Consider the following 52,500-nt stretch of genomic DNA (forward strand, 5'->3'; position numbering starts at 1 on the left):
GAAAGATTCATTGTGTGTCTTTGTTTTTTGTTCAACGAATCGACGATTGCTGCTATGAATTATATGTGAAAAATGCCAGTTTATTCTGTATATTCATATTTACGTATACATATACTATATGTATATGTATGGTTATAAAAGTTAAATATATCTTAGTATTACCAGACCACTGAGCTGATTAACAGCTCTCCTAGGGCTGCTGGCCCGAAGGATTAGATTTTTTTTTCTACGTGGCCAGGCACCAATTGGTCAAAGAATATTAAGGTGTTCATTAGGAAGAAGCAAGAGAAAGTAAATTGAAATAGATAAAAATGTTTTAAAATGCAAGGAGAATAGTATTAGGGTAGTAATGCATTGCAACTTAGTTTGAACTTGTGAAGTTCCTTCTACAGAGTAGAATACAGCAAAATACAGGATTATCATTATTATTACTATTGTCATTATTATTTGGTAGACAAAACCTACTCATATGAAACCAGCTCACCAGATATCCAAAAAAGAAAAAGCTTTTGGCATCGGAAATACTAAAAAAATGACGAAGGTTCCTTAGAGTAGACCTAGAATTAGAAATAAATGATAATGAGTAAGAGGGAGACAGGAAGAAGAGAGCAAAAAGATAAATCAACATTGTAACAGAAAGTTTCGTCATGTGAAATGTCAAGGAGCCAAACAAGGCAAAGAGAGGCGAAGTGATGCGAAAAATATCCAAAACTAATGAAAAAACATGATATCAAACACGGAGCTAAATAGGAAGTCTCTACCTTACAGGGAATTTCTGCGAAAAGAGTGTTGTAATCAGTTTTGATGCTCAGATAATGAAATATTCAATGTATCAAAGGTCTGAATGAAAGGGTCCGATGGAAAGAAATGCCAAAGTTAATTACATCAAACTTTTTTACCGACTCTCCCTTTTGCCAAAGAAATATCTGAAATAGCAGGGGTTGATTAGAATGTAACGCATCCTCGGAGCATGTTTGGGCTTTTCAAAGAAGCGTGTATATAGGTACACACACACACACGCGTTCACACAAACATATTCATATATGCATATATATATATATATATATATATATATATAATATATATATATATATGTGTGTATAAAAGGATAAGTCTCAAGTATAAAAGGTCCATTAAAACGCTCTGGTTTAAAGCTAAGGACTATATTTCGGTGGACTCACTCCCACCCTTATCAAGCAGTGAATGGCAGAAGTAGTTACATTAGCGAAATATATAGTGGGAGATATGCCCTTAGGTGATGCCTAAGAAGGTCAGAGTCCCAGGCTCCATTGGAAAGGTTGATCCTATTTTCTTGTTGTATAAAAATGTTTATAATAATATATAATCTGCTGTTTATATATATACATAAGCACACATTATTTATACACACAAACACACACACACACACACACAATATATATATATATATATATATATATATATATATATATATATATATATATATATATACATATATATATATATATATATACATATATATCCTGCAAACATATGTATAACGCATACTGTAGATGTCACATATTATAAAGTTTTGTGACAGTTGCATTGAGGAGGTAGGAGGTATTAAGTTTGTGGGTTATTTCCTATTTCAAAAGGGTCACATGCAGTCTTATGCAGGGCTAAGAGCTACTAGAGCCAATGGTAGTTCAATTTCTGCATACTTTAACAGTGTATTGCCATTTGTCACTTTTATCTGAGATTTTTCAAAGTTGTTCAAGTTTTCTTTTCGAATGCGTGACTCTCAACTAATACGTATTCACAATCATTACATCAGTGTAAAGTATAGTATATCCTCTAGCATAGCTGCTTTCTCATTACACCAGAGTAAATTACATATCGTCTAATATATAGCTGCTTTCTTTTCATGGCCACCAGCACGATGCTGGGGAAGATGTCTGTCTACAAATCTGTCTTCTGATTCAACACCTGCTCCAAGATTGTCTCTGAGAAAACCTTCAACTCATTTCTCGTCTAATAAGATACGCGAGCTCAGTGCTGAATCACATTCATGTCTCTAGGTATCGAATGAAAGTCTCATGATGATTCCACTTTATATTTTACATAATCTGTGCAATGATGCTGCAGAACACAATCCAGCCTCTTCGATTATATCTGTTACGAGGCATCACAGGGAATCTTTCAAAATATAACACTAATAACTTCATATTCAAATGGATACAATAATCAGTAATTAAACCGTTGTAAAAAAAAATACAGCAATTCTGCAAATTGAAATGAATGAACGTAAAGTGAATGATGTTGATGTTGATCTAATAATAAATATAACATATAAATATACTTTTAAATGATGTTCAAGTCTGCCAACCTATTCGAAACGTGACCCCGAATTTTATCTTCAAATTACAATTGTTTTTTGGAGGCCATTGCAGTTGTGTGGTTCACAAATTTTCAGAATGGCCCTCAGATTATAAGACGATGGCCTATAATATTCTGGCAAAGCAAAGTAGAGACTGCAGAGTTCCAAAGAAAGAAATGTTGCAGTTTTGATACTGTTGTTGTTGTTTACTTTGTTGTCAGACTGAGCTGGATTTTAACCACCAGCAAAGGCATTAGTCTTAAGATCAGCCAAAACAGAAATAAGAAAATCGTGATTTCCGTGTTTTGGAAAACTGTACGAAAGTTACAAGGAGTTACAAGGATTAGGATATCTCAAAGACTTGTTAGTCCATCCTAAGAGGAGACATCGTGTGCTCACTTGTCTGTAGTAGCAGGTTTTACTGTGCACTCACAGTGTCCTAATGACTTTGTCTAGCTTTCTTTTAAACTCTGACAACATACTCACTGCAGCGACTTGGAAAGACTCCAAAGAAGAGCAGGCGTTTAAGTCACTGATAAAGTGAATCTAGACACGGATTCAATGCTGTGATGAAAGATGAATCAGGAAGCGTCGTTGATAGGATCAATATTCCCAGCATCGATGGCTGTGGTCATTACAAAAGCTGCATCACCTTAATGTGCGTTTTATAAACTCAACAATTTCTCCACCATCAAAGCCAAACCAAAATAAAAAGAAAAACACTCAAAATATTGATGGAGAAGATTCGATTTATATGGACTTCTGACATTATGCCAAACACTGGGGCAACTAAGGCCATTCAGCGCTGATACGGAAATTGACAGTAAATGGTTTGAAAGGTGTAACAGGAGGAAAACCTCAAAGCAGTTGCAATAAGAAACAATTGTTAGGAGAGGGTGGAGAGTAAGATGGTGGAAAGAGAATATGAACGGAAGCACAGTAAAAGGAATGAAAGTAGTTACAGCTAGGGGCCGACGGGACACTGCAAAGAACCTTAAGTAACGTTTACATTGCACCGAAAGAGGTGCACTGACGGCACTAACCCACTACGGTGTTGATGGAGAAGAAAGGAGGCTGGTATTTGTTTTGGAATAAAACCTCAGATTTTGGGAGACGCAGCAGGCGAGCAACTGGAAGGGTCCTGCTCCTTCTAGTAGAAACAGGGGGTGATCTAAATTAGTGATCCTATTATATCAAGACCAAACGTGATAAAGGCAGTTTAGAATTTGAAACGAGAAGACTGATAAACGAAAGGAGACAGCTGATTAAAAATAAGAAGAGGGAAGGATCGAGGAAATAGGCAAGACTTTGGCTACCAAAACCGGCGAATAAAAACCCACGTCACTCAAGTATCCTAAAAGAGAAAAGCAAATCTTTCATATCTACCTCACTCAAGGATTCATATTTCTATCAGAGGCACTTCCTTGAATAACTACAAATTTGGCCTACAATTAGCATTTATCTATCAGTTTCGAATGGAATTTGATGTAGGTATATAACCACACGGTTACTGAAAAGAATGAACAAAAATGCTGTACCTAAAAAATTCTAATTATAAAGGCCTCTCTTTTCCAATTAAGCATAAATAATGACTAAAATATATTAAACTTAGTGTCTAGAATAATATTCAGACTCATACCAATGACACTTTTTTTTAACACATTGCTCAGACGGTCGTGAAGTCATCTATCACTATTGTTACAGTGGTGGATGGACAGTCCTCACCCTGAATCACAGGGTCTTCAGTTTCGAATGACTGAAATGAAAAAGGGTACCTCAGTTAAAAAAAAAAAACGACAAAGTAAGTCCATGTCTCTTATCCTTCTATTATATGGGCTCTTCAAGTGGGTGTTCACAAATTCATTCCATATGGCTATATTTTCTAATTATTTATGTACAACGTGTTCTAAGTAAGATTACGAAATTATCTTGTCAGATTCAAAATCGATCAATATTGTGAGATGATTTGTGCCACAAAGAAAAATAAGTCATAAAATATAATCCAGTAAATTTAACATTAGTTATTCTGCTTTCTTGAAGACACACAGTGCCTGTGTGAATGGTAGCTCAGGTGTTTAACGAAAAAAGGTGGCATTGTTAAATAATTCCACCCTCTGATTTTATTGTTCTAAAAAAGGGGCTCTTCAGCTTACTGTTAATAAATACATTCCTCATAGTTATATTTTTTTAGTGATTTAATGTGATTTTTTCTTCTAAATAATTATGAAACCATGTTTGCCTGAGTCAAAAGCGATCGAAATTGTTAGAGGATTTTGTGTCACAAAAAAAATAATGATAATAATAATCTGGTCCAATAGCAATTACCATCACGTATTACCCTTATTTACAGCTATACAGTACCTGAGTCAGCCTGAATTCAGGAGTGTAATAATCGTAGAGGGTGACGGTGCCAGGAGCGATATCTTCGACTTCATGGTCCCTCCGGATGCGGAAGGAGACACAAATTTCAGAGCTACCGACCGATTCCAGGTACAAGAAGAGAACACCATCCGTCTCCTACATAATGTCAACAATGCAGGTTAGTATGAAGCCGGTAAACATGTCCGAATGTCTTATATAAAACATTAATTTGGATTTGTGTGCTGGAATTATTTCTGGTATTAATCTTAATCATCTCACTAATACTGATATATTTCTCTCAAAAGCGTATTTATTTCATTGAGGATCTTTATACAAGAAGATCCCATTGAGGTTAACTGGAGATTTGTTATAAATATCTTTCATTAACATGCACAGGTACGAATTGCAGATGCCCCTCTGCTCACGAACTTTCAAGTTACAAACTTTCAGAGTTACGAACAACCATGATCGTGAATTGAAACTGTTCTGCCAGTGGCAAGATCAAATAATGTATTCCGAGCCTCTGTTCAGTTACATTATTTTGCTGCTACCCACACTGAACAGCACTGTAGCTGAAGGGGAAGGCAATGCACGCCCCAGAGACTCGAACCTACTCAAGTGGCAGCCGGCAGGACGTCATCTTTCTGTTGTGCTCATATTTATTAGTGCGATTTTATGTGAAATACCGAGCCCATCCTTTTTCTATCATAGCTAATGACAAGTGCAAGGCCAGCAAAGATAGTGGCAGTGGTAAAAGCAGCTAGGCATCTCAATGAAAACAAAAATGGTAATTATAAAGAAATTAGAGTGGTGAAGAAAATGGTTGAGGTAGCAAGCCATCATGATATGAATCATTCAACTATTGTCACGATCATTAAAAACAAATATCGAATAATGGAATACATAAAAAGTGCTGTGCCAATGCAGTTAATAATTATAGCAAGAGATGGAGGGGAGGGTGGTAGAAGAAATGGAAGAAATTCTGGGTATCTGGATGGAACACCATATGCAAATGTGTTGTTGACGCCTTTTCGATGACTTGAAGGCTAAAGCGAAAGCGCTGAAAACTGAACATTCGCTGCAAGTTTTGGATGGTTTCAGCACTTAATGAAACGTGCTAACTTGCATTATATGTCTGTTACTTGCGAGGCAGTGAGTGCCAACAAACCAGCGAGATGCTCAAGGAAATAACGGATAGCAGTAGTTATAGCCCTCAGCAAGTTTTTAATATTGATGAGACAGGGCAACTCTGGGGACAAAACATGCCAGATAAAACATACATCAGCCATGAAGAGAAGGCGATGTCAGGGTTTAAGTCGACGAAGGATAGGCTAACTTTATTGCTGGAGACTTCAAGCAAATCCGCAGGCACTAAAAAAAAAAACACCACAAAAAGTTCCCAACCCCTAATCTACCCCTGGTGACTCCTGCTGTATTTGAAGACTGGTCTTTTCCATCACTTTGTCCCCGAAGTCAAGCCGTACTGCTGCGAAAATGGGGTTCCTTTCAAGATTCTCTTAATTTTGGACGACGCCCCTGGTCACCCACGCAGGGTTGGTGATTTTTTTATAAGAAAAAAAAAAAAAAAAAAAAGGGATTTACTTGAATTTTTATTTATTTGATTTTTTTGATTTGTTAGATGTGTATTCAATCCTTTTTTTTTTCCTGAAAATGTATTTAATAACAGAATTACTATTGATTTATCTTTTAGGTTACCAGAACCGGCTTAAAGTATGAACTTGTTTGCTTTCAAATTAAAAAAAATAAATTAAAAAATCATGATTATTGAATGAAAAAATCAAAGATTTAATCACTTGATTAAATCAGTTTGATTTAATCATTGCCAACCCTGCTTGGATGATTTCTATCCGGATGTGAAAATTATTTATCACACTCGCCAAACATACAGACAACCATTAAAGAATGTTAAGTTAAGTATATCTTATTTTAACCAGACTACTGAGCTGATTGAAAGCTCTCCAAAAGCTGGCCCGAATGATTAGATTTTTATTTGCTGGGAACTAATTGGCTACTTAGCAATGGGACCTATACAGCTTATTGTGGGATCAGAACCACATTATATCGAGAAATGAATTTCTCATCAACAGAAATACATTCCTCGGGGTACCAGATTGGTAGGCGAATACGCAGCCGGCTCGACCAGTGAGGAACTATTGAAGGAGGTGCGACCTTACAGGACTTTTGGAAGGGTTGCTACATTTACAATTGCATAAAGAATATTGCTGCTGCACGGGGTGAATTAAGTGATATGGACATGAATGGAGCATGGAAGGTCATATACCCAAAGTTTGTCAACGATTTCGAATCATTTGATCAGGAAGAGGAGGCAAAGGGAATCGTTAACAGTCTCCCTGACATAAGTGAAGAGTTAAAGCCTGACTTAGAGGAAGAGGACTTTGAAGAGCTGCTTGAGTCTCTTTCAGAAGGAGTTGACGAATGAGGACCTAACGGAACTGGAATAAGGAGACTTTCCATAGCTGTTCGAGTGTCATTCAGAGGAGTTGACGAGTGAAGACCCAATGGAGCTGGAAGAAATGCAACGAACAGAAGAACACGAAGAAGTAGAGCTTCTTCTTTTAAAGAAGTTTAAAGGGAAATTGATGGCCCAGGGGGCTTTCTCTTCCAGAAAGAGCTTTATATATGTGTGAATCAGGATCCAAATGTTGTTATTGCATCATATACGATGTAATGAAAAAAAAGTAAAAAAAAAAAAAAAGAAAAGAAATACAGCTGTATTGAACTGTATTATCATCGCAATTTATTTAGGTTTTATGTATTATTTGTATTAGCAAAGTACTCTATGAAGTGTCCTATCATTATCACAATTTATCTAGGTTTTAATAAAGTACTCTATAAAATACAGTAGCATATAAATAGAGCGAATTGTGTGTTAGGATGAAAAAATATAGACTACTGTATGTATTGACTTTATATATATGCTATATTGTTTGTTTGTTTGTACGTATGGTGTTTTTACGTTGCAGGGAACTTGTGGTTATTCAGCAACAGGACCAGCGGCTTTAAATACGTGACTTCCGAACCACGTCGGGAGTGAAATTCTATCACCAGAAATAAACATCTCTGACCCCTCAATGAATGCCCGAGAATCGAACTCACGGGCACCGAGGTGGCAGGCCAAGACCAAACCGACCACGCCACTGATGCGCATACATGCCATATTGTACTTACGAGTAATTCCAGATCTGAAAAGCCGCTAGTTTGTAAGCAGAGGATCGTAACTATAGTAGATTCACATCAACCGTGCATTTGATAACCCAATCATAGGGCTTGAAACTTTCAGTCTCTCTCGAGAGTTCACATGGATAGGATCTATGTTCTACTTCTCCTGAGGGATAACGTCTTTCATAAGTATCCCTCAGAAGAGATGCAATATACATCCTAGCTACGTGAACTCTCGAGAGAGACTGAGTTTACAGTCCTGTGATTGACTTATCAGCAGCCAATCAGGAGCGTCGTAACAGACTGGCCTAGACATCAAATGCACGGTCGATGTGAATCTACTATAGTTCATATCTGACTAAATTGGAAGGTTTTCAGGGCGAACAATTTAGATCACCTAAATTACCTCATAACGCTTGATGACTTGTTGAGCGACGAGACCTCTCAAGTCGTCCTCATCTGCCGAGTATCCTGTTTGGAGGTCGACCTCCATCACAGCCATGTTGGATACGGAGTCCTCCTTGACGTAGGAAGCACAAATTTGCAGGGAACTGATAGAGGAGCACCTTTCTCGGTCTGTCTTGACAAACATTGCAAAAGCAGAGCTCTCTGGCTCTTCATAGACGTTGTATTTGTGGGTAACCTGATGTTTTAAGTAGCATAAATTAGCTTAAGAATAGAAGTAAAAAATGCTGCATCTGAGAATAATTTTTATGCTCTTGTACTTTCTTACTGAAAAGGTGTATAATAGATGAAATAACGCATTCGCTCATAAATTCTCTATTGGTTAAATATCTTAAACTAGTATTAAAGCTATCAAAATGATCTCTGTTATTGTCAAAAAAATATATTTCATTGGTAATAGTTGGCAAGCAAAATCAAATGAAATAACGCATTTGTTCATAAACGCTCTATTGGTTAAATCTCTTAAACTACGTAGTATTAAAGCTATCAAAATGAACTCTGCTATTGTCTAAAAAAAAAATACATTTCATTGGTAATAGTTGTCCTAAAACGTTTTGCTACTCGGAGAATTGAAGATTGAAACAACATAAATAGCACAGTACTTGCCTTAAAACTATGTATACATACATAGTACATGCAAGTATATGTGTGTATGTGCTTCGGAAACTTACCGTGACAAGAGCGCATCCACTCCCAGACGCAGTCACTGTGACGTTAAATGGTGGATCGCCTGTGATGTAGCTAGTCTGCAGGACAAGGCTGTTCTCTGAATCTATGACGATATCAAACGACTGACTTCCAGCAGTGACTGATATGGTGAGGTCTGTTCCTGTGGGCGGGAAGGCTTCGCTGAAGGCTGCGAAGGACTGCAGAGCAACCACTGTGTCCTGTCGAAAATGGAAGTGTCAGTAAATGTCATTTCACTGAATACAAGATATTTTAATTTCATGGAAGAAAATGAAACGAAAATGCCAAGAGAATGCGTGCGAATTAGGATTTTTAAAATTTACTATTAAATAAGAAAAGTTTACTTGCACTTACTGTGAGTTCATTTTAATTTCATGATTTGGAAGATCTCTGCTTTCTTATCCTCTATTTATATTTGTAAGTTTCACATCGCTACATGAAAGTCAATTAAACGAAAATGTCAAGAGAATGCGTGTGAATTAGTATTTTTTTAAACTGACCATCAAGAAAAGCTTAATTGCACTTACTATTAAAATTCTGTACAGATACCCTTCAATGAGTAAGTCACTCGACCATTCATCACTGCCCCGACTGAACAAGAGAACTAACCTGTGTCGAGACGAATCCTCCTTGTCCATTGTGATAAGTTGATATAAGCTTAGTAATATCAAGTGCCCAGGCAGCGTATGATCCTGGACTTTCATTAAGCATGGCCAGAAGGAGGTAGGCGGCAGCTTCAACCGTCAGAGCTTGAGACAGCCCTGAACTTCCTGATGTCAAACTGTAGTACACATCTGAAATGAGCGTAGCAGCGGCGCTGCTGTCGCCCGCCAAGGAGAGAGCGTATGCCGTCAGGGCCTTAATGTATGTGGTACTACTTGTGGTGGCTGTGGTGATGCAAGCGACGGCGTTTGCTATGACCTGGACGTCCTGCGTTAGATTCCCTTCCAGAAGAGATATGAGGACGTAGGCTGTGAGAGACGCTTCTGAACCATCGACGCCTCCCTGAAATAATGTATGCCGGCATGAATATTTTCACTTACAATGCATTCAGTTATGGACGGATTGATGTACGAAATTTAAGCTTCCAAAGAAAACGGTGTTCAATAGGAGGTAAGAGAAGGTAGAGGGAAATACAGAACGATAAGATCTCACTTATTCGAAAAAAAATAATTAATAAGAGAATAGCATTAGGGTAGTAATGCACTGGATCTCTGCTTGAACCTCTGATATTCCAATTGCACGACATCCTCAGGGAGACTTCCAAAGCCCAATGGGTAGAGGAATAAAGGACCTCTGGAACTGAGAAGTTCGACAGTGAAGCACATTTACTGCATATTGGTGCTTCTGATTTCTTCTATCAGCGAATCTGGCTAATCTCAGCAGAATAAGGGGATCAGGGATCAACTGTGAATGTGAGAGATCTTTTTAAAACGCAGATTATGGAAAAAGCGACAAACAAGAGACCATCCGGGATGGTCCAAGTCATAACTGCTTTTATTAAGAAACAGAAATCTTCAATCACGAACCACTCTATCTAAAAGATTTATCTTTGGCAGAAGCAGAGATCCACACCGGAGAACAGTATTCTAGTAAAAGAAGCACAAATAACCTGCAACAGGTTGCATCGATCTTATCACTGTCATAAATATATATGAGGCCCAACGAAAAATACCTTACTTTCATACGGCATTTGCTGCAACTTTCATTACACATTTCTCAAAAGTAAGATGTGAGTCACAAGTCCCATCCACCTGAAGGGGAGGATGGAGTAGAAAATCTGTACAAGATCTGCGAATCAATAGTGTTTCCGCTTTACTGGAGTTCAGCCTCATACCCCACCGACTACAGTGACTACACCATTATTCATTGATCCGGTCCATGTCCCAATTGAGGCTTAGGGCAGATTCAATCCTCATAAGTGGAGATTTTACTACACCCACAAGTGTCGCATCATCTACATCTTGTATACACCAAAAATAATAGTGGACTAAACACTACCCTGTAGAATTCCGGACACGATAGGTCTTGGTTAACTAAACATCAACAGCGACTCGCTGTTGCCTACCTGTAAGGAAATCTTGAAGTGATCCTACAACATATTCGCCCTCGTCAAGATTCTGAAGTTTATAAATAAGATTTATTTGAATTACTGTGTACTCAAAAACCTTATCAAGGTTCTCTTACAAATCTCATGCCAAGTCTAAAAGAGCATTGCAGGTTACTAACTGCTTTCTGCGAGTATATGCATATTGACTATCAGCTAACAATCCCTTAGATTCCAAATACTTGTATAGTGGCTTAGAAATAGGTTTTTCAGCAACTTTGGAGAGCACAGGGAGAAGAGATATTGGCCTGTAGTTACTGGAGTCTGCACATAAGCCACTCTTTAGAACAGGCACTGCATTACTAAAACTGCACTCATCCGCAAAGATACATCAACACAAATACTGATCTTGGGAGCAACACACTAGAGACGTATTTAAATAACAAAACGAAAAATCATGTCAGACTCTTTTCCACCCCAGGTAACAAGATCATCCAGAATTTTCTTAACATCAGACCTTGGCTTTGACAATAGTCGGAACATCTGTGAATGTGAGGTCTGATCTATTACCAGAAATATGCGTGGGTTCCAGCCATGTTGACCAGGGATATTGAATTTAGCCACTCGATGTGCTTTGCATGGCAATCTCCACAAATAACAAATGAAGCTTTCGAATCCTGAGGCTAAGCCATACGAATCCTTTCCAAGAAATACTAAGCAATACTAATCCTTTCCAAAGAATACTAAGCAATACGAATAATTTCCAAGAGATACTTAGCAATACCAATCCTTTCCTAGAAATACTAAGCAATATGAATTCTTTCCAAGAGACAGTCATTTATAGAATCGTCGATATTTGGATTGCAGTAAACAGCAAATACGGACACGCTGTAGAACTTACAGAGAATTTTTAAAACAAAGAACTTCGTGGGGAATACACTGCAAAATTCTTCTGGTGGTAAATATTTATGGGTCATTTGGACTTATGTAGTTATACAGCCATACTCTGGGATTGAAGAAAACTCAACCTTTGACTTGTTGCTGCTGACAAGTCTCATATTTAAAAAAAAAAAAAAAAAAAAAAAACACACACACACACACACCAAAGCACGACTGGAGATCATGAGAATTCTAACTTATGCCTCGAATATTTGAAGAAAGTACTTAGCAAATAAAAGTCGAAAAGCAGTTTCACAGAAATAGCAAACAAACCAGTGACACGGCTTACCGCTGTCGGTGTTTTATGCACAAAACCGACGGACGGAAGCAGCCGTTTTCGCTTTGGAGGGACAGCAGCCAATTTTTGGATGAGATGAGGAGATTCTCGTCCATCTGAGCGACAACAGTTGAAATATAAGTATGTAAAATTGCTGCTTCTGTCATGGGTGTTTGTGTGTGTGTGTTTTTTGTGTGAGAATATTAAAATTCACGTGACAGTCATACAGATATCTTTTGTATATTAATCATATGTGTATAATATATATATATATATCTATAGTATATTATATATCTATATATATAATATATATATATTATATATATATGTATATATATAGTACATCAGGAAAATCGTTGATAAAACCGTCAGGAGTCCCAGGAAGACAGCAGTCTAAGAACCATGCTTTATTTATATGAGAAACGTTTCATGTTGCGTTAAAACATCATCAGTCTGCAATAATTAAAATTTTTACTTAATAAAATACAAGTTTATATATTGAAGAATTCATGAGAGCCAACATAATATATAAATTTCAATGCCCAAGGTGCCTTGGTAATAACGTTGGATCATCTCGAAGGCTGTTGCAGGTTCGTTATTATAGCCATCTAGGTCTTAGTTATAGGATAGGGTCAAGAATATCCAATCCTGAACTTTCTAATATAAGGACTCATGCATCCAAATGCAAAATTAATGGGGGAAAAAAGCATTTTTCAATGACAGGCACTACTAAACAAACAGTCTACTTAACGACCTTTGAGTCTTTATTTATCAAGCACCTCTCTCCAGGCTTAAACTCTGATGTTTCTTCGTCTCCTCTCTCTCTGACCTAAGTGTTGTCGGGGCATGTACGAACAGTTGTGGTTGCTTGTCTCTTTTCCTTAACTTGAATAGGTAGCCTTTCTTACTTACTCATGTTTTGTTTTTATTTTAAAGTTTTAAATTAATTTTAGCGATTTTTTTTATTGGTAATAATTTGTACTTTTAACTTGTATTTTATTAAGTAAAAATTTTAATGATTGCAGACTGATGATGTGTTGACGCAACATGAAACGTTTCTCATATAAATAAATCATGCTTCTTAGACTGCTGTCTTCCTGGGACTCCTGAATGTTTTTATTATATATATATATATATATATATATATATATATATATATATATATATATATATATATATATATATATATCACAAACTATATGTATGTACATATATATATATATATATATATATATATATATATATATATATATATATATGTGTGTTGTGTGTGTGTGTGTGTGTGTGTGTGTGTGTGTGTCCATTCTTTAATGTGTGCATTGTGTGTTGATGTTCGAGTACTATGTATGAGAGAGAGAGAGAGAGAGAGAACCTCAGCGTATGTATATAACACTGTAGTATACTACTAGAATGCATAGAGTGTCTGTACTCACAGTGATGTAACTATCAGCCTGACTGAAGGACTTCAGCACGAATGCTGTGAGCCAAGTGGATCCTGAGGCGTCGGAATTACCAAAGGCGCTGAAGGATCCGTCATAGTGCTGGTAGCGCAGCTCTTGCTGGTAGCCTACAGGATAGAAATTGTATTTCATCGAAATAAACACATATTTATGCATATGACTCTGTTAGTTATCAGTATTCTTTTCTGTAGGTTCCAGCTTTATTATCCACAGAACTTAGTTTAGCTAAGACAACGCAGGGAATGGTTATGAGTGATGACATTAAAAACGATTTCAGATTTCAGTCGAATTGTTACCTAAAAAGGAGCCGTTTTATAAACTTGACGACTCAGTCTATGTGTTTGGCCTTATTCACAATTATTGAATATTCACAATGATTGAAACTGTCATGGTATTTCTATCAGTTAATACGTCTGTCATTGGTTTAATCTGTGCATTCTAAAAGCGTGATAATAATCAGGTCCTTTCTAGCAGAAATGTGGATTTTGAATGACATGACAAATATAATTTGATATATATAAAGATGTATATATACATATATATATATATATTATAGTATATATATATATATATATATACATATATATATATATATATATATATATATATATATATCTATATAGATGCATGCTGCAGTATAAGTGATGTTTTTAAATCTAACCATTACCAGACATACCCTCACTGACAAAAGGAGTTGCTTACCTATTTTCATATAGTTCAGAAGCTGATCCTCGACGCTGGGAGTGAGCTGACCTGACGATTTCAGGTACTGCATCACGTATATGTTTGGGGCAAAGTTCAGCATATTTTGTTCACCACAGCCATAAGGCATTCGGATCAGGTTTCCCAGGTTCTAAAAAATGGTACAAATGAATCACTACAGGAACTGCTGATGGGTTAAGTGACAGGATTGGTATTGTCCAAGTTTTTAGATGTGATATTTATAGTAACAATCACTATAACTGACTCCAGCAACTGGGAGGAATTCTTCTTACCTCAAGGGTCGGTCCTAGGAGGTCAGCGGAAGCAGAGATGTAAATTTTATCTGAGCCGTTGACAGTCCCAGGATAACTCTCGGCGGACCACGTAAAGGCGCTGTCATCTACCCAAACAAATAAAAGCCTACTTCAAGTAACCGTCTTATGCAATGTTGATCTAATGTAAGGCACACGTTGCTAACAACAGAATAATATATGTGTATAAGCAAATGAATGTTCTCTTTACTTCTCTTTCCATTCTTGTTGTAGTACATATTATTTTCCACAATGAAATCTTCCAACAGTTCATCACTTACTGCCACATAAGTAATGCCCATGTGTCGATGCTTTAGTTATTCCTTCGAATTTCACTTTCAAAGGGCGAATGACGGTGTCGCTGAAAGAAGGCAGGTATTAGTATAATTAATACTGACATATATGTAAAACATTTCACTTACCTGCCCAATAAGTTTTAGAATTATTCAGTCTTTAAGTACTATGTATCTATTTTGTTTTCAATGTATCACATGAAGACAGAACGTCATTTAACATAGGTTGAGCCAAACTCGGCCAAATGAGAACGGAAGCCCAAAATTCCTCTTCCCTTTCATGTACCTCCTTTCGACGTCAACTGTCCCGCCGCAACTTCCGTCGGCAGTGTCTATGGAGGCACTGAGGTGAGGTTGACGTCCCCCGGCCCCCAGAGGCACCACCAGGAACTGCACCACTTCCTTCCCGCTGCCGGAGACGCAGGTCTTCGTCGAATATGTCGGGGACGTGTATTCGGCGCTTGGCAGCAACTCAACGGTCACCTGGTGAGTGAGGAAATCATTATTCATTTATGTTAGCGTGGACTCTGTAGTGTGAGTGTTGATATATATTTACAGGGCCAGGCACTTGTAACAGAATATCAATCGTTTCTTTTATAAACAAGAGCAAACTGGCAGCTATGGGTCACTGAAAAGAAGAGCGAACCATTGACAGGAAGACCTTCTTGGGAGGAATGCAATTCTGTCCCTGGGATCCATCACTTACAGGCAGACTTTCGGTCAGGTAATTGAAGACGGAGACCAGGACGGGGACCTTCTCGTTCCTGCGGGCGGTGGCTGGGTGACTGAGGTCTAGGAAGAAGGGCACGAAGGAGGTGATGGAGGACTTGGGGCTTATTTTCCCGATGCCCAACTCCGGATGGAGGCAGACGGCTTCGCCCACCCACGTCGTCACCAATATCCGGAAGTTCGACCTCCTTCACCGTCTCGCCACTTTCGCTGTGGACAGGGGCAGGAGGCGTTCGAAGTGCTTCAGCATAATGCTTATTCTAATTGAGCAAATTTTACATAAATACAAAGCCTTTAAGGATAGGCAAAAGGCCTCCGGATAGCAAAGAGAGAAATGAATCATCGTTCGCACAGATTTCCCGTCTAAACAAATAATAAATTTGAAAAACTGTTACTTTACTCAGAGGAATAGACGGGGGATGGTTAGAAACGTTTTCATAACACCGAAACCGGGGGATCATAGGTAAAAGACTTCCAATATCAACACCACACAAATTTCGAATCAGTTGAAAGTGGCTTCAGTCTTCAATGGGGCATAAGGTTCTTTTGCAGCAAAGCTATTTTTCTGAAGACTCTCCACAAGATTAATAGTGCTGAAAGCAGCAACCTTTTTTTAACAAAATTTGCCTACGAGAGGTCTCCTTCCGAAACAATAATAATAATAATAATAATAATAATAATATAATAATAATAATAATAATAATAATAATAATAATAATAATAATAATAATAATAATAATACCTTCCTTAAGCATACAAGTTATTGTCACTTACTCATACAATTTTTTACTAATCACGCTCCATTACCACTTGCATTAGAGACAGACGATTTGTTTTAGAACAGAGAAGAATATAGGACAGAGGCCAAAGGCCAAGTGCTGGGATCTATGCGGTTATTCAGGAGGGGGCTGAGGAAAGCAAGCTAGAAGAAAGAGAATATGAAAGGAGGTACAGTCAAGGAGGACGCTGCAAAGAACCTTAAGTAATGACTACAGTGTACCACACGAGGTACACTGAAGGCACTACTACCCTACGGGGTATTTGTTTTAGATAATATTGTTGATTGGGTACTAATATGTTTTATGAAGTTCTTCATATTTATGATGAGTAATGTAGGGCTTTGTCTTCTGTTTAATGTTTTTCTTCAAATAAACTTTTCATTTTCTTCAAGCATTATGTGTGTTAGGACTTGATACTGGATGGCGATGTGACTACGTTTTTTCTCTGTAGTAAGTCCCTTTTTTCGTTTTTTGTTGTCTTATAGGCTTATGTTATTTGCTCTTGAAGTTGTATTTTTCTTGATGTATTTCTTCTTTGTCGGCCATGTACTTGCAAGAGCAGAAGAGATTACTGTCCACTTTGATTGTTTTGTATTATGTCTCTTTGTGGACGAATTTGTACTAATAATTGTATGTTTTTGTTAATAAAATAACTAACTAACTACTATTTTGTAAGCATAAGATTCGATCGAACTCAGACATAACTAATGACAAACTCAGACATACCCTAATGACAACGATTTGTTTCCCAGAGCCACGTTTCAGGGAAGTAGGTCCTATCGAGTTCGACTTTTTCCGGATTAGGGACTATATTCCACATACCCACTTGTGGTAGTATAGATAGGTTCTGTGATTGGTGCGAAAGATGCCGTAGCGTCTGTTGTAGTGAGGAGATTACCAAATTCAGCCGAGGTGGTCATCCCTGCAGCGCCATAATCAATGACTGGAAAGGATTGGTACTTTAGTTAACAGGAATATTATAATAACTACCTTTCCTGACCAGCTTAGTAAAGGACGGGAGTCGAAGGGCCTTGGACCAGTGCTACTCTATTGTTTCAATTTCCTTCGTGGCTTTTGCCTTTATTCATATATGTATACATATGTATATATATAAATGTATACGTAGGTGTGAAAAGTAAAACAGCATACTTATTCATTCAATCATAGTAGTAAGTATAGGTGTAATAACAGGGCCTTGTCTCCAGAGTCAGATCGCTTATGACGTACGCCCCAGCACCTAAAAAAATTATATATATATATATATATATATATATATATATATAATAAAATAAAATAAAAAATAGAAAAAAATTCTACTAAGTACTCAGAAGTCGATATTACAATTTCACGTTAAAATTCTTGAGTATATATTTGATCATTAATTAGTAATTAATAATATTTTTGACAAAACCTATCAGAGATTCGTCTGTTTATCTTTTCATATATATATAAATATATATATATATATATATATATATATATATATATATATATATATGATATATATATATATATATATAGATATATATATAATAAAAGGAGCCTATAAAAACGCCAAAATATAGAGAATAAGTTCTATATTTCAGAAAAACTGTTGAAAAGAGGGACAGCAGTCTCTGAAATAGTATAGGTACTTACTCTCTATAATTTGGGCGCTTTTATGGGCTCCTTTTATTAGATGGAATTCTGCTGTATCAGAACATTTTTATCAGTCCTATATAGAATATATATTATATAATATATATATATAATAATATTAATAATATATTTATTTATTATATATATAATATAATATAAAATATAATAATAAATGTACAATTGATGATATATATAATATATATTATATATATATATATAATATAAATATATATATTACATATATCATATAGTGCTCATGAATTTTAATCACATTATCGGTAACTTCACTAATTCATTTTTGTACAGATACAAATTTTAGAGAAAATACACAATGAACGGCAGGCGTAAAAGACAGACGAGAGAGAAGAGAGAGAGAGAGAGAGAGAGAAGAGAGAGAGAGAGAGAGAGAGAGAGAGAGAGAGAGAGAGAACTCACGTCAAAAGATTTCAAGGCATCTTGCATGTTAGTGTATCCATTGGGCTTTCTTCTACGACTTCCTGCAGGCACCTCGGTGGGTCGTAGTCGTAATCTGTCGAGTGGTGTGATCAGAGTGAGGTCATTAAAGCCACTGCAATTCACCTGTTCAGTTTCACATTTAGTCATCACGGAGTCATCAAGCTCTACTTCCTAGTCATTACTAATACTAGCAAATATATGCATACAGAAATTATGTACTATGATAAATTCGTAAATTAACTAAGTCTACGGGCATAAACCAACCAATCGTTTTCACGAACAGAAACCAGCTCCGTTTCAGGGAATCCCTTCTCACCCTACCCCTTTCGGAGGGGGGCGGGTGGGGGGGAGGTGGGATGAAACCCCATTACAAACGATCTTAGGGGTCCCTACTATAACCCTGCCGAGTTTCATGCCCATCGGACCAGCCGTTTGGCCGTGATTGAATGGACAGACCAATGGACAGACATTACGCGATTTATAATAAGATTGTGCTTTGCCTAACTCTTAATTTAAGAGTCCCAGTATTCATTTAAGCAAATGTGATTGGCTTTATGTATTTTCTGTATTTTTTCAAGCTTTTTGTCCCTTGGTGGAGGTATTCTCAATATACTTAGTGTTCCTGTTAATTTTTTTTTTTTTTTTATGTAACTGCAGTGTGATTCCATCATCAGGATATCCTCACATCATTACAATACCAACCTGTCTCTTTTGTTGGTTCAAGAAGATAGGTCCACCTCGAACCTGAAATCATCTGATATTACCAAAATACGTTACCCAACATACAGCTCATGGAGGGATAGGCCCGGTCGAAAAAATTCCGAGATGTATACTGGTATTGCACCAGCCCCATCTTTTTGCCAAGCCCCTAGGTTACATTTAGGTTGGGTTAGGTTAGGTTAGTTCAAAGAAGTAAAACTATTGGTAATTTGGTTGTGAGAAACATAATGAGATTTGTTTTTCAAGAAGATTCTATGGTTAGTTTTTGAAGATATGGCATCCCACTTTTCAGGGAAGGTTAAGTACTCGGTTACAGTTCGGAAATATGCGGCCCGCTCCTTATCTACCATCCACTGATCAAGTACATACCGATACAAAGTTTTTCGTTATTGCCATTGCAATAAAGATAATCATTGACTTGTGAGTTTTCCCACGGGTTAACTTCTGCTGCTTCGAACAACTGGAATATTGTTCCAAGCGTCGGGTTTCCTCGCTGACCTCCAGAGAGCAGTTCAACGCTTTCATCCACCACCCCTGTGGAAATGGAGCAACAAGCATTATAGAATGTCTTTAGGTTCGATGTCTGATGGGTGATTCCAGTTATATCATGCTAGCTTATATTCCTTCCTTAGATTGAAATGAAGAACTAAATGTCTTCAGATGCTAATCTTCAACAACTACTCTGACAAACGTCTTGTCTTCATGTATACAATTACCAGTAACTTCACACCATATGTGCGTTGGAAGACACAAACCTAAGCCACAGACGGAGCTCGGCGCGGATGATAGGACGGAGACTGACGTCATCCTCCTGGAGAGGCAAAGCATCCGTTTTCGTCTCCCACCTGAGGGAGGTCGGGTTCCTGAGGCATTTGCTCACGTCTGCGCTTCCAGAGGTTGAGACAACCTCGCCATCGCTGCGGGAGTACCATATCAGGACCTGTGGAGAGGGATTGGGGTTCTTCTTTATAAACATTAACAAAGGTTCAGACGTATTACTACATCTTATTATTTCTTTTTCCATTGGCAATAGCCAAAGTTAGGAAAATTATGAACACATGCATACATTGAAGCAAAAACCTATATATATATATAAATATATATATATATATATATATATATAGTATGATATATATATATATATATATATATATATATATATATATGTATATATATATATAGATAGATATATATATATATATATATATATTATATATATATATATATATATATATAGAATATATATATAGATATATGTATATATATATATGTGTATATATATATATAGATATCTATATATATATATATATATATATATATAATATATATATATATATAGTAATCACATTATATATACTATATATATATTAGATATAGATTATATATATAATCTATATATATATATATATATATATATATATCTAATATATATCTAGAATATATATATATCTATAATATCCTATATATATATAGATATATATATATAGATAGATAGATGATATATAGATATATAAATATATATATATATATATATAGATATACATATATATATATATGAAATATATATATATATATTATATATACTAATATATATATATATATCTATATATATATATATATATATATATATATATATATATATATATATATATATATAAAGCCTAGATGAAAAAAACATAAAATAAACACTAAATAATAATTACCTAGATAAAATACCTAAGATATCAATAATTTGCTCAAAACTTGCCTTAAGATAAGGTGAAGTCAATGGCCCTAAGGGAATGTCAATGTTGAAGTATCCTTGGATGAGGCTGCTGTCATTGAGTGGTTGCAAAGGCTCCAGAAGATCTGACTCGCTGATTGGGAGGTCATTTGGAGTCAAGTCGTGGACTTCTTCGCTGGTGTACGTGATCTGACTTCTTGAGAACACCTGCAGGAAAATTAAAAGTATATGTTATTGTGTTGTTATTACAGGCAGTTCCTGAGTTACATATAATGCTACTTACTTTAAGGAACGCTACACCACTACTTTACAGCAGGGGGGGGGGGGGGGCAAATTGCAACATTGTCTTCGATTCTTCCAACTGTATGCCTTCTTATGAGGATTCCATGTGTTCTTCTGCTAATCTATCCTCATTTACCTGTCACACATTTGTTATGATTTGGAATTTCTCTCTTTTTCCAGGTAGGTCATTCTGAACTGTTTATTTACTTTGACAATTTCAAGCCATCTTTTCAGTGTTCTTCTGAAGAACATGGAATAGGTTATAATGGCACTACACAGACTGTATAATTCAGGTAAGACGTTTTTTTCATTCCTCAGTTGTTTCATCTCTTTTCAGAATTAAGGAAGATCATGTGGCTCATACCTCATTCAATTTTCCAGGGAGCATACTGACAGACAAAATCATACGAAACCAGGTCCTCACTTAACGCGATGTCTTAGGTTATGGCAAAGATCCAGATTTTATGAAAGACACTCTGTTCTGGAATATATGAAATGTGCAACAGTTACTATTCATTTTCCTAGTCTTCTTTGAAGTATCCTCCATAAAAAATGATCCAATAATGGTAGCCACAAGAATTATTATCCAATTGGTGACATAACAATAGATCCCAAGTATTGTTACATACATACACTAGTTTTAGTTATCAGCAGAAAACTTCCTGAATGATTCATCAATTAATGGTAACATATAAAATGGAGCAGTGAACTTACCTGGATGTGCAGAATGATGGAAGAAGTATCGTTAGCCACAAACATCACAGGGATTGTGATGGTGTCTCCACCAGGTGAACATTTGTGTGACTTAGGCAGCAACCCCAGGCTGAGACCTGGACTGAGATGCAGAAAAGAATCTTGCCGGGGTTGTGCTAGTGTAACCAGATATAGCCAACCCAGATTGCCTTGCTGATATTCAATGAGGTCCTGTGCCTATAATGAAAATTAAATGTAGGAATACAGATAATTTTTTCAAGCATTCATGCAGTGCAAGGAATGGGAATATAGAATTTTAGAATTTAGGCCAAAGGCCAGCCACAAGGACCTATGAGGTTATTCAGCGCTGAAATGGAAATTAACGATAAGAAGGTTTGAAAGGTGTAACAGAAGAAAAAAATCTTGCTTTTGCACTACGAAACAATTACAAGAGAGGGTGGGAAGTCATAGTGAAGAGAGATAGTGTGAATAGAGGTGCAGTTAAAAGAATGAAGGGGGTTGCAACTAGCTAGGGGGTCAAGGGAAACGCGGAGGAAAAGGAACCTTACCTTAAGCCTAACATGCCCCGCCCGTGCACCCTGCCTGGAGTGCTGACAGCACCTACCTGGCTATGGGGATCAAGCATTGGGGTGATATATCAGCAAATTTTTTGGTGAGGAGTCAGTGCCGTTACATTGGTAATGTTCACAGTGATGACATTAAACAAATTATGGTTCCACACTGTACTTTAGGTGAACGATGTCAAGTAAGTTAGAATTTGTTCATTTTCGTTCAAAAAATGTGGTGTTTTTGGATATTAGTCCAGATAATCAACTCTGGGAGTAGAAAAAAAAAACATCTAAGTTGCGCATTTTGATCAATAAAATGTTATGATTTGTTTGTTTTCCATGGGGTAGTTTATGGTTCTTTCATGTTTTAGTTTTCTGAAAGGAAAACTATTGTGCCAGCTTGTCTGTCAGTCAATACTTTTTTTCTGTCCGCCCTCAGGTCTATAAAACTACCGAGGCTAGAGGGCTGCAAATTGGTATGGTGATCACCCACCCTCCAATCATAAAACATCTCAAGTTTGCAGCTCTCTAGCCTCAGTAGTTTTTATTCTATTTAAGGTTACATTTAGCCATAATCGTGCTTCTGGTAAACGCAACAACACAGGACAACACGGCTGGCTGAGAGATTCATGGCCGCGGCTCATACAGCATTTACCGAAACCACCTAAAGATAGATCTATTTCTATGGCTGTACAGAGAACTTGATTATGCTGAAGAAACTTTGTCACGTTTTTACTTGCTTATTTTTAACTCAAAATGGAAGCAATACAGCTTTCAAGTGATATAACAGTAATTTCAATTTTTATGTAACTTTGTTACAAGGGTAGCATTTGTAAACATTCTGATTACTGGGAAGAGTTCTAACAGTTTCCCCAGAGATTAATTAAGTAATATTAGCAACTACCAAAAAACGTTAATATTTTACAAAAAACTAGTTACAACTTCTACGTCAATCTTCAGCTACCAAGTAATTATACTTTGACAACATGAACTGAATTTGTCGCTGATGATAAGCTTACATATCTAACGACTTTTTGAACTTACCCAAATATAGGAATAAGAGGAGTCCACAAGAAGGTGAGGAGGAATGAAGGCGTTGATGATTCCGGATTCATCCGCTGAGTAGTTTTTACAAGTACTGCCATAGCCCACACATACTGAAACAATTACGCCCTCGGGCGTCGAAGAACCTGGTTTAGTCACCTTCACCTGCAGGAGAAAAGCCATTCTAAAACAAACTGTCTCGAAGGGACACGGCCAGGTTGCTCGTGTCACCTGGACAGTCCTTTATGTAGCTCTTGTGCAGAAACCCTTCCGGACACATTGTCAGCTAGGTACAGCGTTTTCTACCATTTCATAGCTGTCCAACTTTTTAAACATTTTCCTTTCCTCCAATCCAAATATATATATATATATATATATATATATATATCTATATATATATATATATATATATATATGTCTATATATATGACTGGTAAGAATGTTCTGAGACCAAAAGAGAATTCCATCTAATAAAAGGACCCATAAAAAATTATTTCTTATAAAATGTAGCGTATTTATTTTAATCATCGTTGGTGAAACAATGGGCTATTTGTCCGTAGATTTTAACATGAGGACCGAGTAAGCTGGAGGTCGGGTCACGCCTTGTTTTATTTCCATATTTCCAACGTTGTATAGCCATAAAAATGGTAATGTAAAGATACAGGGGCTTCACTTCATCGTACAATATTAGTTATAATGTTAAAAAATTACTCAGCATTAGGATCGGCATTTAGAAGATTGTTTAAAATATATACTAATGTCTCAAGTCATTTATGAACTGTTGACAAAGTAGTATTATATTTATCACCCGTCTTGCAGGAAAATGAAGTTTATAAAAGTTCGAAGATATTTTGCAATGATCCAAACAATTGTTACCTGTGCAGTTTTTGGTTACACAGGCAGGATTATATCTGCTGTAAGTAGAACAGAAAAATAGTAAATGCAAAACTTGTGGTGAAAAGATATCTTGAAATCCACCAACAATGTTTCGTAGATAGTTATTCTTGTGTAGTGTTTAAGCTTGCAGGAAAAATTTGAAGACAGTCGACTTACTCTGAAGTTAAACGGCAGTCCTGGTTTCACGTTTTCTTCAGGGGTGATGGTTTCTAAAATGGAAGATGTGTATTGCACTTCCACAGAAAGCTGTTGGCATTCGCGACGTTGCCTGTTCCCTCTTCGACAAAAGAACCTTCACTTTTATTTGATATCGACGTAACCAATGTCAGCCGTTGATATGCTGACTTCGTCACAAACCGCTTAGTGTCTAAAGAAGTATTTATAGAATATCTAATAGATGAAAATAATTCATTATTCCATAATAACATTAATCTTACAGCTAAGAAAAGTTTACTTAGGCGAGCAAATCCTCCATTTGGAAATATAATTTTCAGTTATTTACTTGAACGAACAGGCTTTAATAGAATCATTAAAAAATAACAAGAAAAAAAATATTCTAAAACATACAAAAGTAGTATATTACACATCGTTTTAAGGATATGAAATCATCCGTAGTACTGCATAGCAACCTTAAAACAAGAACCTGTTCACAGAATGCTTTTTCTGAGTTAATTAATACAATTTATTCTATCCTGAACAAATTTAAGTGCATTTTTTGTCAGCTTCAATACGCACGAGTACCATAATAATAAAACTGAGACAGGAACAGATTTTTGAGGTTTGTCAATGATTTTTTGTCACAAAGGGAGGTAAATACCACTGGCAGGACGACTGGATGAGTTCATCTCCATTTTCAATTGTCTGCTATGAATCAATTCGATACGATTTTCGTTTCTGGTATATATATTCATGTTTTACTTTGAAAACAACAAATCTCTTGTTTGCAAACAAGTTAAAGCGTACCTTCTCCACATATACAAACGGGGTTGGGCTATCGTAGTAAAAATGATAAAAATACGACCAGGTCAAAGACAGCTTAAGAGTCCCCTTAACATGGCTGACCATAGGTGTACCTATTGAGAAGAAATTTCAGAATAAGGATCCCTGAATGTGTAATTGAACATTTTTCTTTAAACTCTATGGCGGTGCCTGACGAACTCGTTGTCTGTCTTCTTTTAGTGATACCTTTGACGTTAGATTATTGGTTCAATATGGCGACCTGGTGCTAAAGTATACAATGAATCTTTGTTCCCACTAGGGGAAAAGTAGCATTACTGTTGAAAGTATGACATGGAAATGAATATATAAAAGGGGTTAATTAAATAAGAATAACACACATACATACATACTTAGATATATATATATATATATATAATAATATATATATATATATATATATATATATATATATATATATATATTATATATAATTCAAAGGTAATGCCACGGAGGAAAATGAAAAACGAGAAACTGCCTGGGATCTTTCGGTCTTAACGACCCTTTCTTTACTTAGGCAAGACTGATCAGAACAATGAGAAACACAGTACAGGTAAGCATATTATAAACGGCATTACAGGATAAAAAGTGACCAGGACCTTTTGTTAACCCTGCAATGTCCGTTATTATATGCTATTGCGTTTTCTCATCACGTCTCATATAGTATGTTGATCAGTTATTCAAAATATATCCATATATATATATTATATATATATATATATATATATATATATATATATATATATATATATATATATATATCAGAATGCAGGGGGGGGGCCAAAATCTGAGGATAACTATGTATAAAACCATGGGTTTATACATACTGTATCCTTTATAAAAAGTGGGTAACGACCGGAAAAAACCTTGGGAACCACAGTATATAGATATACGTATGTGTGTATTTATACGTTTCATTTAACAGGACTTTCCTCATTCATGATCTTATGAAGTAAAATTCTAATTCTAATTCCTGAGACATTGCTTGTATTTATTACTGGGAATGTGATAAGTATACTCACTTGGCACATACAGAGAAAACGACCTCTGTGTCGGTTGCCAAGACATAAGGGGGTGGCTGAATGGTGAGGCTGAATCTTGGCAACACATATTCTTCCACTTTGAAACTCTGCGATGCTCTTGTCTCTTCGGTTCTCACGAAAATCTGGTAAGTGCCCTGCAAAGAATGAAATCATAAGTTCTCTCAGTTTCACCTCAAACTTGTTCTCCAGTCTTTCCGATGACTCTTTGTTCTATCGTTATTGAACAGCGAGAGAGCAACAATGGCTTGATAAAGAGTTGTAAGAGTATGCTCACAAGGGAGATACATGGTGTCCATACCATTACAAGTATTTATTGCTCAGAAACCAAATAACATAGATTAATGCAGATTTTTCTTGTAGAATGAAGTGCTCTGCCTGTAAACTTGAGGAAATGTAGAACATTCTAAAAACAAAAAAAATGCATTACTCTATGTTATAGTTTACTGAGCAATAAATACTCTTAATGGTACTGGACTTTATGGCCACCATGTACTTCCTTCAACGAAATCTAGACAGCTCATTCGTCTGTAAAGTAATATCAAAGAATCTGAATGCCTTATCTGATCTTCGAAGAAATCCTCACTCTTCCACCTCCTCAGCTAACTGGAAGTCCAACTGCAGCAGTCCAACTGGATTGGGAGTGTTTTTCCACTGCGTCAACCTTCTGCCACTAGGCGACATAATCCATATCTCTGGAATGGTCTTCATAAGAAACGAGAGCTCTCGTTCCAGTAATGGCCAGGATGCGGAACCGCACTAACTGGCCCGGCATGTACAGATATTGTCGGTTTGGATAAAAGTCTGCGTGAGGGACACAAGAATCAGGTCGCGTTTTTCGGAGATGGACGCAGTGTTTATTTCTCCAGAAATTTCAAGAACAGAATTATACCTAGTGCTGCTGGGAACTGTCACATTCACACAGTGGTATCCGCTTGCAGCTGTACAGGAGAAAAATGCTTTGTTAATGAAATTCAGATTTGTTTGTCATACACTACCACAGTCCAACAAAAGAATATCCATAAACTATATATATTAGCATAAAGCACGGAATTCTTCTTCTTCTTCAAACTCTGATATTCATTATCTTCTCTTCAGGCTTTAAATCAATATTAGTTGTTGCTACTGTCGTGCTCCCACTGGTAAGGCTTCCATATCTAATATTTGGTACTACAGTGTTCCCCCGTATTCGCAGGGATGCGTACCAGACATCCCGTGAATAGCTAGAATCCGCAAATAGTTGAAACAAACCCTATAAAATGCTGAAAACTGCCCATTCGTTAGTTGAAACTCAAGGAAAAACCCACTAAAAATGTTTCCACCTGGTCTTTTAATAGTTTTATCACAAAAAGTGCATATTAATATGAAACTGATGACAAAACCAGGAATTTTGTGACATTTCTCATAGAAAAATACCGCGAATACGCGAATTTACAGCGAATGATGGGTAGACATGGTCCATAGAGATACCGGCGAATGCGTGAGTCCGCGAATGTCAAGAACGCGAATACGGGGGTCCACTGTATCTTTAAAAAAACCATTTGAAAAGTTTCTTCAAGTCCATTATAATTCCATGATACAATAATGTATCCGAAGTATTGGAGTGCTTCCAGTTTGAAAACAGATACGTCAATACCTGAAGTCTTTTATCTTTAATCTAGGGAAAATAATTATACGGAATCATATTACCATATGAAAGGTATCTGCATACAAAAAAAAAATAAAAATAAGAAAAACAGAGAGAGAGAGAGAGAGAGAGAGAGAGAGAGATCTAACTTACCCGTTTGTTCTAGGCTGACTGGGACACGCAACCTCCGAATTGTCTTTGAGCGAGAAATTCAATGTGATGTCTGGTGAGCCGATGAGGAAGACGCAGACAGACGCTTCCTGCCCTCTGACCCATTTCCTTGGCGTCGTGATTAAGTATGAGCTGAAAGTTTGTTGGATTATTATCATTATTGTCATTTTTAGAAAGTCCCAATATGAATATTGGCCAGTTATTATATTATTTATTATTATTATTCTAAGTGTAAATATGAAGTAGCATAAGCTTTTAAAGACTATTTAGCAAAGCAAGACTACCTACTCTGGTAGTTGTGAACATTTGAGGATAAAATTATAAAAATAGGAAGCGAGAATGGTGAAATAACTATACAATTTAACATAGTGCATGATCTATGCCATATTGATAAATAAATGCTGACACAGATTTTGTTTGTATGGTGGTTTTACGTTGCAGAGAACAAGTGGTTACTCAGCAACGGGTCCAACAAAAGCTAAGCGTGACTACCGAACCACGTCGAAAGTGAACTTCTATCACCAGAAAATACACATCTCTAACACCTCAATGGAATGCCCAAGAATCGAACTCTCGGCCACCAAGGTGGCAGGTCAAGACCATTCTGATAAACTAGTAGTGGTTTCGAATTCTTTCACAACCCAAAACCATTCGAGTGATATTCTTCAGATGTAATTTTCCAAAGAAATTGCATATATTATTATGCCTCACCAATGTCAGGTCAAATGAACTGACTACTATTTAAAATTGATTGAATAAATACTGAAAAAACGAGGTTGATGGTGTGCGCTACGCTGCGTCGGAATCCAGCGCTGCATGGGTCATGCCCTCTCCCCCTCCCCCATACCCACCCTATCCCCACCTAGGGTGGACAAACAGGTTTGCAGGAACAGGGTGTATGTGTCATATCTCCCTTACCCTCCCGATCCCCTACCTACCCCTGGTCCCCACACGGGGCGGACAAACAAGAAAGATCGATACTGATTTTATTATTACAGAAGATAACGTAAACAGTTAGGAGTGGGACGCTTTATAGACTCAATGATGTAGATGAATTTTTGTAATAAGTAGATGATTTTGTAATTGCATGCAGGCTTATTTTCCGTTTCATCAAAGTATAAACGATATTTACAAGCTCGCAAATATGAGGTATACTTCTGACCTATGCCAAGTTCACACCCACGCCAAAAATACTGATAATGACGATAGCTTTTCTCAAAATACTGAATTAACAAATGAATATTCCCTGTTTCGTCATCTTTTTTCCATGGGTTTCTTTAATATTTGGAACAATCTTTTCCACTTATACTCATAGAATTTTATTTCAAGACACAAGCGATGTGCCCGAGTTTACGCTATTTCGTTTTTGTATTATTATTTAATGTTCTTTGCTTGTCTTTATTATGATGATATAGAACAATAATACCTGTTACTCACATTCGCGTTTTCAGAATTAAAATTGAATTGCTTACCAAGCTGAACCTTGTTTTTACTTAAAGTTTGCAGTTTATATGTAGCTAGTCAGCTGCGCTTGATATATTTCTCTCTCATTCTTTCGATCGTAGGCTAAAACCCATATAATTTTCACTTATTCGGGGAGTACCCTACAAACTACTTTGTTGTTGTTGTTGTTGTTGTTAGGGGGTGGTAGGAAAGGTCTTTGGAAGAGCTTAAAAAGGAATTTTAGAATAGGATATTTATGATTTATCTATTAGAATGAAAAATGTAAAAGATAAACAGTGTGCATGTTAAACAGTACAGAAAAATTATTATTAATAAAATATAGCGTATGCATTTTAATTTTCGTTGGCGAAACAAGGCTCAGTTTGACCTTAGGTTTTAGCACGAACGTTAAGTTAGGAATAAAATGTTTACAACTTATTAGTTAGGGGGAAAATCTTGCACGCGTCCTGAGTAAGCTATAACGGCTCAACTTCTATTGTGATGTTCAGCCTCCCTTAAGTGATAAAACCTCATGAAAATAACAAGATCTTACATTAATTATTGATGATGAAACCCTTTTGACGAACAAGAAAGTTTTTGAATAACAACTGAGAGAAGCACAAGGAGATGAAAATTCATAAAAAATGCAGCTCATCATCGTCACAGGTCAGTGGAAATTATAAACATTCGAAAGGCCTTACTCGGAGCAATCCCAGTCGTAAGGACAGCACTGGAACTGCAGGGTGAGCGGACGACAATTGGGGCCTGGCGGATCGGGGCAGTTTCTGGCGACACATTCGGTTTTGGTGGCGTCTCCGTCCGCCTGACAGGTGCACTTCTTGCAAGGCTCGTCGGCTGGGCTCCAGGTGTCCCCAATGCGTAGTACTGACCCCTGTCCGATCTGCATGTTGTACTTGAGGGGAAATGCGAAGAGTTTGGGTCATGTGGTCGGCCACGCCAGGAGAAAGATTTTCAATATTTTCCAGAATGTTACACATGTAATGGATACATATAAGGTATAAAAACGCTTGCACAGAACACGGAAGTCCATAACAAAGGGTAATATACCTGATGAATCGGTTAAAACCACAAACATGTGAAAATATACTTGATGAATCGGTTAAACCACAAACATGTGAAAATATCCAAGAGATGTGGCTCAAGAAATGTTTTTATGGATGTGGGTAGCCACTAATGGGAACAGGCAGGGAAGAATTTTTATTTTTCACTCTAGGCTGTGAGAGCTATTCTATGAAAATCTGCAAATCAATAGGAATTCACCATTTTGAATCGGTTACACATGTGAAAATAACCAAGACATGTGGCTAAAGAAATGTTTATGTAGGGTACTCTGAGGATACAGGCATGGAAGAGAACCTTAGGCTGTGAGAGTTATTCTATGAGAATCTGCAAATCAATGGGAATATTCAATTCTAATCAGGTGAATTCTAGTTTTTCTAGACATTGACAGGAGTCTACTAACCGAGAGCTGTTCCATGACTACCTTATGCTGATTTCTAAGAGTTATTCTCATTAATTAATCATTTCTGTTTCGGTTAGGTTAGATATCATCCAAAAAGGCAGCCACCGCATAGAAAAGGGAATAAGGTAAGAAGAAAGAGAATCATTTTTACTTCGGTAAAGAACAGGGAATGACTTAAGGTGATTTTCACTGAACAAAGAACGGAAATTACCAGCAAAAGATTCTAAAGATGTAAACAGGAGGAAAACCTCGAAGCAGTTGCACTATCAATCAATTGCTAGGAGAGGGTGGGCAGTAAGATGGAAGAAAGAGAATTTGAAAGGAGGTACAGTAAAAGGAACGAAAGGGGTTGCAGTTAGAGGTCCGAAGGCACGCTGCAAAGAACCGTAACTACCAGCTCTCCTCCTCTCATAACATGATCTCAAATCACTACGATAAAAAAAAAAAAACTTACTTGTCACAAAAATATTCATCGCAGCATCCCGAATGTATGTTCCAACGACGACACAATCTCTGTGAGGTTTTGCGGAACAGTACTGATGATACAAAAAATTGTAGCAATTCTTAACGATGCGGTTATCCCAATAACTGTATTCGCAAGAAACAGGTTTGGCAGTTCTCTTCCCAGCTTTGATACAGGTGGTGCAAGGTCCCGTCCGCTGATGTGCAGGGTCTGTGGAAGGAAATTGGCGACGCTTTTACAATAGCATTCAGATGCTTAACCGTACTGAAATCATATGTATTTACAAGCATAAACATAAACACTGACACACACATTATTTATTATATGAAAATGACATTGAAATGACTTACATTTCCGTCACCGTAGTTGACACCCTAGTTGTCACTTCAGATGTAACCTCAGTTGTCGTCGTCGTAGTCGTAAATATTGCTGTTGGAATTGGCTTAGTTTCTGTCACCTTGATATCTGAAAAAGTTAAGTTTAAACCACCATCGACTTCTCTTACTTTTAAAGATCGTACCATATAAAGAATCACAATAAGTTGTACTTCAAATTATACCTGTATTTTAATATCCCTGACTGAAATGCACGGAAAGCACGTCGATGAAATGAGATGACTATGAGACGATTTTTCCTCTGCCATCTGCACAAATTCTAATCCTCTATGGGATGATGACGGGGCCAGAAACTTGGACACTTAAGAGGAAAGAGGAGGGACTGCTGGAAAGAGCCGAAATGAGGATGGTGAAATGGACTGCTGGAATATCACTACTGGAGAGAGATACTATGTCCATGGAATAAGAAGAGAAGAGGTGGAACCAATCACGAGAGCTAAGGACATGACAGTAATGGGGAGAGAGAGAGAGGAGTGTGAGGCGTCAGCGGATCAGATGAATGGATGGATGTGAGGTGAGGAGGGATATGGGTGAGGCGGTACTGGGGGAAGAAGATGCAAGGAATCTAGTAAACAGATGGAGAAAGTCGACTCGAGCGGCCGACCCTCCTATATATGTAGTTGGATTAATAGATGGGATGGTGATGCATTCACTTCTTTTTATTTGGCATTCTCAGCAAAACATCATCCACAATGCTACCTTCACGTGATAAATTATGAAACACTACTTTACTTGATTTTTTTTCTTTTTTATCGTTCTTCAATAAAAGAATAGTTATGGATAATTTCTACCGTTGACATAAAAAGACTCTCTCTCTCTCTCTCTCTCTCTCTCTCTCTCTCTCTCTCTCTCTCTCAATTCAAATACTCAAGAAGACAACTTAAGATAACCAAGCTCTTACCATTTACATAAGGGACATCGAAATATCATCTTTTATTGATTGTACCACTTTTCTTTATATATATATTATATATATATATATATATATATATATATATATATATATATATATATATATATATATATTCTACACTGTCATGCTTTGAGGATTTGGATAAAAGCAATCAGGCAACAAAGCAACGCAAGCAAGATTAAGCAAAGCAGCATGCACAAAACTTTCAGTCCCACGAGACAATATCAATCTAAAGAATATGTAATCTTCTATAAGCTGAAAAAAATATCAATATCACTGACTAAGTACAAGTTTGATTATATAAAATATATAAGGCTGAATCATTTCAATTTCTTCGACGGTCTCAGTTGAGCAATTACATAAGAATTTATAGAGGTTACTTGTTTAAGACAATATTTTACATTTTCCACTTATTACACGTCGAAAGCTAGATACTAAACTATTAGGGGCAGAAGTTAATTATCAACCTTGTCTACAAAGGAAAACAAAAAAAACACCACCTTCTCCGCGCATTCAGTAACGTAGCTTCCCTCCCAGCCATCATCTCCGACGCATCTTCAGGCATTAAGAGTTACCTCTGCGCTTGGGTTCAGAATTGGTCAGTGACGCTCTCCTTTTTCCGTTTCTGGAAACCATGGCATCGTCTGGAAGGGAAATTTAGGTCCAGTTAATTGGGGCGAGTTTATTCTTCTGATTTTGGAGAGAGAGAGAGAGAGAGAGATCCTTACCTTACAGACCTTACATTTGTTCGGGTTTGCCCAGGTCCATCAGTGCGAGGCACCTTCTAATGTCTACAGAGAGTTGCTAGTACATCTCCCGGTATATTTTGCATCTTCCAATCTTGGATGGTCTGGGATGCAGCTGAGATATTTGTCGAGCTTATTCTTAAACACATCTACGCTCACTCCTGATATATTCTTCAGATGAGCTGGCAACGCATTGAATAGACGCTGCATTATCGATGCTGGTGCGTAGTGGATTAATGTCCTGGTGTTGCTTTCCTTATTTTTCCTGGTATAGTTTGGGGCACTATTAATCTACCTCTCCTTGCTCTTTCTGATATTTTTAGCTCCATGATGTTTTTCGGCTATTCCTTCTATCTGTGTCCATGCTGAATTATCATGTAGCGTTCTCTTCTCCTTTCTAGACTAGATATAATTTTTTAATGATTGTAGTCTTCCCAGTAGTCAAGGTCCTTAACTTCTTCTATTCTAGCTGTAAATGGACCTTTGTACACTCTCTATTTGTGCAATATCCTTTTGATAGTGTGGGTACCATATCATATTGCAATATTCAAGTGGACTACGAACACGTGTTTATAAAAGAATAATCATGTGTTCAGCTTTTCTTGTTTTGAAGTGCCGTAACAACATTCCCATTTTTGCTTTACATTTTGCCAATAGAATTGCTATTTGATCATTGTATAACATGTTGCTATTCATCATCACACCAAGGTCTTTAACAGCTTCCTTATTTGTGATTGTCTCATTATTAGGTCCCCTATATGCATATATCTTTCCTTCTCTGTCTCCATAATTTATTGATTCAAATTATCAGAGTTAAATACCATCCTATTTACCTCTGCCCAATCATATACTTTGTTAAGGTCTCTTTGTAGCGCGTTTCTATCTTCATCACAAGTAATTTCTCTACTTATTCTTGTGTCATCGCAACTACTCACTACCGAGTCCTTAACATTACTGTCTATGTCTGCAATCATAATAACAAACAGTATTGCAGCTAAACACCGTACTTGTGGCACACAGGATATTACCTTAGCTTCATCCGATTTCTCATCGTTTGCAATAACTATCTGTTTTCTGTTGTGTAAAAATTCTTTTAACTATCTTCCTACTTTATCCACGATATTGTGTTTTCTAATTTTCTTCGCTAATATATTATGATCTACCTTGTCAAATGCTTTTGCAAAGTCTAGATAAACCACATCTGTTTTCATTTCCGCTTTTCATATTTTTGTATATGTTCTCACGGTGGACTAACAGTTGGGTTTGTGTACTTTTTCCGGGTACGAAACCATGTGTCCTATATTAAACAAATTATTTTTATTAAATGTTTCATAATATTTTTCTTAACACGCTGAAAATTGGAGGGGATCTATATATATATATGCAAAACAATGGTGACAACAGGGCCTAAATATTTTCAAGTAGCAACCAAAATATAAATCTTGTGGCAATCGAAATATAAACCCGTTAGCAACCAAATTAAAACCATGTATCAAACCAAAATATAAACCCTGTAGCAACCAAAATATAAACCTTGTAACAACCGAAATATAAACCTGTAGCAATCAAAATATAAACACCGTAGTAGCCAAAATATAAAACATGTAGCAACCAAAATATAAACACCATAACAACCAAATATAAACCCCGAGTAACCAAAATATAAACCCCATAACAACCAAATATAAACCTCGGAGTAACCAAAATATAAACCCCATAACAACAAAAATATAAATCCCGGAGTAACCAAAATATAAACCATGTAGCAACTAAAATGTAAACCTGTAGTAAACAACCATATCAGCTATACAGCAACCAAAATATAAATCCCGTAGCAACAAAATATAAACCAGCTTTAATCAAAATATAAACCCGTAGTGACCCAAATATAAACCCATAGCGAGAAAAATAAAACCCATAGCAACCAAAATATAAACGTTGTAGTAACCCAAATATAATCCCGTACTAGCAACCAAAATGTAAACCGTTATAGCGACCAAGTAATAGACCACGTCGAACCAAAATATAACCCCGTAGCAACCAAAAAATATAAGCCGGTGGCAACTAACATATAAACTATGTGGCAACCAAAATATAAACCATGTAGCAACCCAAATATAAATAATGAAGCAACCCAAATATAACCCCTTAGCAACCAAAAAAAATATAAACCCCATAGCTACCAAAATATAAACACACAGCAACCAAAATATAAACCATGTTGCAACCAAAATATAAATTTCGTATAGTAACCCAAATCTAAACCACATCGCAACAAAATATAAAAAAAATTTCGCAACCAAAATCTAAACCACATCGCAACCAAAATATAAAAAAAATTTCGCAACCAAAATATAAACCATGTAGCAACCAATATTAAAAGCCTGTAGAAAGCGAAACAACCATGTAGTAACCAATAAATAAATTCTGTTGCAACAAAAATATACTAGAAGAAATGTATTAAAGAAAACTAAATGAAAACATACGAATCAAGTCTAGTTTCATTTACGTGTTAATTCAATCGAGCATTTATTTATTGAAGCCCACAGGTGTCTTAGATTTCAAAGACAAAAGGTCGAAGTTTTTATGAAACTTTTCTTTCGTGTTAGCATCTATTTGAAGACTCGCTGGTGTTTACAGCTGTCGAAATCTCGGAACAAATGCGTGACAGGTGTTTTCTGGATGATAAAGGACCTGGAGTATGTTCGAACAGGTGTTTGAACACTAAGTGGATGAAATACCTTCTTTGTTTTTTTTTTTTTTTTTTTTTTTTTTTTTACGTTCCATGGAAACCAGTATGGTTATTCAGCAACGGGACCCACTGGCGTGACTTGACTTCCAAACCACATCGAGGGTGAACTTCCATCTCCAGAAATACACATCTCTCACACCTCAGTGGAATGCCCGAGAATCGAACTCGCGGCCAAGGCCATACCGATCACGCCACTGAGGCGCTCTTTGTATTTGGAGGCCGGCATGAAAAAAGGAAATACTACATTTATGTTAGACCCCACAGTAATTGTTCAAAGCATTTCGAAATAGCGAAACATAAGTTTGAAGGAACTCGAACATAAAATTCAGGCCAAAGTCAGGTGTTTCAGGAGAAAACCTCAGAACAGCTGCACAACAACACAATTGTCGGAGGAAAGTGGGGAAAGTCAGATGGAGGACGCTGAAAGAATGTCGCGTAATACATACAGCGCATCGCGTGAGGCGCACTGATGACTCTGCACCCTAACTTCTAGTTTCAGTTTCAGTAATTGACAGATCAAAAACCCTAATCTTAGCTGAGACTGATGCTGGATAATGCGTCAGTTCTAATCTTGTTTACTTTCTTACTTCTGTTCGTGACTTTAAAAGTATTATTATAATTGGTATTCATAGTGTGGGGTTCCGGGTTGCATACTGCCTCCTTAGGATTCCATCACTTTTCTCACTATCCGCGCTGTTGCTAGGAGCACACTCTTCTGCATGAGTCCTGGAGCTACTTCGGCATCTAGTTTTTCCAGATTCCTTTGCAGGGATCTCGGGATCGTGCCTCCTAATGTCCCTATGATTATAGGTACAATTTCCACTGGCATATCCCATATCCTTCATATTCTATTTTCAGGTCTTGATACTTATCACTTTATTTCTCATCTACTCTAGTGTGCAATGGTATTGCGACATCAATGAGTGATACATTCTTCTTGGTTTTGTCAACCAACGTCACGTCTGATCTACTTGCACGCATCATGATTATTTACGTATTATAAACCCGTTTATTCGTACAATACCGATATAGATAACATATTTTTTTTGTCGGAGTTCTTTCAACTCAAGGACCTTTCAAAGGTTGCGATAGAGGCTCCGGACAGGTGTACAGGTGCGTGTCACTTTTAGCTGGGGGTTGGGGGGAGGGAGACACACTTGCACGTGGGGATGGTTACTGTTACTTTGACTGGGAGTGGTTACTGTTCCTTTGATTAATTTTATATTTCACTTCTCACCCCTGTTCCTATCAGGGCTGAACTTTGACTTGAATGGCATTGGGAGTGTCACTATTCATCCCAGCGACGTCGAAAACTATTGATTAGACACTAATATCTGTCGTTTAGGTTATTCTTACATGTAACAATTTTACATGTCACCCCTTCCCACCCACGTCCCATACCAGCCCCCCATTTTTTCATGCCAATAATTCTGTGCTTAAGTTATCTAATTATAAATTATCAAAGAGAGAGGAGTTCCTACTCTCACTTGGTCTAGATTTTGGCCTTCCTTCCTACAGTTTTTTCCAACAACCAATTTTTTTGTTCGTTGCAGTCTTGTTTTCCAGGTTATGACGTGGCGAATCTACGTACTCAAATGCAAGCGTTAGCTCAGAAAACTTATAATAACCTAACTACACGATGGACACCATTCTTTTCTAAAAAATTATGTAAATATCCTCAAAGAACTTGGTAAACATGATGAGTTGATAATAACCAGACCGGATAAAGGAAAAAGTACTGTAATTTCTAAACAAACGGGAATATGTATCAAAAATGGAAAATATTTTGGGCGAAGAAACCAAATTCCAAAAAATAGGTGAACCTCAATACTAAACCATTTTTAAAGTAGAGGATCGAATAAACCGTTTCCTTAAAAAAAACCTAAAAGAGCGTGATATTATCAGTACTGACACCTAATGCAATGTGGGTGGGTAAAGTGAAAAAGATGTCGTTGTCTTGATTTGATAAGGTTATCTTAAGGGTAAACTTAATTATGATAGATGGGTTTTTTGCGATACATATAAAAAGTACTTTTGAAAGATTTTCTCAAGGAAATATATGGAATACGTTTTTTAGAAAAGGCTGCCTCAATTTTGTACGATACTGTTCCCTTTAACACTTACGGTCTGTTAGCTCGAATTCTGTTCAAGAAGGGTATTAATTATTGTATGTGACTCGGTTGAAGACTACCTTTGAAAATGTGATGAAATTATTGTACGCTGAATGTTTGTACAATTTTTTGTATACAAAAAAGTGCTATTTAATTTTTTAAGTGCTATATATGAGAAATAAAATTAATATTGCTCCTTAACATATGTAATAAAAAATTGTTTATTGTTACATTAGATATTTAAATAAAAGATGGAAAAATAAATTTTTTTTTAAAAAGTACTTACACATACGAATTGTTATACAGTACAGGTGCTTCGTTCGGAGTAATGTATGGGCTACCTAAGATTCACAAGGAACGTATCCCAATGAGACCCATACTCACCTCATATGATACCCCTAATCATAAATTGGCCAAATTTCTTGTCCCACTTTTAGTTAAAGAAAGGATTTTACCACAAGACTCGAACCTTTTTATGACTAGTCTGGATGTCGAGTCACTTTTTACTAATATCCAAGTGGAAGAAATAGTTGGAATTATTTTAAATTGAATTTTTCCAAACCCAGATGTTCTTTTTAATAATTTTAATATCACGGATTTTAAAAAGTTACTTCAGTTGGCCGTGCTGGACACTGCCTTCATTTTTAATGGAAAATCATACGTACAAGTCGATGGTATGGCCATGGGATCTCCTTTAGACCCCACTTTTGCTAATATTTTCATGTGCTCCCTGGAGGAGCAGTTGCTGGACAGCTGCCCTCTGTTTGTCACCCCTCTTTTTTTATAGCAGATATGTTGATGACACATTCCTATTGTTTAGAAATAAAGATCAGGCAGACGAATTCCTCGAACTTGCCAATGAAAGGCATCCAAATATTAGGTTCACAATTGAATATGAAAAGGAAAATAAACTGCCCTTGCTTGATGTGTTGGTTTTTAGACTTGAAGAAAATTTTAATACCACAGTTTTTAGAAAGAGAACGTTTACTGGTCTGGGTTTCTAATTTTTATAGCCACTGCTTTTTCAATTTCAAAGTTAAATTACCCCGTCTACCCTCTTCCACAGAGCGTTTACTTTAACATCCGGGTGGAATACGTTTCATGAAAGAAATTACTTTTCTCCATCAATACTTTGTAAATAACTGTTTTCCATCAGAACTTTTTTACAAACAATTGAAGAAAAATTTCTAAATAATATCTTCCACCCAAAGTTTTGAACTACAACGGTACCAAAACTGACAGCTGTGCGCTATTGTCCCCCCTAATCTATGTTAGACATTTTTTTTTATCAAGAACTGAGATTTATTGTAAGCAAATACCTACCGGCAGTCAACTAAAACTGATTCCATGTAACCCAATGACCACCAAGTCCTTGTTTAAATATAAAGAGAGTCTACTTCCTTTGATGACCTCGAGAGTCATATATTTGTTTAATTGCACCAGATGTGACCTGGGGAAGTACTTGGCTCCACCCAGAGGTTTTTAAAGGTAAGATTAGATTCCTATCGTGGAGTTAGCTATCGTACGGGTGTCAAACTATCAAACCCCGAATTTTCCTGTATTAGATATCATGGGAAAAAATGAAAATACAATATAAATTACAAGGATTTCAAAAAAAATCATAGGCAAAGCTCCAAACGAACACCAATTGGCAATACTTGAATCTCTTTTTTTATTAAACAACCGGTTCCCCAATTAAATACTCAGTCCACGTCAACTCCTCTGTACCTCTCTTGAGTTTCCGTCGGCACCAAAACGGACCCTGACAGTCACTCAGCACTACTTGGTAATCGCTATTCCTTTCTCTTTGTTAAGAAATAACTTTTTATCATGTTTTAATCTGAATCTGTTTTAATATTGTTGTTCTTTTAATTTTTTAGCTTCGAAAATGGTATACACATGGTCCTGAAACGTCAGCAAAATAAATTACTTTAAAGGATTTTGGTATCTCTCCCCCTCTCTCCACCCTCCTAGATGCTTATCTGGTTTCAAACAACCGCCTTAAACTTTAGTATATATATATATATATATATTATATATATATATATATATATTATATATATATATATATATATATATATTGTGTGTGTGTATAAAAAGCATTAAACTACAATTGTCCATGAATTTCTAATTCGCTCGTGATAGCCTTGTGGGTAAAAGAGCTTCACTGTACGACCTGAAATTCTTGGTTCCGTGGTTCGCGCCCATGAGCCGACGAATTTATTATCAACTAAAATAATTCCACTTCGGTTAACATATATGAAAATGTATTCATTCCGAGGTAAAGCGAATTGGATATTAAAGAACATTTGTAGCTTAATGCGTGTGTATGAATCACGGTAAGGTGATGAGACTGTAAATACATATATATTTTATGGTAGGTAGTGAATTGGATATTACACGACCTTTGTAGCCAATTACTGGCATATAAATCACAGAAATGTGAGATGGATTTTTTCATATATATATATATATATATATATATATATATATATATATATATATATATATATATATATATATATATATATATAGGTATATAACACAGAATTGTAAAGTCTATTTACCTTGTGGGAATGATATGCAGAACTAGTATCAATGTGAGTCTTTCTTGTCACTACTTCCCCTATTCTGAGGAACTTTCTTCCAGGCGAGAGAGAGAGAGAGAGAGAGAGAGAGAGAGAGAGAGAGAGAGAGAGAGAGAGAGAGAGAGCACAGTGCTTCCACCAACGACGAGAACTCAAAGCCGTCTGGTGCATGGCATAGGTATACTACTGTTATTCTGTGGCTGCCGAAGACACGATAAGTCACACCTGTGCTGTTACAGAATTACATTTTTATGCCCTGATTCAATTTTTAGTCACATAGCGCCAACCTCCTCTTGCGCACTGGTAAAGAAGCAGTTTGTGATGAAATCAATTTGAAATTTGTCTTTACCTCTTTTTATTTGGGGGAGAGAACAATGGTTTATCTAGATCAGCCAGTTCTGTAAACTAGATTCTTTAAAATATGCAACTAAGGAGAAAAATTAACTTCGATTGAACAACATCAGTGAATCGATTGCTTAGGAATTCGTTAACAATATACGTGAGATTGGATTCCATGGCACCAGTAGATGTCAGTACAACTGCAAAATTATTATTATTATTATTATTATTATTATTATTATTATTATTATTATTCCTCAGTTCCAGAGGTCCTTTATCCCTAAGTTCCAGAGGCCCCTTATTCCTCAGTTCCAGAGGCCCTTTATTCCTCAGTTCCAGAGGTCCTTTATCCCTCATTTTCAGAGGTCCCTTATTCCTAAGTTCCAAAGATCCCTTTATTCTTCAGTTCCAGAGGTACTTTATCCCTCAGGTTCCAGAGGTTCTTTATTCATCAGTTCCAGAGGAAGTCGTGCAATTGGAACTTCTTCAGAAGTTCAAGCGAAGGTGCGATGCATTACTTCCCTAATATGATTCTCTTTGCATTTTAATACATTTTTATCTAATTGTTAATTCATTTCTTCATTTTTTTTTATTATAAGTCGGGTCTCTTCTTTCTGTATTTCCTTTTGCCTCCTCTTACTTCTTCCTACTAAACACCTTAATATTCTTTGAAAGCTTAATCTTTATATCAATGGCCCCTTTGGTGGGCTGGTTCCATATGAATAGGTTTCATACTTCTGATTATATATAATAATAATAATTGGGAAAAACTCTCTAAAGATGAACCCAGGGAAGAGTTCGAAAGCTTTTATAAAGTGTTTATAAATTATACACGAACATTTAACATTTTTATTATTGTGGGCTCCTTATAATAATAATAATAATAATAATAATAATAATAATAATAATAATAATAATAATAATAATAATAATAATAGCAAAAGCCCTCCACTGGAGCCTGTGCAAGAAACATCAGCTACCTTGCAGTAATAAGTTGGTACGAGCACCAACCTGAAGGAGTGATAGAAAAACGATCAGGCAAAGATCCTCTTGGGACTATGGTATCAGAACGGATAGGGTGATACGTGCAAACAGACCAGAACGTGACGTTGATTGACAAGGTCAAGAAGAAAGTATCACTCATTGATGTCGCAATACCATGGGACACCAGAGTTGAAGAGAAAGAGAGGGAAAAATTGGATAAGTATCAAGATCTGAAAATAGAAATAAGAAGGATATGGGATATGCCAGTGGAAATCGTACCCATAATCATAGGAGCACTAGGCACGATCCAAGATCCCTGAAAAGGAATCTAGAAAAACTAGAGGCTGAAGTAGCTCTAGGACTCATGCAGAAGAGTGTGATCCTAGAAACGGCACACATAGTAAGAAGAGTGATGGACTCCTAAGGAGGCAGGATGCAACCCGGAACCCCACACTATAAATACCACCCAGTCGAATTGGAGGACTGTGATAGAGCCAAAAAAAAAAAAAAAAAAAAAAAAATAATAATAATATTAATAATTATTTTTCAAATACAAGTCCACGTCCATCTGCTTAGTTTCACAAGATGTTCTTTATTGAACGAATGTTATAACAGGAAAAATTTTTACACCTCGTAATACTAGCAACTGTTATCAAGACAGTCGTAAACAGATTTACCACCGTTTCACCTGAAAGGAAGATTACGACATTTGTTCGGGCGGTAAAAACTTATTTTCTGTTTTCTTAATTTATGTAACTCCTTTCTAAAATAACAAAAAAATAAAACAAAACGTAAAAGTCTGGAACTAGTAAGGAAAGTAAGGTAAAAGTGATTTGTACTATACTTTATATAATATATTAACATATTATATGATATTATTTTTATTAAAAAAAAACAATATATAATATATATATATTATTACTATATCGATATATATATATTATAATATATATATATATATATATATAATATTATATATATGAATATAGAATATATATATAATATATATACTAGAATATTATAGATAATATATATGCATATATATGTGTATATATATATAGATATATTATATATATATTATATATAATATATATATATATATATATATATATGAATAACTTGATCACGAAGTATATAAAACGTGATGCTATGTATAAATAAAGGTTTTTTGCCACGAAGGAAAAAATGAAAAACGCGAGAGTAGCCGAGTACTTTCGGTCCTATTCGGACCCTTTACTGAGGCAAATTGATTTTACAAAGAACAACAAGTCAAAAGAAGGCTTAATATACAAACTGACACTACCAGATTAGCCATAAGCAAATCCCACAGGAAAACGCTTTCGTCTTTACTCAGACATTGTCAAGGAGTTAATGAAGTACAATTGGAGAGAAAGGTCTCAGGTACAAAACAAGATCAAGAATACCCAGATGGTTAACCCTTAAACGCCGACTGGACGTATTTTACGTCGAGATAAATAGTCTGTCGGGTGCCGAACTGGACGTATTTTACGTCGACATACGAAAGTTTTTTTTTAAATTCGCGGAAAAATACTTATAGGCCTACCAGCCTAAAACTTTTGAATCACGCGCCTTGGGGAATGCTGGGAGTTCACGGATCAAGGCCTTGTTTTGTTTTGAAGCGTGACCCAGGTGTTGCGCATGCGCGATATCCCTTCTTCTCGCTCCAGCCAGCATCAGTAGCGCACCATCCGAGAGCGTCTTTCGTGCAAAAGCGTTTGTTTTTTCTTGACTTGTGCGAGACTTTTGAGCATTTGTATTGCTACAGGACATTCCTAGATATGTCTCCAACGACGTGTGAACCGTGAAAGGCGCGTTTTACCCGTCGGAAGGGAGGGATCGTGTAAGGCGAGTTTTGGACCTGGATGCTGGCGAGGGGCCAAGCACCCAGCATGATCCCGGCGCCTCAAGGCCGTTCTGTGCGGCCACGTGTGGCTGAAAGTGTTTCGGGAACACATCGTATGCCTTTGGTTACCCCTAGGAAGCATGTGGGCGTCCTTAGGGGCATTCTTAGGCATTTGGGAGGCTCCAACCAAGGGACATAGACGAATATCTTTCGGAGTCTTGATCGGGAACATGTCGCAAGTCCTCATTTGGATGGCGGATGGTCATCGAGGTGATGAGGACAATCAGTCCCGATGAAAGTGAGGATGAATATTTGCCCCAATGTCCGTTCGAGGCTCACATCCCGAAAGTGAGCTCGAATTCAGCGGGTTCAGTGCATACGAGGGGAATCTGAGGAGGAGGGGGAGGGTGGGGATACTGGGCTCAAGTTTTATCGCAGAGGACGAATACAGAAAGTGAGGGCCTAAGTGAGGGTGATGGGCCAACGGGGGGGGGGGGGGGGTGACAAAAAACGGGGGGGGGGGGGGGGGGGGGGGAGGGGTAGTGTGCATCGTGCCCGCCACCCGTGCGCGCGCCCACGGGCACGTAGAAGGTCGGCTCGTCGCGCCAGCCAAGGTGAAGGTCGGTCGTCGGAGAGTGACGAGGGGTGGACGGAGGACCCCACCCCTCCTAACATGCACCCCTTCACGGCAACCCCTGACTGTTTTGGGGTTCATCCAGCTTTTCCTGATGCGGGAATTGCTGGAATACCTGGTACACGAGACGGTGGACTATCGCTCTGGTACTGCCGGTATGAGCTGAAGACGACCTTGTCGTATTACTGGCGGGGTTTGCAACCTCATTGCAATGGCATATTTTTTGGGGCTCCACATTTATTTTGGTATGACACCTGCTGTCGACGTCAGGCAATATTGGAGGAGAAATTATTTTTTATGTATGCGAATGTGCCTGGCGTTATGTCCCGTGATAATTTCCTGGCGATGGACAGGTACTTCAACGCCTTCAACCGAAGGGCCATACCCCGGAATAACAGTGATCGCCTCATTTTAGTGCGTACAGTGTTGATTATATCCGTGAGCAGTGTAGTAATCTCGTGATTCCTGGAAAGAACCTGTCTTTGGATGAGGGGATGATGCCTTACAAAGGACGTCTTAGTATAAAAGTGTATAACCCCAAGAAGCCAAAGAAATATGGTGTGAAATTCTTTCTCATTAACGAGGCCAACACTGGATACGTTGTGGACTTTTCAGTGTATACCGGGGTCTTCTCCACGCTGCGTGACTTACTGTATTCAACCTTGTGGGACGTTTCCGTAACCAGGGATATCACCTGTTTATGGATAATTATTATAACTCGGTATCACTGGCCCAGGAACTGTATGAAGCAGGTGTTCACGTCAGTGGTTACCCTTCGGTTGGTGCGTGGGGCCCCGAATGTCCTCAAGAGGTTCGCTAGTCATCCGCAACACCTGGCAAGAGGAAGAGACAGAGTGGCGGCGGAAGGGCGCTGTCTTTCGTCATCTGTTGGAAGGTGTCCGACGCGTCCCCCCATGATTACGACGTGTCATGAACCCATCCAAGAAGAGATCGTACAGCGGAAGAGTTGTGTTTGAGGAGTTTCGTACCGAGCGGCCTACTGTCATTGGGCACTACAACAGGCAACATGGGAGGAGTTGATCTCTTTGATCAGCTCATCCAGTACTATCCCTTCGCCAGGAGAAACCAGAAGGTTGACACCAGAAGCTCCTCAAATACATCCTTCAGTTGGCCCTCCAAAATGCCTACATATGTACTGTGGGTACCGCGGTGACCAATCTTCGAGGTTGACCCACATACAGTACCTAGAGGTAGCCGGGAATGCCCTCATCAACTTCGATCCCGATGAGTGGCCTTCCATAACTGACCCCCTGCCCCGAGCTGCAGATCTGCCCCTAGAGGAAAGGGCAGATAGGAGGGCCAACTTCGCTCGACCTGCCGCCGCCCCTGCTGCCGCCGCCCCTGCTGACGACGCCCCTGCTGACACGACCCCCTGCTGAACGACCCCTTCCTTGCTGACGACGCCCCTCTTGCTGCCGGCCCTGCTGACGACGCCCCTCTTGCTGCCGGCCCCCGCCATCACCGCTTCTCGTCGGGTAGTGGACCCTGCGTGTCGGCTGCAGCCGAGGGGAACACATACTGGAGGCCTTAGAAGGGCGAAGGCAGAAACGGTGCCGGGTGTGCCATATGAATGGCAGAAGGAGAGACACCCGTTCTTCTGTCGTCTCTGCAAAGTTGCTCTTTGCAGGTTAGGGGAGTGTGAGCGAAAGTACCACACTAAGGTCATGTATTGGAGCGCGCCCCCTAAACCGACAGCGGAGGGCGCACGGGGCCGCCGGGTCCATCAGCAGTAAGGCGCGCGTCTCCTCCTCCACCTGTACACCTCGTTATGTCGAGTGGAAAAAAAATGCAAGACTCTTCAATGGAGGGGAGGGAGAAAACAAGAATAGAACGAAGAGTCAGGATTACGAGTGAGTATTCTGCATTTATTTTATATTTAGTATATTTATTACAATTTTTTATATATCTGAATGTGTGCATGATAAAATAATAAATAAGACATTTCATTGTATGCGAAAAGAGAAGTGTCACCATGCATTTCTTTTATTTATGTATTGGTACCAGAATCGAAGAATGTAATATATATATTTTACGTATAAAAAAAAATTATATATATATATATATATATATATATATATATATATATATATATATATATATATATATATATATATATATATATATATATATATATATATATATATATATATATATATATATATATATATATATATATATATATATATATATATATATATATATATATATATATATATATATATATATATATTTTTTTTTTTTTGGGGTAAGCAAATTATTTACAGTCTAGTAATATTCAATCATTTACCTTAACTTAAAACGAATTGCAAGTCTCTAGAACAATATCTCGATTTATGGTGAATATTTGAAAAAAATATTTTTATTCCCTCCCTGCCGCGCCGGATTCTCGGCCGAAAATATCCGAAACGCGTAGGTCACATTCTCCTAATATTTGTGCTTTTCATATTACGCTTATTTTATAGTTTTATATATGGAAATGTGCGCAAAAACATGCACAATATAACAAAAAATATTGGTAAGGTTGTAGCATTTCTCATTTTTGAAATGAAAATTTGCTATAAAAGTACGATCAAGTACGAAAAAAAACTACGATCGGTCAAGCTTTGACTCAACCGAAAAGTCAAAAAAACGCATTATAACATAAAAATCTTACAGTCTAGTAATATTCAATCCTTTATCTTCATTTTTAAAACAAATTGCAAGTCTCTAGAAAAAACCGTATCTCGATTTATGTGAATTTTTGAAAAAAAATATTTTTTTCCCCTCCGCGCGCCGATTCTCGGCCGAAAATCTCGGAAACGCGTAGGTCACATTCTCCTAATATTTGAGCCTTTTCATATTACGCTTTTTTTTTTAAAGGTTTATATATGGAAATGTGTGCAAAAGCATGCACAATATAACAAAAAATTTTGTAAGGTTGTAGCATTTCTCATTTTTGAAATATTTGCATATAAAGTACGATAAGTACGAAAAAAACTACGATCGGTCAACTTTGACTCAACCGAAAAGGTCAAAAAAATGCTTTTAAAAACATAAAAATCTTACAGACTAGTAATATTCAGTCATTTATCTTCATTTTAAAACATATTGCAAGTCTCTAGAACAATATCTTGATTTATGGTGAATTTTTGAAAAAAATATATTTTTTCCCTCCGCACGACGATTCTCGGCCGAAAATCTCGGAAACGCGTAGGTCACATTCTCCTAATATTTGAGCCTTTTCATATTACGCTTTCTTTAAATGTTTTATATGGAATGTGGCAAAAACATGCACAATATAACAAAAAAATATTGGAAGGTTGTAGCATTTCCCATTTTTGAAATATTTGCATATAAAGTACGATAAGTACGAAAAAACTAGGATCGGTCAAACTTTGACTCAACCGAAAAGGTCAAAAAACGCATTTATAACATAAAAATCTTACAGTCTAGTAATATTCAATCCTTTATCTTCATTTTAAAACAAATTGGAAGTCTCTAGAACAATATTTCGATTTATGGTGAATTTTTTGAAAAAAATATTTTTTTCCCCTCCGCGCGCCGATTCTCGGCCGAAAATCTCGGAAACGCGTAGGTCACATTCTCCTAATATTTGAGCCTTTTCATATTACGCTTTTTTTTTAGAGTTTTATATATGGAAATGTGCGCAAAAACATGCACAATATAACAAAAAAATATTGGAAGGTTGTAGCATTTCTCATTTTTGAAATATTTGCATATAAAGTACGATAAGTACGAAAAAAAACTACGATTGGTCAACTTTGACTCAACCGAAAAGGTCATAAAACGCTTTTATGACATAAAAATCTTACAGTCTAGTAATATTCAATCATTTATCTTCAATTTAAAACATATTGAAACGTCTCTAGAACAATATCTCGATTTATGGTGAATATTTGAAAAAAATATTTTTATTCCGTCCGCGCGCCGATTCTCGGCCGAAAATCTCGGAAACGCCGTAGGTCACATTCTCCTAATATTTGAGCCTTTTCATATTACGCTTTTTAGAGTTTTATATATGAAAATTTGCGCAAAAACATGCACAATATAACAAAAAATTATTGGAAGGTTGTAGCATTTCTCATTTTTTTTTATATTTGCATATAAAAAAAACATTTTAACAAAAATTCGACATTCGGTCAACTTTAACTCGTTCGAAATGGTCGCAAAACTGCATTTGTAAGCTAAAACCCTTACAGTATCGTAATATTCAATCATTTTCCTTCATTTTGAAACAAATTCCAAGTCTCTATAACAATATTTCGATTTATGGGTGAATGTTTTTTAAGAAATTATTTTTCACACCGCGCGCTACGAATTCATGCATCATTTTGTGATAATATTTTCTCTGTGTTGCTTTTATCGTTTTACAATGTGTTATATATCAAAATGATTGCAATTTAGTGCACATTACAACGAAAAAAAAGTAACTTGTTACCTCTAACCGTTTGGCGCACAGCGCGATTTGAATACAATTATATATGAAATTTCGTTTTTGCGCTATCATATATTGCATTATTTTATATATGATAATGATAATTTTTTTCATTTCTGATGGTTGCATACTAAACTTCAAGCAATGACAAAAAAAGGAGCCATAAATGAACTCTTATTCTTGAAAACTAAGCGCGCTGTGATTTTTTGAAAAAAATATTTTTTCCGCTTACGCGCTCACTCTCAAACCCCTCCGGCACACGGGAGTCATTTTTTTTATTTACCGCTTCGGCGTTTAAGGGTTAATTGTCAAAAGGGTAAAAATTAAAAGAGATAATACAGGATTATCGGATATCACACGGTCACAAACCTAACCGAAATTACAAAGCACCTCTATAGTCTAAAACATGTAAAAACTGAATATATCAATTTTGTTGCTTATATTTATCTACAACTTTTTTCATAATGAAAGAAAGCATCAAGTTTAATAAACCAAGACTTAAATTTAGAGCATTTCCATTACCCTTTTTACTCTTTTGACAATTGACCCATCTGATTATTCTTGATCTTGTTTTGTACCTGAGACCTTTCTCTCCAATTGTACTTCATTAACTCCTTGACAATGTCTGAGTAAGATGAAAAGCGCTTGGATTTCTGACTATCATTTTCCTGTGGGGATTCGCTTATTTATGAAGTCGTGCATCTACAGTGATTTTTTAAGCATATATATATATTATATATATATATATATATATATATATATATATATATATATATATATATATGACTGGTTAAAAATGTTCTGTTAAAACAGAATTCCATCTAATAAAAGGAGCCCATAAAAACACCAAAATATATAGAGAGAAATATTATATTTCAGAAACTGCTGTCTCCCTCTTCAGGTAGATGAATGAGAAAAGTTACAGAAAAGGTGGTATTTATACCAAGAGGTCCATCCACAGGTAAGCCAATTTCGAAATAGGACAACTCATCACCGCCATCTCATCGCCAGCCAACTCATCACCGCCAACTCATCTCCGGCCCAACTTATCCCCGGAACCCAACTTATCCCCGGCCCAACTTATCTCCGGCCCAGCTCATCTCCAGCCCAACTTATACCCAGTCAACACACACACACACACACACACACACACTGCAAGGCAGTGTAAATAAAAACGAAACAACAGTTATTCAATTACCAATCCTAACTATCTGTAAACAACAAAATACCGAACTATGAAATCAAAGTTTGTCAACAAAAAACGTTAGTATTTTTAACCTTTCAACGCATGACGACAATTACTCAATTACCAATTACAAACAAAAGTACACAAGTATGAAATCAGATGTTTGTCAACAAAAACGTTAGTAATTATTAACCTTTCGATATATCACTTTCAGTTTTACATTCTTTCAGTAAACCCATTACATGGAGACAATTTTAAGTCAGAGAGGCAAAGCGAAATTTTCTCATGATGGTTATTTGTTCATTTTCGACAAATTCAGCAAAACGGACAGCAATTTGATGTTCTGGAAATGTGATCAGCTCGGCAGGTGTAAAGCGAGAATACACACAAGATTTGGAAACGTAGTTAAAGTCTTGAATACTCACACCCATGACTCTTCACCGATAAAAGTAGAAGTAGAAAGGAAAACTACAAAAATTAAAACCAGAGCTGAAGAGACGATGGAAAACCCAAGTGTAGTAATTAATGAAGTTTGATGTAATGTTCCCCAAGCGGTGCAAGGATCACTCCCGAATTCGTCGGCTCTAAAGAAAACTATTCGTCGGAAACGGAATCAGATTAGTGCCTCTCCGCCAAATCCAGTTGACCTAAATCATTTAGCAATCCCTGATGAATATTCGACCTACGAAACAGAGAAACAGAGCCAAACCAGAAGGAAGATTTTTTATTAAAAGACAGTGGTCCCAGTGAAGATAGAATTTTGCTATTTGGAAGGAGAAGTTGGTTGCAACATTTGGTATCAGCAGAAGTTTGGTAGTAGACGGAACGTTTTAAGATTGCTCCACGCTATTTTCTCAGGTGTATATGTAATGGCTCAAAAAATCGAGGTGTCATTCCACTGCTTTATGCTCTATTACCTAACAAACGGAAAGTTACATATCCAAGGCTATTAAAATGATAAAAAGAATGTCAACCAACAGTAAACCCGAAATCGGTTGTATGTGATTTTGAAATTGCAGCATTTTTGGCAATCAAGGAAAAAAATTTTCCACAAGTCGAACTAAAAGGGTGCTTCTTTTCACCTTAGCCAAAACATGCAAAAAACACATTGCGGCTTTGGGTCTAAGTTCTCGCTATAATAACGATAGCCAGTTTTCTTTACAAGTAAAGATGATACTGGCGCTTGCATTTGTACCTGTCAATCCTATTGATTCATATATTGATGTCTTAGCTGATGAATTATCCCCAGAGCATGTGCCAATCTTGAACTGGCTTGAAGACATAATATAGGTCGGTTAAAACAGACGTGGAAATAGCAGACGTGCACCACTCTTTTCCATTGGAAATGTGGAATTTATATTTTCGAACTTTGAATCATGAAGATAAACAAACAACCATGCAGAAAGGAAGCGAACAGAAGATTACAAATGGAATTAGGAATGGAACATCCTACACTCTGGAAATTCATAAATGCACTTAAAAAAGTTCAGAAAGGTAGAGATTTTTATTTGGAATCACTTATAGCAGGCAGTTCACCACCCGCCAAATTAAAAAAGTACAGGGATACTGATTCCCGCATTCTTAGAATTGTCCAAAATTTTAATGAAAGGACTCCCATTGAATATTTAAGAGGCCATTCTCATAACATAAAATAAATTTATTTTTCTATATTTTCATGGATTTTTTGTCTTTAATTAT

At 36.8% G+C, this 52,500-nt stretch overlaps 1 protein-coding gene and 1 long non-coding RNA gene across 2 annotated transcripts; both read right to left on the reverse strand.

The window, feature by feature from the left end:
* Positions 1 to 3,958: 3,958 nt before the first annotated feature.
* On the reverse strand, positions 3,959 to 27,859 carry LOC135222123 (pregnancy zone protein-like). Its single transcript, XM_064260292.1, is given in 21 exon segments — positions 3,959 to 4,094; positions 4,700 to 4,855; positions 8,307 to 8,543; positions 9,037 to 9,252; positions 9,662 to 10,057; positions 11,240 to 11,255; positions 12,328 to 12,431; positions 13,749 to 13,882; positions 14,478 to 14,628; positions 14,771 to 14,877; positions 15,070 to 15,149; positions 15,368 to 15,564; positions 15,788 to 15,998; positions 17,412 to 17,532; positions 19,773 to 19,937; positions 20,159 to 20,214; positions 26,630 to 26,784; positions 27,242 to 27,343; positions 27,345 to 27,433; positions 27,436 to 27,588; positions 27,853 to 27,859. Coding segments are annotated over 21 exon segments (2,943 nt in total). The 3' UTR covers positions 3,959 to 4,004.
* Positions 22,297 to 24,851, reverse strand: LOC135221612 (uncharacterized). Its single transcript, XR_010316046.1, has 3 exons — positions 24,768 to 24,851; positions 23,715 to 23,879; positions 22,297 to 22,338 (listed from the first exon to the last, which is right to left on the reverse strand). It is a non-coding gene; the product is annotated as an uncharacterized LOC135221612 (long non-coding RNA).
* Positions 27,860 to 52,500: the final 24,641 nt, after the last annotated feature.

This window comes from Macrobrachium nipponense, chromosome 3 (genome assembly GCF_015104395.2).
Source record: "Macrobrachium nipponense isolate FS-2020 chromosome 3, ASM1510439v2, whole genome shotgun sequence".
Classification (NCBI taxonomy): domain Eukaryota; kingdom Metazoa; phylum Arthropoda; class Malacostraca; order Decapoda; family Palaemonidae; genus Macrobrachium; species Macrobrachium nipponense.